Genomic DNA, 72,089 nt, shown 5'->3' with positions numbered 1-72,089 from the left:
TGTTTACATTTACGTAGTTATTTTGTAACCATCATGGCAACCCATAAGGCAAATGTGTAAACCATCCAAACATTTGACAAAACAACCTTGGTAAGTTTGGCTAAAACATGTTCAGCCGTTATTGAGATTATGTGTTACTAGCAGAGTACTCGTCCTTCGTCCGGGGTTGATGTATGTTTAAATGGTGCTTTTTGAAATCTGAAATGAAAAACAGTGTAAAATAACATTCAATTCCAATAAATGTACCTATCAAAAACTTTTAAGTTAAGTTACTAATTACTAGTAAAAGGTAGTAAATCTTATTGTTATTACTACATTCCATTCTTTGACTAAAAACTTTCGGTATTGTATAGGATGACTGCATTTCATACTTTGCCGGTAACATATACTACGTTTGTGCTATCCGCCTGTAACGTACTTTCTCAATTTTTACTTTCTTTACAGCTTTAGACCTTTTTGGGTGTTTTCAGGACTCAGATTGACTGACTACTTGTAGGAATTATGATACATTTATTGTTTTTAGAACTATTTACAAAAATATGTACTCTATTTAGCCCAGTCTGTGGCTTCTCCCAACTGATTATCTGACGTTTATTCCCCTCGACTCTCAGAAGTCCTATCGGCACAGCTCCTGCAGTCCTACAACTGGCCTTGTATCGGGAAGTGCTGGGCGGCTCACTATCTGGAACCCAAGCGCAGCAGCTCCTCACGATGTCGTCAGTCTCGCTGTCGCCGTCCCTCCCAGATGGCTCTTTTCTGTAGTAGAGATGGGCCTCTACAACCCCCTCCAGGCGGATTCATTGTCCTGGGAGGCAGCTCCTTTCGCCACCGGGGACATAAAACTGAACAAAACATAGTTAATAAATAAAACATATTTTATATTGTTCACACACAGGACCTATCATTGAAACTACTCATACTATTTGAATGGGGTTATTTACAAATATGTTGAGACGTATACATTTACATCACAAATTTATTTTATTTTATCTGAAATACCATATCTATTTATGTATGTGAAACAATAAATAAATGTATCAAAGTTCTGTTTGCACGCATGACAAATACAGGGCAAAGGAAACAATCCACCAACTATGCACATAAAGCGACAACTTTCTGTGCTTTGATAAACGGTCCAATTTGTGTAGCCGTAATATGGCCAGGAAATTAATCCATCAAACGTAACGTTTATGATACCGTCGATTTTACTTGATTCCATCAATTATTGGTCATTTACTTCTTGTGTATTTGCTTACTCACAAGTTAATGATGGGAAAAAGATAAAAGTAGTAAGTTTTCGTAATTCTTATGAAACTAGTTTAGACGAGAAATTTAGTAGGCATTTTCTTGTACAATCCGATAAGCTGAGGTTAACAGATCTACTGAATAAAGAGTACCTAGCTATATTCTGTGGTCAACGTACCGTTCACTAGTTGTCCGTCATATCATTTTCAGCTGTATTATCAACTAAATAAATAGTCACTGTATGCTTAGTTTCTGTGACTGGCTCACACATGTTCTTTTTTAATAAAAACAGTAGGTGACCGCTGGTCCATATAGATGGGATGTCTACTTCGGTATCCAATAAAATAAATAAAACAACCTACGAAACATTGTTTGGTGAAAAGAAAATGTCCAGTACAGGCTAAACGAAGTCAACGTAAAATCATGTTCCTTTCTTAGTGGTTACAGTAATAACTGTTGGGTTTAAAAACATTATTCACCCAAACACTGTTTAACAAATTGTGTCAACACAAATCATCAAGTTTGGTGCAGGCTATATTTGAATAATCAGTTTCAAGCCTGGGGAGAAGGAGGTGATCTGTTAATTATGCACATTGTTGAGTGTTGAATAGTTGTGGAACTCTTGAATACGTAACTTGTAGGAATAAACACGTTTGTTAGAAAGGATCCTACCTACATAACAAAATGTGGAAGTACTGTAGTTTTTATCGACAACCGATTCAGTTTTCATTTATGTAATTCCAATTAAACATATATGTGATTTATACTGTTTTAAAACAGTTCAAACGACTACTGTAATAATTGAACTATGTGTATATTCAACACACTTGCAATATTATTTGTTCGATAATATATTTAGAATCATGTCTTAGTTTATAGTGAAAATCTTTGTTATTATGCCCTACAATCTTTGTTATTATATCATACAAATTAGAAACTTAGTAGACCTCTATGTAGCCAGATTTGAAATAATAAATACCCCCACCGCAGCAAACCTGCAGACTAAGCGAATTGGTATTTGCCTGAACTGATTTTAAATTAAATATATTTAAATAACATTAGGTTTAACAAGTACGTAGTTCTGCTGCAGGGAGGCTTATAAAGTGTGTTTTTTTAGTAAAATATTAGTAGCTTAGTGTAGGATTATTATTATCAGCTGAGTTATAAAGTTATGAATCATCTGCCATTTGGTTTGTTTACATTATTGTTTGTTCTTGTAAATAAATAGTATTGATTTAGTTTACTTAAAATGAGTTTTAATAATTAATTATTCTATATTGGCGACGAGAAAATGCCTAGGAAAACAGACCAGTCTCAGTATAAGAGTGTAATTGACTGTAGTAACATGTCTTGCATACAAGATAGAATGAGCAGATTTTCATTTAAAGAGTATAGTTGTGAACAATTGTGGGAAGACTACATAACTCGTTTTGAGTTGACCTGCAGAGTTAAGGGACTTGGTGGTGCTAACACAGAAGAACAAGCGGCTCGGCGAGATCTTCTATTGGCAAATATCGGAGAGGAGCACCTCAGGGCACTGTCGGACCAGATGTATCCAAGGGCCTGGGAGGAGTGCACCTACGACGAAGTCAAAGAGGAAGCCAACCGGTTGTTCAAGCCTACAAGGACCCTTTTTGCAACAAGGTTTGAGTTTGAAAGAGCAATAAGAAAAGATGGTGAGACATTTATTTTGTTTTATAACAGATTGAAGTCTTTAGCTAGAAGTTGTAAATATGGAGATAGCTTAGATGAACGAGTACGAGATAGGTTTGCAGTAGGAAGCAACTGTCCAGAATTTGAAGTAGAAGTCAGACAAAGATGGCCCGAGGGAGTTGATAACCGAGGTGAGCGTGTTAAGTCAACAGTAGTACTAGAGTTAGCTCAATCTATGGAACGTGCGAGAGAAGAAGTTTCCAAACATTCGTGTAAAAATGAGATTTTCAAAGTAAGTGACAGTAACGAAAATAGGAAACCAGGGGTACAGAAATCTACTGGTTTTAATAGATGTTATAGATGTGGGTTTACACATGACCCTAGTGAAAATAGGTGTCCTGCTGTTTCTGCTGTGTGCAAGAAATGTTCAAAGAGAGGCCACTTCGCAAGAATGTGCAAAAGTAAAAATAATTTTGTCAAGAGAACAGACGGTAATTTGAGAAAAGTAGATGATTCTTGTGATCTAACTTACGATGATGAGTGTAGTTCTGATATTGATGTTAGCGGAACACAAATTAGGTCAGTTAAGAGTAAGGTTCCCAGAGCTACAATAGATGTAGAATTGAATGGGTATAATGTTAGAATGGAGTTTGATTCCGGGGCTCGGGTAAGTGCTATAAGTTTGTCTCTTTGGGATAAGATCAATTCAAGTGGCGAATCTCTCAAAAAGACGTCTGATGTCATCACTGGCTACGGAAAAAATAAGCTGGAAGTCATGGGAAAGACTTTTGTGGACGTTACTTTACGTAATCGTACTAAGCGATTGCCGGTTATTGTATTACTAGAAGATGATGTTCCATTATTTGGGTTACCGTGGAGTGTAGCTTTCAATCTTAATTTGCCTAGGGAAGTAAGGGTTAGGCGTATTGACAATGGAAAGACAAATAGTAAAGAGACATGTAAGAATGAAGAAAGTTATAGAACAACGTTACAAAAAGAAGTTGAGGCATTAACTCAGGAGTTTTCAGAACTCTTTCGTGATGAGCTAGGAACGATATCTGACTCTAATGAAGTTATCCATCTAAAAAGTGGAACAAAACCTGTATCTTACGGGGCAAGACGAGTTCCATTTCCCTTAAGGGAGGCAGTGGAGCGAGAATTACAGCGATTAGTACAGGAAGGAGTTTTGGAAGCAGTGGACCCTTCCGAAACACCGATAGAATGGAGTACCCCAACAGTCAACGTAGACAAGGGTGGAGGTAGAGTCAGGATATGTGGCGATTTTCGTACAACCTTGAATCCAAACATCGTTCCGGAAAGACACCTCTTGCCAACCTTTGATGACTTGACTTCCAAATTAACTGATGGAAAGATATTTTCAGTCATAGATCTTCGAGACGCGTACTTGCAAATGAAAGTACACCCTGAGTCACAAAAGTACCTTACAATAGCAACTCATGTAGGCTACTTTCGCTACAAAAGGTTGCCTTTTGGTCTTTCCTCGAGTCCGGCAAAATTTCAAAGGTACATGGAAAGTTTATTAAAAGGACTTAATGTCGGAGTTCTACTTGATGATATAATCATTTCTAGTAAGGATAAGACCACCCATATAACCACTCTTAGAGAAGTTTTGAGGCGGCTAGAATCAAGTGGAATAAGAGCAAAACTGTCAAAATGTAAGTTCTTTGAGAAATCTGTAAAGTATTTAGGCCATACAATAGATGGGAATGGTATTCATCCCTCTGAAGACAAAGTTGAAACCATAAGACACGCACCAAGGCCAAGAAACGTGAAAGAATTACGAGCTTTTCTAGGGGCGCTAAATTTTTACGAAAGGTATATACCTAATCTTCATGCGATCGCTTCGAACTTGCATAAACTGACTGGTACGAAGACTAAATGGAAATGGACTGACAGAGAACAAAGTACGTTCGACAAGTTGAAGAATATCCTGTCATTGGAGAAAACATTAGTTCCATACGACATATCAAAGCCGATCATTGTTGAATGTGATGCTTGTGAACAAGGGGTTGGCGCTGTGCTGTTACATTTGATGCCGGATGGAACGGAAAGGCCAGTGATGTACGCCTCGAGGACACTAACCGAAGCAGAAAAAAGGTATGCTACAGTTGACAAAGAAGCACTGGCGTTAGTTTTTGCCGTGAAGAAGTTTAGACAATACCTCAGTGGAAGACATTTCAAGGTGAGAACGGACCACAAGCCACTTGAAAGAATATTTGGAATGCATCGAGATCTTACCAAAGTAGTTAACAACCGTTTGGTCCGTTGGGCTTTGTATTTAATGGAGTATGATTTTGAGATCCAGTACATCAAGGGACAGGATAATTGTTTGGCTGATTTTTTATCTCGGTTTTCACTCAAGACACAAGAAGTATTGGATCCAGATGAGAGAGAGATTCGAGCATTGGTTCAGGAGAAAATTGACGTAGTTTATCCAAATCATGAACTTGTACTGGAGTATAAGAAAGATCCAAATATGAAGAAACTTATAGACTACCTGGAACATGGTTGGCCAAAAGATACAGGAAACTTACCACCATCCATGAAACCATATTGGAATAAGAGAGAAGAGCTGACATTAGAAAACGGCATAATCATGCGATTAGGAAGAATTGTGGTGCCACAAATTTTGAGAGAAAATGTATTGAAAGAACTCCACAAAGGACATCCTGGAATAGAGGCAATGAGATCCCTATCAAGGTATTACGTTTGGTGGCCTAATCTGAATAAGGATGTTGAGGTTTATGTCCGTAGATGCCACCCTTGCCAGAGTAACCGATCATTTGACACAGAAGTACCTCTATATCCTTGGAATGTGCCAAGTGATCCTTGGGAGCGAATTCATCTTGACTTCGCAGGTCCATTCGACAACCGATTCTGGTTAGTAGGAATAGATGCGTACTCAAAATGGGTTGAGATCGAAGTTATGGACCGTACGACAACTGCTGCTCTTGTAAATAGATTAAGGACTTGGTTTTCGAGGTATGGTGTTCCTAAAAAAATTGTATCGGATAATGGCACCCCCTTCACATCTCATGAGTTTAAGAGTTTTTGTAAGGACAATAACATATGTCATATTACATCTGCGCCGTATCATCCGAAAACCAATGGTTTAGTGGAGAGGATTATCAGAACCTTCAAGAGTCGATATAGTGCTTGCAAACAAGAAGGTCTCAGTTCATCACTTGCACTTTTACAAGTGTTGCTTGCCTATCGAAATACCCCACAAAAGACCACAGGACAACCACCATCAGTCCTTTTCTATGGTAGAAGATTACCAACAGCTTTGGATAGGTGGAGGTATAATAGCAGAGAGAGAATAGAAAATCAAGTGTGGCGACAGAAGTACTACCACGACTTAAAATCCAAACAAAAGGAGTTTTCGGCCAAACAAGAAGTGTGGGTTCAAAATGAAACGAAGAAGGGCTGGAGACCAGGAACAGTACAAGAAAGGACGGGAGAGCTATCATACACCGTTTTAGTAGGGGGTGATATAAAGAGAAAACACGCTGACCAGCTGAGAGCAAGAGAAGGTGCAACTGATCCACCTCAATGGAAAATGCAAATGGAACCTGAAAATGATGATGTACATAGTTTCGGAATCTCAGCCTAAATTGAGTGGGGAGAAATGTAGGATTATTATTATCAGCTGAGTTATAAAGTTATGAATCATCTGCCATTTGGTTTGTTTACATTATTGTTTGTTCTTGTAAATAAATAGTATTGATTTAGTTTACTTAAAATGAGTTTTAATAATTAATTATTCTATACTTAGTATAAAATAAATAAATTTGCCGAGTTTGATCAAAATAACAAGCAAACTACAACATTTTACAATATTCTCCATAAGAATAAAATAGAATTTTTAAATTTTCAATTTGTTGAATTTTCTCCATAACTTATAACCATACAAAAACCCTTTGATGTCTTATATACTAAAATAATTTGTTTTTTAAGCTCTTTAAAATGGTCTAGAGAAAAATTGGGAAATTTTGTGTTTTGAGGTTCAAAAATGAGAAAAACCAATTTTTACCCCATAAAGAACCTCGTTTAACCCCGTTCCCATTGTCCGATCATGCTGGTTCGCGAACTCATTCCGGCGTACCCCACCTTACATCTTCAAACCAAATTTCATCAAAATCTGACAAAAATTACTAAAGTTATCGCGTTCACGGACGTATACGTACACAGGGTGAGTTTCCACTGTCGCCAGTGGATTCTAATGATCAAAAGGAACAACAAGGATAAAATAAACGCTAGTCCGATTCCGAATAGTTTGGATAAAACTCAGAAATTTGTGTTTCCTAAAAATATTGGACTTTGTCTCACTATTTACTTTATAAAAATTAAACAAATTAATCTAAAGATTTATATGAAAAATAATTCGAAAGGGCATTAAATTTGCTATAAAACCATGGTTACATTTTAAAGTATGTAATTTCATACATCAGTTCCTAGCCGAATTAAATAAAAAATATGGTAGCCTATATTAATTATTTTGGTTAAGTTTAAAGAACCTTTTTCTTACTTTATTCTGATGCCACGCGATGTCCAACTATATAAAAAAACTTCCTCATTTAACAAGTTTAAATTGATATGCTATTTTAAGTTGTTGGGGGTGGAAATGACCAACTACTAAGAAACCAAATAAATGCCCCCGCCATAGCAAACCTGCAGACTAAGCAAATTTTTATTTGCCTAATTGGATTTACACTAAAATGTCTAAAAATGTCACATATATTCCCTATTTAAATATCATTAGTTCAAGGAGTACTCTATGTTTGCTGTTAAAGGGAAGGGAGGGTAAACAATTTTTTTGTTGTAAAATGTTAATAGTTTAGTGTGAAATAAATGCATTTTCCAAATGTGATCAAAATATGCTCATAAACAAATAAGCAACAACAGTTTACTTATCCTCCATAAGAATAATATGGGAATTTTATGTTTTCATGCTTCGGAATAAAACAAAATAAAACCTGCACATATAGGACCGATTACCTTTCTTTTGGTACAATTTGCGTGTAATTCGGTCCAGCAGATGGTCGACGACCATCTCGGAAAAATGTTTCCGACGATCAAAAAATTAAGGCAGAAGCTAAATATTGATTTTCAAAGTTGTTTGCCATGAGTGAATAGGCTACCGATGCAATGTCAGTGTGGTGGCCACTGGCCAGGTACACATCGGCAACGTCGCAGATTCGCCGCGCTCCCGCCCGGCTGGGAAATATCGTACGCACACCAGGCGGCCCGCTGCCAGTCGCGGGAGAAATTTTTGTTTACAAATAAAAATCTGTTTAAAAAACGCCTTTGTTCGCATTATAAATCTATCATATTGGTGTTATTTCTTGTGTCACGACAAACACGATGGTATTTTGAACGACATTTTTAGCGTCTTATTAGCGATGTTAGCATAGGTTTTAAAAATTAACAGCAGCATGAAAACTTTTGTGAGTAACAATTTTAAAATGCATGTAAATGTTAACAATAAACCTACCAATAAGCCATAAAAATTTCAGAAAGATTGGCTCAGTGGTTTGTTTACAATTAATTTTTAAACTTCAGTGTTAGTGCAGAGTTCCTTAAAAACTGGTACTTTTTAGGATCTTTCAACTATATAAATTTTTCTGGTAAACGGAATATTTTTAAATTGTTACCATGTAAAATGTATTTAAACAAGCTTACATTTAATTTTTGTTTCAACAAAATCGGATAATTCATCTCAGAGATATTTAGGCTCAAACTCGAGTGCACATATTTATTTCCCCGACTAAGCTTTAAATATTGGCCCCATGTTAAATCTCCATAAGAGAACCTTATTTTTATATTGGTTCCTAGAAGTCGCCCCGTGGTTGAAAACTCGACCAAAAATATGTAATATAAAGACTTCTCAATTTTCACCCCACACTGTAAATAAAACATGTGATTGGAATTTGTTTTGATTTTTGTTTTTTTGTTATTTTGTCACCAGCATGGCAACCCATAAGATCCATGTTAGTTTTTTGAAATTTCAAATTCATTTTTCGTGTTTTTTTTAGCCTATTTTAATTTATAAAGGGATTCTGCTAATCTATAGGTAAATAGTTTTCATTTGGCACCAACCGCGTGTAAGTAGTATGGTCAGGCTAGCTGAGATAAGTTTTGCAAAAGTTTTCTAGTTTATGAGATATCTAAGCCTGAAGCTTGCTACGAAAAAGGTCAGCTGCTTGTGATACAAAGCGGGCCAAGATAACATCCGGAAATCGGATTTGAACTTCTTGCATGGAAGTTCTAACCATATCCCTAACGGTACACCCAAATACACCCTAGCACATTTCATTTGAGGCCATTGAGACATTTAACTACTCGAACTTATAATAACTATAATTCCCTGCGCACTTGCTAGACGAGGCTAGAAGATGTCTAGGATTTGGACGTTCTCATGTTAACATATTTATGTCTTCGGGCACGTTGGCATTAAAACAAATCATGGGATCTAAAAATAAAACGAAGACTGGTTACGATTTCAAGCCACCATCCTATACTAAGTTACCAAAATGTCATTATTGATTGCATAACCGAATACGTCTTAACAGGAATCATCAAATCCACATAAATTCATATAATGTGTTATTTTTCAAACAGATATTTGACGTCTTGACGGGCATTAAATAGCTGAAAGAAGTTCCATAAATGATCCAATTTGGATTTCATGATACATGTTGATAGTAAAACAATCACTTAGATTTAGAATTTAAGATAATGGCAGCAGGGTTACTTCTTAACAACTCGCTCGATAGCAATTTTATAATCAAACAAATGTTAAGCTGAACATTATATCTTTTATTTTAACGATACGATAAATAACGAGCTTTGATTCACTGTTAATAACATTCAACAAAATAGACCTCAACATAACTACAGAAATCGACGATAATTATTTGGAAACATTGGCCCAAATACTATTGAGGCTAAACAAGTAACAGGAGTGCCTCTGTAACTGAAACTACGATTGATCAAGTAGCCAAGAAAAGATGATATGAAATGACTTTAAAACTATATGCCCCTAATTGATAGGGAACTTATTTACTTTAACGAAATCTTCTTTAGAGCAATCTGCAAAATCCTCTTCTAGTTTACTGTGGAACTCACTAGCTAAAATATGTCATTACAAATATAACCCCAAGCAATGGGTAACACGTATATAACTCTGATTTAATGTGAAAAAAATCATAATGTTCAATGCAATAGTACTATCCTTAATTGCAACTAGAACCATTTAACATAAATTGCAATGACAGGTAAATTATATTTCAACTATATCCTTAGTGATTTATCCTTGAAATGCGTTAGAAAACTATAAGCTTTTTAGAGCAGTAGAATAAAAATAAACACTGAATAAGAGCTTTAAACAAAAATGCAAATTATCGCAACAGTCTGAGCTGAGGCCATCAAGCGGGATTATGCAGATCCGCGCACTCCACTCTGCAAATACAAAAATATATATTTAGTAGCATATTTTATGACTGAGGCTACGTTGTAAAAAAATATAAGTTAATAATGCTTGCTGAGTTAAAAAATAATATTCTTTGAACGAGAATTCTTAAAGCCGTTGCCAAACGTATTTTTCATACTGTTTTCGAACACAATAAAACGTCTATAAATAGTTAGACAAATATTCCAGTATTGAAGGAAATTCGCTAAAATTGATAGGCTTCAATACACATCTTATAGTTTATTTGTACAATGACCATTCGTACAGTGTGGGGTAACTAATAACTGAACCTTACGTGTAAAATAATACTCGTTAAGCTGCATCGAAACCAACCCATAACTATGTATCTATCTATGAGAATATAAAGAAAAGGTGGTCTTAGTGGTCTGTCCTGTGTCTGTACCGGGTAAACGTGAAAACTGAGCAGCTTGCAAAGCAGCTTGAGATATAACAATAGGATGCAAAACAAACTTCTGCTTTTTGCAGTATCAAAAGTCAATGATTGATTTTAAGGTATAACCAAACAACTAGTTAGTCCTGTAAACAAAAAGCTATTACAATAGTCCCAAACCTAACAATATTTTAATATTATTACTGTTTCCACAGAAGTATATCTGTAAAATAATTATCATAAAACTCGATTATATCGTTTATGTTCTAATATTAATGCAGTATTTAATAAATTGTTTGAATCAGATGTGTGGAATTGTGACATCAACATTTATTTGACAGTTTTTCCTTGTTTACATATTTGAACGTTGCGAGATTGTACTTTGTTGCCATGTATACCAATCAATATTTACTTTTAAAACTCTCACCTCAGAACTTTGAATGCCCTTGGGGCAGAGTCCTAGGTCAATATCGAAGAAGGAATAGTTCCATATATAACATCGGAGCTGTATAATTTATTTATGTCCAATTTGAGCCCAGTAGTTTAGAAGGTTTTTAGTTTATTAAATACACTCCAAATTCCATTGAACACTAACTAATATTATCTTCTCCGTGTTCATTGATGTTTTGGCCTCGCTAACTAACAACAACAACACATATAGATTTTCCTCTATCATCCACCTCTTCTCATGTAGACCACAGTTTGAAGACTTCTTTCATTACTTGGTGTTTCTACTTCATTCTTGGTCTCCCAAGTAGTCGTCTACCTTTTGGCACTGGATTCTACTGACGTCAGCCATTTGGACTTACTTGTTTACTAGAGACCTATAATGAATATCTACCTTCTGCACGGGTTGTTATTAAATTTTCACAACTAACCAACATTTTAGTGTGCTGACTTATAGTCTTTTGAATATAAAGAGAAGAACCATTAACACGAAACCCACTAACTTTAAAATTAAGCGAGTTTGCTGGCAAATTATTTCCCTACATGAGTTTGAATTTTCACATGATACAATTTTGTTGATCTATTCACACACATCTTTTTCATTTACGTCGAACATTGATACGTAAGTGTTTAAGAAATACAATGAAATATTAACACATATTCTGAAAATGCAACTCCTTTACGGTAAGGAAAAAACTATACTCATTGACATGGCCAAATTAGTACATATACTCCATAACAAGAGTGGAGAGTGGGTCAATACATATTTGAGATATTGGAAAAAAAAAATAGTATAACAACTACATTTACACAGTAAAATTTGCGTAGTAAACAATATAATGATGAATTTAGAAAGGGGTGAACATATATTTGATATCGTCAAAACGAAAACAGGGGATTTCACAGTAGTGTAGCAAAATAGAATATTTCATAACAAGAGTAGAAAGTGAGTCATTACATATTTGACGACTATTCAATATAACGATTACCCCATAATAAAGAAAAGATGAGTGAAAATAATCGACACACCCATACCAGTTCTAAACACCTGTTCATTCATACCTGCTACCTTGAAAAATATTATCCCAATTTTTAAAACAAAACTTTAAAACATTACTTTAAGCGGGGGGGGGTGGCCCCTCACGAAGGCCACTGTGAGTCCGTTGTTAATATAGTTAGTTTAATAAAATTCATTTATTTATTTTTACAACCTTATGTTTGTTATTAGCTCTGAAAACTTTGCTAACAATGATAGAGAACTTTTGTCTGTAGTTGGTAGCTTTGTTCTAATTATTTAAACAGGTTAAGGCTAAAAGTTAAACAGTTACAATTAAATATGAAATATACACTCTGAAAACAGATCTTTTGGTCACGAACCTTTGTTGTTATAAAACTAAAGAGATAAGCTTGACAAACGGTTGTAGCTGCGGACGATGTTTACACATGTTAAGCCTCACGATAACGAATGCAGATTGATAAAACTTTACTGCTGACTGCTGGTAGAGGTATTGTTGCGGGTCAATAGCGAATGACTGACAAGTAAAACGTTATATAATTAACAGATAAAATGCTAAAATGCTAGTTATAAGTTACAGTATGTTAAAATTAAAAGTTTTTTTAATTAGTAAAGAAAAGTTAAAATAATAAAGCAACACATTTAACAAAATTCAATTTCCAGCCTGGAGTTTGCAAGACATTTTTATTCAAACGGGATGTTTTTAAGTAAATTAGTTTACTCGTTACACCAATTCCTTAACATGGCCGACTTATTTTTCAAAATGGCGCAAAAGTCCCCATTAGATCTTCTGGGGCTTTCTTATGTGGGTCCAGGAGACCTTAATAAATGATTTCCAACAGGTTTAATTTTTGTTTTTAATTTCCTAACTCAAATGCTAATTGCATTATCGCTCCAGTCTACAGTTTACGCGCCGGACCAAAAACATTTTTAAGATTATAGTTTTTCCCTCTTGTGAGCGGCCGCCTCACCATCGCCACGCTACCGCTCCTCTTTTCACCGGTCATGCTAATCCTGCTCAGTTTGTACAATCATATTTTAATTATAGTTATTTCAGGCAATTGTCTTAAAAAAGGCATTTAAAAAATCTTACATGATAATGTAATTACATCTTTTTAAGCTGTCAGATAATCTTGGAGGGCAAAATGATATTGCAATATGTGTTGTGCCTCGGAGACGAGTTTCAAACCTTTTTAAAATGAGTGGTTTACAAAAGGGACATACTCGTAACCATTAATTATTAGGATAGTGAAGGGATTTCAATAATTGCCTGGACAAAAAAATTTGGTCTATTAGTTAAAACAAATAACAGGTCATGTCTTTGAGATTTTTAAAATTAAAAGTAGGTAATTAAAAATACCAAACATGTTAAAATTGGTGTTCAAATATTGATGAAGATGAACTTAAAGTTTTAAGAGGTGAAACGAAAAAAGTAGCATAAAATAAAGTTTCCTAACATTTCCATTTAGTAAATCAGAGTTAATAAAAGACATCCCTGCAAGCTTAGGAGTGTCTTAAAAAATATCGTCTTAATAAAATACTGATTGCCCCTAAATATGTTTTGAAAGGGGGTATTACCCATACATGTGATTTTCTTACCTTTATTTGTTGGGTTGTATGGAAACCCAACACACATTTACACATTTATTTCATATATATTTCAACCTTTTTAAAACAGTAGCAACATATTTATGAAAATATATGAAAACATTTTAAAACTATTACAAGTTCTCTTTTTTTACAATTCGCTAAAGAAAGATTATTCTTTTCTTCATAAAACATGGAAGTACAGTTTTGTTTTCTACTTGTGAAATAATTATAATTTAATGTCAATCATTCTAAGCATTTTGTAACCCAAACTAAACAATGGTCTCCTTGTTTGAAATCATGTGTAATGAAACTGCAACGGTAGTCAAGATTACATTAGGGTAAAGCATGCACATTTCCCCTTGTGAACAGAAAGGTGTAATTATGTAACTTACATTCTCTCCGAATAAACCCTGAGGACAAAATACGCTTTACTATAACTAAAGAGACAGAAACCTAGGCTTTTGTAGAAGGAAATTGTTTAAAGTACTTACTTCGTAAACGCAAAACTAGTAACTGTTTTGGACCAAACAATGCTAAAGAATTTTACAAAGAATAGTTTATGTTACGCTGTTGTCGGTTGATGGTGTTAAAGATCATGGAAAATTTGCGGAAAGTTCTTGACATTTATTATAATTAGGTTCGCCGGGTTATCTTGTTAGTGAGGAGGCGAATGTCACATTTGTAATGAATGTTGACCATCACAAGTGGGTTGGAATAACAAAGTCGTCTCTTTGTGTTGATAAGGTCAAAACAACGGTTTTTATTTTTATCAGCACGATTTGCCTTTTACCCCAAAATATCTTCTCTTTCTAGACACATTTATGCAGAGTCTCGGTCTGTAAGATTAATGTAGCGTTATTAAATTTTGTTTTAATGCAAGACAAATAAATTAATTTAGGTATTGTCGTTTCAAAAATTTACGAAAAAAGGTTATAAATTACAATGTAAACGCTATTCAAATAACTAAATAAAAATAAAACGAATACCCTAAAACATTAGCCTAATCTTGTACAATTTTGTGTTGTATGTTTATAAATACCTTAACATGTTCTTACAATACAAAAAAAAAAAAAAAAAAAAAAAAAAAAAAAATAGTCAGTCCATTTCTTACACATCCATAATGTGCCAATAAGGCTATCTATGTTATCACACTGCAGAATTGTACACAGGGGGATTATGTGCACAACAAACATACAGTATTATATTTTATGAAAATATCGAATAATATCAATACATTCACTTATTTCATCTTCAAGCAAAACCATGGATTTTAAATTACCGTTACTTGTGAAAAAAACGAGTTTATCTATTGTTTTAACTTTCGTATGAATTTTAGCGAATCAAAAATGCTGTGGTTTAGTGTTAAGTAATGAAATATTATTGTAAATAGGGTTTTTACGCAATATTACTGTTCAGTACTAAGTGCAGCATTATAATATGGGAGAAAAAGTCCTTGAAAAAACCACTTACCTGTTAACTGATGTTTTTATTTTTTATTGCTTTAGCAAAACCGTTATTTCCAGTGATTGTGAAAAGCTGGGTTTAAAGTATCATGTAGAAAAGCTATGTTTAAGTATATGTTAATGAATAAAAATAGGTTCCTTATACAGGTTGGGAAAAAGTCCCGGGACAGTTAAATACGTCAAAAAATAATAAATATAGAGCTACATAGCTTGGTACAAAGTTTTTAGGTATTACAATAATTTTAACACATTATTCAGTGATATGCCACCCCATCATGGCCGGTGGCCTGCTAGGAATCATAAGAAATTCGTAAATATAACCATATATTGATATACGAATCAAATTAAAGGTTATATTAAATTTGGTTTATTCGTTGACAAAAGATTCCGCAAATTTGAACTCAACCGGACAACCAAGTCAAAAATGGCAGCCGTTCAAAGATTTCTTGAATCTGCCATTTTCAATATTTGAACAGGTGACATGTTTGACTCAGTTGTTCTTTTGAGCTCTAATTTGTGGAATTTTAGTGTACTAATAAAGACCTTAAATATTATATATTAAAAACACTTAGTTCTTCTTTTCCGGGTTAGTTTGGCTCTTCTACCCAACCGATTTTCATGATTGAGGACTCGAAGGTATACACGCACAGATTTGCCACCAAGCATCGGCATATAATTATCTATAGTCTAATTAGGTTTATACGTAAACGAAATTTGCTCTCCATGTATTCTTATAGGAGTTAAATTTTGTTTCTCTTTGCCGAGCTCGTTTAGTTATTCTACCTGACCAATTTCACGATTAAGGTCTCAAATTGAAGGTATGCACGCATAGATATGCCATCAAGCATCGGTATATATTTATCTATAATCCCACTCCGCTTATACGTAAACGAAATTTGCTCCCCATGTATTTCTTACGGGAGTTAAATTTGGGTTCTCTTTTCCGAGTTCGTTTGACTCCTCTACCCTACCGATTTTCACGATTGAGGTCTCAAATTGAAGGTATGCACGCAAAGATTTCACATCAAGCATCGGCATATAATTACCTACCGTATTACTCGATCAAAAACATAATTTGATTCTTTTTCGAATTCTTACTTCAATTTAAGATGTATTTCACCAGTTATAATTATATAACCCTATATATTTTGGTCTAAGAACCTTCAGTGAAATACCTGCTTTCATTTAAGCTACAGTATTCGTTATTTTTATAATGACAAGTTTCAAGCAAACGCAAGGTGATCAACCAACATAAAAATTATTTTTCATAAGGTTTTTCTATGTTAAAAAATCAATAGCTCCAGTATTTTTATGTTTTTCTTTTATATGTTTTAGACTCAAAATAATCAGTAAATTATGGACTTTAATTTGAGCTATCGTTTGAATCAGGCTCAATATACTGTATTACTAAATCAAAAATCATAAATTTGATTATTTCTCGGATATTGTATTATATTTAAGGCTGCGGAGCAGCATGGGTCCTCTAGTTTGAAGTGAATATCGATCTATGATTGCATTTATGATTTTCTTCCAACTTCGATGCTATACATTTAATCGTATTTATGTATAGTATATATGTATACAGTGTGATCATCTCAAAACTAGGCTACCATTGCGATAACGGAAACGGCGAGAATTGGAAAAACTTTAAAGGGGAGGTATCCCTTTATTTTTTGTGCCAAAAATATTAATTTAGTTATTCGAAATTCAGCCGCCATTTGAAATTTCATATGAACCACCCTATATTTTACTAGCTGTACCCGCGGGCTTCGCCCCGTTTAACTTCATAAGTATTCGCATGGCTCATTCAGGTCCTGGTTGAAGTTCGTTCGCTACGCTCACTCACCTTTAGGTTGGAGCTCGTACGCTGCGCTCACTTGCCTTCAGAGGTTAGCTCGTTCGGTACGCTAACTCGCCTCCAGGTTGAAGTTCGTTCGCTACGCTCACTCACCTTTTGGTTGGAAATTAGCTGTTGTCATAAAATAAAAAAAATAATAGTGCTGCACCCTGTTGGTAATCCTTGTAACTTTTATGCTATTGAACATCATAGAACAAAACCAACTTGTTAAATTGAAACAGCTGTTAAGATTCATTCATTACTTTTAAATATGAAAAATCATAAGATTAACATGGGGAACTACAGAGCCACTGGGGTGGAGCCTGAAAGGGTTTTTGAGATAAGAATATGCTTTAATGTTAATCGGGAATGTGAGCTATCATCATGCCAAATTTCAGCCCAATCCGTCCAGTAGTTTATGCGTGATTGAGCAACACACACACACAAACATACACACAAACATACACACAAACATACACACAAACTCACAAACTTTCAGATTTATAATATTAGTAAGATTATATTTTCAAGTAGAACATGCAATTTAAAAACGATTTTATTCATGACATTATTCATATAAACAGCTGTAATCTTTTACTCGGTTGCCAGTTTGAGTTTGGGTTGGTAGCATTGTATTTTACTAACAAAGACCTTTAATTTGACGAGCATATCAACCTATGCTTACGTATAAGAATTCTCTGTCACTTCTAGCGGACCGTCCTTCTGAGGAGGTAGCATACGCATAATAATTATTTAATAATGTGTTTAAATGATTTTAATGCGCAGTAACTTTGTAAAAAGATTTGTAGCCTATCTTAATTATTTTTATGAAATATTTAACTGTCCCAGTACTTTTTTACACCATTTATCTAGCGTCCTAAAATAGTAACAAATATGTATATTCTATAAATATGTATACCAAACAATTGTAGGTATCCATTGAAGATATTAGCAATTCTAGATTTTAAACTAAACAAAGGCATCTAAAATAAATAAAAAAAACTTTTTTAGCTACTATAATTATGCGTTATTGTTCCCACAAGATAACCAATTTAGTTTCTCATTTAATTATGTAGACTATAATCCAGGTATTATTTTTCTATACAAAAATCAGCAAAGAATTATTTATGAGCGAATTAACTATAAAGTGAACTGCCTACTATACGTGAATTAAAATTAGGACCAATAAAAATCAAGATTGCATTAGATTGAAATAAGTTCAGTGATCCGGTTAATTGAAGTAAAACAAGCAAAAAGCCATCAATCGTCGGCACAAATTAGAGCTGGAAATTACGAGTACTCTTTGAAATAGAATTGATGTTCGATGTAACGTATCTAAACAACATGTACTTTTTGCATTGAGATGTAATGTATCCAGTTTGTTAATTAGATGTTGATTTAAATAATCTCGTACTAGACTTTTTTGTAAAAAATTGCACTAATTACATAAACCTTGGAGGGTAAAGTAAGAATACCTCTATAGATAAAACGTAACATTTCGGATGGATTTTCATTAAAATTAGACATTCAAAAACAAAACTCTGAAACAATTAAGTCAACGACAGTGGGTAGAACTAAAACTGTATACTGCAGTCATACGTAACTAGCCTAATTAATAAATCATCTAACACCATTTATTTTACACAGTTTAAGTATGCTAAGAAACATAAAAACGCCATTTTTATCTAAATTTATGTAATCATTTAAAAATGTAATATCTGTATATCTGTAATGTCTGTCTGCATGTCTACTATTTAATGAAAAAACTACTGAACTGACCGAGCTTAAACCTTACAAACATGTACCAAGGATGTCCATAGGACTATTCACACTTCGGTACTGACCGTGGGCTTTGCCCATTTAGCTTTAAAAGTTATGAAGTGAGGATTGTAAAAGTAAATATTGATGGTTTCCATGGCTGCAACGAGAAAATTCACAATGTTTACATTTGCTTTGAAATTTCAATCTAAACAAGAAGAACTGCCAATTTGTTTACTTCACAGTTTCATCCAAAGAAATAAAATTTAATATTTTACACAACTATGTGTTAGGTTTCTTTAATCCAAAACTGTATCATAGATTATAGAAATAAAAAAAAAATTGTAAAACCATTGCTGTATTAACCCAGGCTCAGTTATGAAAATAATGTTATCGATATATTTTCACGTAAACATTATACAAATTACAATGTATAGCTGTTTTGTAGGAATTTTGTGGTTTCTTTTTTATAAATTCGAACAGCTTAACATGTGTTGGATTAACTTAACATAGCTTGCACTTTACATTTAGGTAACTTAGACTTTTTTACATTAATTTAGTGATTGTGTTTTTCTGCACATATGCAGCATAAAAAAAAAATAAAAAAAATAAAAAAAACTAAAACCTATACAGCATTTAAACCAAAGAGAATATCACAAATAACTAAGTTGTACGCCGTTAACTTTTGTGTCCAAAGATTTGTGGCAGCCCTATATAAGTGTAACTATATTTAATTATTAAATGGTAAATTGCTTCATTTAATTTTTTAAATTAATGATATGTACTAAAGATATAAAGAAGAAAGTTTTCTTTATTATGTCATTAAAAATAAATCCTTATTGGCATTTCTACTTATACGAGGTTAACTAATAATTTTAAAACTTTTGTTTATTTATAGTTTATTTAATATTTCAAAAGACAGTTATTAATAAGACACAACAATATTTCTAAAGTTTATAACAGCTGATGTTAGTGTTAACTATTTATTGTGATAAAAAGATCTAATGATTTGTGATTAAGTTTAAAAAGATTTACCAACAAAATTGTGAATTTAAATTTTATAATTAGTATTTTAGAAACTCAAATATTTAAATTTAAAATGTCAAAAATAAACAAAAAAGATATGTAAATAAGGGAGGTGAAGTTAAATCATGTATGTGAAAATGTTATGTGAAAAGTTGTTAAGTGTTTCTCATATCGGCAAGTATTAAATTATTCAAAACCTAAATGGTGGTTTCCACTACCTACCAGATTTAAAGGCTATAAACGTTTCTATAAATGACATAACGGTTGAATTTATTTCTAAAAGAGTTAGCGGATATGTAACTATTTTAAACAAAAGAGGTTTGAAGATCAAAATGTTCATATTTCATGTCCCCTTTTCGTTGCAAAACACGGGTAACAGCTGGTACTTAATTTTTTTGAAACGGACTGGGATTTGTTTCAGGGAGTTTGTAATTCCGCCTGTGGCCTAGGATAGGTTAGTTCATGGTGATTAGACGGAGAAGGGGTGATCTCGTTGAATGGAATGACAGGCAGAATGCTATTTGAAGGTTAAAACATCAAACCATCAGTATGAATGAGGCAACATGATCTGTCTCGATTGGTTATACGATTAGTCTGCCGGTGCAAACATGTAGAATAACTTGATAATTTCCTCTCAAATGTATGATGGAATAGCGTCTTAAGCATTAAGACTAAACAAATCACAAAACATTTACTGCGTCCTGATGTCTATACTTCGTTGATTAGAAATAATTTATTTACTTCATTAGGAAACACATTATGTAATAACACTAGCAGAGTACCCGTCCTTCATACTGGGTTGGCGTATAATAAAAAATGCTTATTGGAGTTATACTCGTGCTTTGAGTTTGCAATAGGAGAGGACACGGTTTGGGAAAATTTAGATCTTTTAATTTTCGTTATGCCATAGTATAACACTTATACAATAGCCATAATGTTCTACAATTGCACCTAAACATAGTAAAGAGTAAATCAACACAAAACATTCCAACAATATCACAAATTATTTATAAATCAAAATCAAAAACATAAGCATAACTATAAACAATCCTACTTTAACAGTTCCCACTGTATATCACAGCTATTTGTTGCTTCTTGGTTGAAATTAACTGTTGTCATAGATGAAAAAAAATAATAGTGCTGTGCCCTTTTGGTAAATCCTATAACTGTTTAATGCTATGAAATATCATAGAACCAACTTGTGTACTTGAAACAGCTGGCATGATTCTTTAATTCCTTTTAAATATGAGTACTGGTAGGGTGATAATATGGTAATCTCCAGAGTCACTGGGGCGGAGCCCCAAAGGATTTTTGTAATAAGAGTACGTCTATATGTTAATCGTGAACGTAAGCTATCGTCATATCAAATTTCAGCTCGATCAGATCGTTTAATATGTAATTGAACTTTAAAAAATCAAACAAACACAAACTTTCACATTTATAATCTTAGTATGACGAGATGCTAGCCCGTCCTACGTATGGGAATTGGGTAGTCAGTTAAAACTGTGTACAATTCAAAACAGGTAGTCTACTCGTATCAAGATTAAATATTTTCTTGCAGTTTTAATGTTAAAAATCATCCTGTAAACAAATGTTGCGTGGCCAAAGACGTTTTATTCCATCATAGGCCTATATGATATGCATTTTAAACCCGATAATTTTACAATAAAACAGCAATTGTGACGATGTGAAAAGCGTTGAAGTGAGATTTGCGGCCGATTCGCACACTGATTATAAGTAGCCTACAGTAGAGAGTAATAGCTTTGACTATTAATATAATAATTCAGTATCTAATAGTCAATGGTAATAGTCAATTGAGAAGTGTATAAACCTATTCAACAATACCACCTTCCATCGCATATCTGCCTCTTCCATAATTATTATCACCGCAATACAATTACTCATACTTTACACAATTTCCAAAAGGCCTGAATAGAAACCACCTAAAATAAAACGATATTATCCAATAAAATTCACAGTAGGCCTACACATAATATATAACTTTGGTATCCTAACATCATTAAACGTATCAATTTCACTGAATCAATTGCTAAATAAATAAGAGTAAACAAAGAAAAGTAAAAACAATAACATAAAGTTTGTTTTGAATTAGCTGTTTAGTTAAAATAATATTCATTTGAAAAAAAGAACAGATCACATGTTGAAAGACTTTAAAAAGTAAACACGCTAGTAAAGCTATAATATCAGTAATAATTACTCAACTATTGAATCAACCTACATCGTAATTTCCCATATAAATTTATTAAAAGTATAAGATATTTATAGTTGAAATAAAAGTGATATTTTGCCTACATCAGCGCCCCTACACGTAACCTCACCTAAACACACGCCAAACAATCTTTTTTTATTTTATAAAAGGGTGTTTTGTCTAATTGCAGTATCCTAGGTCAATGATGCTGCTGTGTTCAATCTATGTCATCCATCAGTTTATCTTTGGATAAAACCCGGCTGAGGTTGTGGTGGTAATTTAAAATCGGGACTCCCGATCATTCTTGATCTCCTTTTCTATGACATCAATATTTCTGAGCCTAACCAAAACAAATTGTGTAAGCAGACTAACATTAATTGTAAACAAAAAGCTACCAAGACGAATTAATATATGTAAATATTGTTAGTTTCCAACTCCTTCCTAAAAAAGTTGAGCAGTAAAATGATTTGCAAATCATTTTCTTTTAAGACTCGTGTACGGAGCCTCGATTTGTATTCAGCAATGGTTTTACTTATCTCTGTGGTCTAATTGTATCTACTAATATTACTTATTTCCTATAATCAATGACAGAATCAGAGTAAATAAAATAACCTAATAGTTCCATACAATATTATTATATTCAACCAGCTGTTAGTAAAAAAAAAATATATTGCACTAAAACAAATCAAAGATTGCTTTACAAAATAATTTGAAAATCCTAGTATTTTACTATTTATATTTAGTGTAATCTATCATCCTCTTACCGTTGAATTGAACGTATCAATGATCAGTATTACACATAGTATAAATAAGTTAACCCTTTGTATGTCTTTCCATTTTTATCCAAATGCTGAATTTGTGTCACAAACGCTGAATGTTTACAGCTGTTATGTTAAGCAAATTATACCATACCAAAAGCTAGTTTAGAATGTTAGCGTCGGCTGCTAGACTTTTAAAAATTAAAACTCAATTTCTAAAAAGCTGGGACCCTAAACTAAAATTATGGCTTCGACATTCCCTAGTTCTCAAAATTGTCTTTCTTTTAACACAAAAATCATGAAAATCCGTCTAGTGGTTGATTCAGAATCGTGAAAACAAAAACCCTGTCACGTTTTAATATTAGTATGATTAATTCATTGACACTCAAACTCATTAATCCCTTTGGTATAGAATTTATCCTTCATAATGCAAGTAAAAATCAATCATTCATCATAATTTTAAGGCCCCGGCCACACGAGGCGGTTTAACCGCGCGAAGTTAAGCCGCGCGAAGTTAAGGGCTTCGACAAAACATTGAATCAAATGAGAGTGGCCACACGAGGCGAAGTTTAGCCGCATGTGCGGTTGAGCCGCAACATGTCGTCCCCCGACCGCGCGAAGTTAAGCCGCGTTGGAGGGGATGACACATGCAGTCTTATGAGAGTGGCCACACGATACGGTTCGACCGCGCGGCAGCCGCGCTTATTGGAGATATTCTTCGGACATTTCCAGTGGTTTTTGAGTTTGTTTTGTGTATTTTTTACCGGTTGTGTGGTGTTCAAACAATGTTTGATACATATGAACTCCGAACTATGGTTTCGCATGTGCTCGTAAAAGGTTTGGACACAAAAAATTTTTTTCCGTTATGAAGGGATGGACCCAATGATTTATGTTAACGTTCCAGATCACCACACGCTTTTAATGCACAAACATAAGTGTATAAGTGCATAAGTGTTTCGCCCATGACTAAAAAGAGTGACTGAACTATGTTTTAATAGAGTACTGATACTGGGAAAACCCAACAGGAAGCGGTTCATCCGTCCCGTGTGGCCAGGCACTTCGCGCGGCTTAACTTCGCGCGAAGATAAGCCGCGCGGCTTAAATTCGCCTCGTGTGGCCGGGGCCTAAGATAACGACGAGTTGGACATGTGTGTCAGAAATATGGGTAATACTTCAAAATTTGTGAAGGTGTAAAAGTAAAGTTGGAATTGTGGTAATGGTGAAGTAAATATTTTACCGCTAAGTCTATTGTGGCTTAAACAAAAATATATGTACACAAATGTATTTGAAGTAGTCACAGTTCATCCAATTTTAACATAACGTTATGAAGAACAAGAAAACCAGGAAATGAATTCTGAAAAATGAGGTACAGTTTTAAAATAATGTTTAATTATTACTCTCATATAACTTACAGTACTATAGAAAAGGAATTTCGTTCGTGACAAGCACTTAACAACAACATCTTAATATTTTTATCAAGATAACTCGCATAATTAAGTGAAAATCAATATTCTCCATTTAGATATTAATTAAGCTTTCAACTTAACGTCTGTTAAATAAAGTGCCAGGAGCTTTCATTTAAAACATGACACGTATTTATTATTTACCTTCAATCCAGTTTTAAAATGGTTGTTTCAAACTCTATCCAAATTATAGTAAATTTTCATGGGAAACAGAACCCATATATTTGACAGGTATTAAAGTGAGAAAATCGTTTAAAGGTTTGCAGATGGATGTAATATAAATGACAGACTATAATAACCAATTATATATTTTTTAATTGTATAAAAAAAATTATTAAAAGAAGGACTTTTAAAGTGTCGGAGGAATTCACCAATCACCATTAGCAATAGAATCTGAAATTAAAAATGTATGCATAAATATTACAGTAAGCTCTTCTGCATGTTAAGAAAAAACAGCATTGGTTTTCTATAAAAAATTGCCAAATGTATTCCAATACTACTGTTTTCATAAATAACCCGCCAATGATTAATAATGCCTTCCTGAAGATCTGCTTATATCATTTCCTGATCATCTACAGTCTACTTGGGGCTCAAAACAAATTATTAGAGTGCTATTAAAACTAAATACATTTGAACTTGCAATATATTAATAATATGCCATTTTCCATAAACACATTTTCGTATTCTATTGAAGGTTTTAATTCTTACATCTTCACCGATTGTGATTATATAGGTATGGATAGGAAAAGGAACAAAAATAATCACACATACGAAGATTTTAATTTAAAACTAGACGTCTGTGTGCAGCATTTAACTTATTAAATACTAATTTTCATAACTATTCATAGTGGAAAACGCGGTTAACAGTTAAGTTGAGAGATTAAAACAGGATTAATTCATCTTCAAATAATACAACCACTCTAAAGTACTTCAAATGTTCCAGCTCAGTTTTATATTGGTTGAGATCACAAATTGATAAGCCAATTATAATTCCGTTTATTAATACTTTTCCCTTTAAATATGTTCTAAGTTCATAAACCATATTTAGTAGAAGTAAAAAAAAAAACTAGTGTCTTGTAAGCCCCTAAAAACCCGGATATAAAATACATTTTTGTTATATTATAAAAAAATAAAACAAATTATTTATGTGTCGTAATATACCTGGATATTTTTTTATTCAGAAACAAAATTATTTTACAATTTATTATTTAACAGAACATGTTATATTTACAAATTGTTGTTTCAAACAAATATTGGATGGTTATTTTCAATAATTATTTAATTTCTTTCGCAAATTCAACCCTGATATATCTACAAATAAATAATAATTTTGAAGTAAATAGTGGTTTTCTTAAGTAATTCAAGATTTTATTAGATAATGTAAAGGCATTTTGAAAAATCTACAAATACTGAAAGTAGGAGTGAGATATAACTTATGCTATGTGATTTGTACAACTGCGTGCATAATAATTCCTTAAAATATTTGACACTACCAAACACCTTGTATATTATAAATTGATATTCCATGCTAAAAAAGTATTGTAACTACAGAAAAAACTCATTTCGAGTAATTTGTTAGGTTCATTTTATAGATTGTCACAAACCTACATTTGCTGAACTTCAGATCATGACTGTAATCAATGTGTACATTTATCAATGCCTGACACCCATTACAAACATGGAGTCTGATCTTGTAAGGATTTTCACTTTTCATGACCTGAAATCGCAAAAATGTAAGCCTATATAAGTAGTAATAGATTAAGTAAATCTCAAAACTGTTTTCCTGTTAAAGGTATTGAGTTATTCAATGCCCTCCCTGGTATTTCACGGTCCCAGAGGAGATTCAAATTCATATCTATTGTGAAAAATTCGCTCGAGTTAAACCCATACAACAAGTTTGATGAGCTTTTTGATGCCAGGAAGGCTGCACCAAATTTAAATACTCAATGCAGTGTGTCTACTGAAAGGTATGTGTTGAAGACCTTTTCCCTTTGACCTGTATTTGTCATATGTTGTTATTTCATTCTGTTTACTTTTTCAATATATTGTTTTTCTCGCTCATGTTAACACGTGTATTTTTTTATTTAAAAATTGTTTACATTTCCCAACTAAACAGTATGTTTGTTTAAGAATTCTATTTCTTTGCATGGTTTGCTGTGTGAAGTTTTGGCGGAAAGCTGTTGGTTTAGTTTGCATGGAGTTATTTTTATGTTTCCTTTTTCAGGAAAATATTGAAGTATTATATTTAAGTTGACAAAGCCTATTTTAAATGATTTATTGGCTGAAATAAATCTTGAACGTTTGAAAGTAGGCTATTTAAAAAACATAAATTTAGCAAAAGAATCAAACCGGATTTTATAAGTTGTTATTATATTTAAAAATTGGAAGAGAAATGTCCGATTTATCGCTGCAGCAACAAAGTAATAAAATATTGTAAGTAATAAAATAAAGAATCCACTATTGAATATTTCTTTTAGTCTCACAGCCTGCTGTAAAATAAGTTTTAATAGAAAACAATCCGAGTTCTTCTTGGAAACCCAGGATCTCAGGTTTCAGAGTAAAAGCCAATTGTTTTGAGGGATAAAATTATACCCAAGAAATCTTCCTTTCTCTTTAATAAAAAAATCTTTAATTGGTAGGATCAAAAGGGCTAGTGGTTAAGCTTTCGTTCTTTAGGTTATAAAATAATCCACTAGAGTAAATGTTAACCTCTATTTTTGTCGCTGGCTAACCATAAAAGATTCATTTTCACAGTTGTTCAGTCTATTTAAGTAGTTTAAAATTTGTATGTTTCTTATCAATTAAATTCATTGTAACAGTTTACAACAGGTAAGTGCAATGAATAATTAACTATTTTTTCATAAAAACATCTATCTTCAGATTAAACTTTATTTCAAGCAATAAAGCAGCACTCCTAATTTTTGTTCCTTGGCTTTGAATAAATCAACTGATAAATTAAATATGTAAATGTAATTAAAATGCGGTTGCAAAACTAGGAATAAAGCAAAAAGGTTTGTGATCATAAACCACCCATTATGGTGGCAACAATATATTTTCTTAAAAAACAGATTTGTATATACAGGTTGTCCCGGAACTCTACCAATATTTTAGGGCATTGTTCCTGAGTAAGAAACATATCTAAAGATCATATTTAAATTGTTCGGAAGTTCTCAGTTCCTCACACAGCCACCATTAGGGTTTTCCACTTATTATTTTGTTTTCCAAAAGTCGTTAAAGATACGAAATTGAAACATTGCAAAAACCTTTATGACAGCTAGACAAAGCTACAAAAAATATGACAACTTTTCAAATCCATGAAACAAAATGGTGGCCATTTAAAACTTTAGTAAAATCAACGGTTTTTGAGATATTTAAGAAAGAAACTTTAATTATCCTCCATTTTAGCGAATTTCCCTATAGGGAAGTAGCTATTACCGTAGGCACGGTAAGACCTAGACCCGGGACCAATTTACTTTTCATTTTGATGTCCCCAGAGGCCAAAAACACCATTCGTTCAAATTTTTATATATGTATATATACAGGGTGTTTTTTTAAAAACTTGCATCTTTATTTATGTAAAAACCGCAATAGATAGAAATATGCAGTTTGCGGGAATCATCTATTGACGTAGAGGGCCCAGTTGTTTTGAATTCAACGTTACATTCACATTCCCCCCTGCCCCCAACTTATTTTTTTTAAATAACAAGGTACCCCTTGTGACATATCAAATGAAAGAGCATGAAAAAAGAAAATGTTTGATGAAAAAAAATTAAAAATCGGTTCATAAATTTGCGAGATATTTCCCCCCCTTCCCCGGAACTTGATTTTTTTTAATAGCAAAGTACCCCTTGTGACATATCAAATGAAAGAGCATGAAAAAAAAATTTTGGTGAAATTTATTTTTCATTTGATATGTCACAAGGGCGGGTACCTTGCTATTAAAAAACAAGTTATGGGTAGGGGAAAAAGAGGGGGATTATCTCACAAATTCATGAGCCGATTTTAATTTTTTTATTCACCAAAAATTTTCTTTTTTCATGCTCTTTCATTTGATATGTCACAAGGGGTACCTTGCTTTAAAAAAAAATAAGTTCCGAGGGGGGGGGGGAGGGGGGGAATATCTCACAAATTTATGAAACGATTTTCAATTTTTTTTCATCAAAAGTTTTCTTTTTTCATGCTCTTTCATTTGATATGTCACAAGGTCTAGCTGTATCCCTTGTATCCCTTGCTATTAAAAAAAAATAAGTTTTGGGGCAGGGGGGGAAAGGGGGGAAATGTGAATGTAACGTTGAATTCAAAACAATTGGGCCCCCTACGTCAATAGATGATTCCCGCAAACTGCATATTTCTATCTATTGCGGTTTTTACATAAATAAAGATGCAAGTTAAAAAAAAACACCCTGTATATATATATACGTCCGTGAACGCGATAACTTGAGTAATTTTTGTCCGATTTCGATGAAATTTGGTTTAAAGGTGTAAAGCGGGATAAACTTGAATGAGTTCGCGAACCAGCATGATCGGACCATGGGAACGGGGCTTTACTAGGGGTTTTAATGGGGTAAAAATTGGGTTTTCTCACTTTTGACCCTCAAAACACAAAATTCCCCAATTTTCCTTTAGACCCTTTTAAAGAGCTTAAAAAAACAAATAATTTATTATATAAAAGTATTTTTGTTCGGTATTAGTAACGGAGAAAATTAAAAAAAATTGTAAATTTAAAATTCCCATGTTATTATTATGGAGAATATTGTCAAATGTTGTAGTTTGCTTGTTTATGGAAATATTTTGTTTAAACTTGGCAAATTTATTTATTTTGTACTACGCTATTAACATTTTACTAAAAAACACACTTTATTAGTTTCCTTGTAGCAGCAATCCTAGGTACTCGTAAATCCTAATGTTATTAAAATATATTTAATTGAAAATCAATTCAGACAAATGGAAATTCGCTTAGCCGAGAGGTTTGCTGCGGCGGGGGTATTGTTTTACGAATTTGAAAAATTGTGATACTTTTTTTGTAATGCCCTAGAATATAAGAAGAGAGTTCCGGGACATTTCCTTCCACCATGGGGACACCCACTGTAGTACTTGTTTGGAAGAAAAACGTTATTGAACGATCTGCAATGGTTACAACCTATACAGTATAAATGCAGTTTCCGGACCATTTGGAGATCCGTAGAACATTTTCATAAAGAAGACGAAGTTTTGGTAAAGCCATAAGAATTACCTATCAACCGCATACTTGAATGAACGGTCCTGAATAGAAATTTATTTATAAAAAAATTTTCTTTCGATTAACTATCACCTAAGGGCACGAACTGCCCTTATAAATGAGGTTCCTAACTCAAACAGTAAGAGGATAAAATATAAATGAAGCTAAAAAAACTGTAGCTGTTATGAAAAACTTACATTGCTATTTAAGAATGGCACTAATTTTTAACATAAAGATTATTTTTGAAATCACAACATTTACAATACGAATTATACATAAACATTGGAGGTTTGAATGACATTCTAATTAAGCTTCATCGTAAAGGTTTAAATTGTTAACGAAGATTAACATTTTATAAATAATAAGAGCCTTACATCTTATTTAAAGTATAAAATAGTAACTAAAACTTCATCAAATAATCTTTAACATGATGTATAAGAGGAAGAACCGAGGGACCGAGCCTTGCTTGGCTAGCTGAGTGCATTGGTTAACTGGGTTTAATCTTTAAACAATAGCGTAAACAAGCATATTTTATAATTTACGAAAAACACTTTTACTACAAACCATAGACTTTAGATCACTAAAATAGGAATGAACTCTGTAATATTCTTTGTAAAAATATGCAATTTAAAACAAAAATACTGTAATATATAAGTTACTTTTCTGATCTCGCACAGAATGTTTCTCCCCTAGTCATTGAACCCCGTTGCTAGACCTTAACACTCAACGATGAATGCAGATAATGATATAAACAGAATCATATTAGTTTCAAATGCTTGTAACAAAGATTTTTTGTTTTTGCACTACTACTTCTAAAGAAATTGATATTATGTCTCTTTTTTCATCGGGATTTAGCATATGGTAATAATTTTATGCCAATCAAAAACCCCAGATGTAATTAATTACTTGGAATATCGTTATAATGACATGATCAAATCAATTTCTGCTCCTTTTTCTGATCTAAAACCCAGTAAATCCAGTGACCTTTAGATGTGTCCAAAAAGACTTTTAGTTACCAAGTTTTTTTAGCAACATTCACAGTTCCCTGCGATAGGCCTATTGGTCCACCAATAAACTTGTTAGCTCCAAAATATATTCTGTTTTGACTTCTCCAAGACTGTACAATATTTGATTTATAATTATTTTGACTATCATATGTTTTTCTATTGCTTATGTTATGAAAACATTCACGAATTAGAATTTGTGTTGAGTTAACATGAGTGCTTTTATAAATTATTTTATAATTAATTAGAGTAATTTTATTTGGCAACGAGTGTGAAAATCAACTAGCTACTGTAAAATTCAACACATTTACTTTTGCTGATTGATTGAGCCATTTTCTATTAGAGAATCAAAAGCATAAATAAGAGCAGCAAATGGCAAGTAAAGAAAAACACCCCCGCCACAGCAAACCTGCAGACTAAGCGAATTTCAACTTGTCAGATGACATTTTTATTAAAACATTTCCATAAATAAGACGTATTTATTCCCAATTGAAGTAACATTAGATTTAACGAGTGCTTAGGTTTGCTGCTATGGGGAAAGTAAAAAGTGATTTTTGACCAAACTTAAATAGCATAGGAAAAAATAAATAAGTTTGCTAAATTTTATCGACATATATCCATAAACAAGTTAACTAAAACAGTTTCAATTTTCTCCATAAGAATAACATGACAATTTTAAACTTACTTTGTTTTATTTTCTCTGTAACCTTTAGGCATACAACAGAGCTTCAATATACTTAAGTATTTATTTTTTTATGCTCTGATAAACTGTTTGAAAAGAAATTGCTAAATTTTTTGTTTTCAGGGTCAAAAATGGGAAAAACTCGTTTTTACCCCATAAAACCCCCCATAAACCACCGTTCCCATGGTCCAATCTTGCTGGTTTGCGAACTCGTTCGAATTAATGTAGGTTTACAGGCTCATACCAAATTTCGACAAAATCAGATCATTTTTGGTCGAGTTATCGTGCTAGCTTATCCCCTCACTCATTTTTACCCCATAACACCCCCCATAAACCACCATTCCCATGGTCCGATCTTGCTGGTTCGCGAACTCGTTCGAATTAATGTAGGTTTACAGGCTCATACCAAATTTCGACAAAATCAGATCATTTTTGCTCGAGTTATCGCGCTAGCTTATTCCCTCTATGGGAAATTTGCTAAAAGAGATGGAAAGGATAAAAACAATCTTATAACGATGTGTTAAAATCATTAGGTTTATTGATCAATAAAATCTACTATGTTTTTATGTTGTAATCTGTAATATTTTTAATAAACAATTTTATATGTAAAGGAGTTTATTTGTTTATATCGATGCTCACTCCGCTCAACTGGCAGACATGTGGCCGTATACCTAGGAAAGGTCTGAGGATTGGAGCCCTATGAACACGAATCATGAGCGGCTTCTTCAACGGGTTAAATAATTACAAACTGTTAGTCTATGATTAATAATTTTCGTATTGTATTTTGTAAACTTATCAATTTTTCCGAGGAGTAGAAAACCATTCCTGGATACTTTTGTCACTATTACTACTCCTACAGTGCCCAAACATCAGAAGAAAACTTAGCAAGTCTTCTTTTAGTTTGCACTTAAAATACTATTTCAAATCAATTATTAGCATTACCATGTTTTTTCCAAATGTTGCATGAATTTCATCATGCATTTTGACATTAATTAAATGTTATTATACATAATTTTAAAGCTTGTTTGATAATGAAGGTTTTGATTATATTTGATACTTCAGCGGAACTCTATAACCTAGGAATAAGGCTCTTAATATGTATTACATTTTTGTCTTCGTAATAGCTTTTAAATTTTATGATGCAACTTAAGTAGAATGTTGTTCAACACTCCAATGTGTATGTATCATTGTTATTGTTAATGTTGTGAGGATTTCAAAATGGCCTTTATGATAACCATAAATTTAATTCTTACATAGCCAAATAGGGATTTTTATAACTACTACCAATACTTTTTAAATCTTAATTAATCTTTTATTTTTCTTTTTTTTCTTTTATTGTTTGAGTTGGGAAGCTCAAATAGGCATCATTACCATGTAGTTTGACGGATAATGTTATTAAACATTTATGATAGGACAACCTGTATAAAAGCGTGTATTAATATTTTATCAACAGCAGGAAAACGTAGGTCAACACATCGGATCAGTAACATAGGTGCTTGACTTACAGGTTATTAAAATAGTGTATTTCGCTTAAAAAACAAACATTAGACATCAAATTATAAATCATTTTGGGCTAAAGCGTTGTTGTTATAAACTAAGGCAAGATTGTAATCTTATGGAGCCTTACAAATAATAAATTCCATATTATGTAAATATTTGACACTAAATCAAATTTTCCTATGCTATCATAAACCTCATAGTTTTGCTCTCATTTACAGAAAAGTGAATAATATAAAATATTATTTGTAGTAAAATTATATTGGAAAAAATCTACATTCTAATATTCTCTGGCCGTGAAACGAACGTTTATGAGGAGAAAACACTACGTTGCATTTTCTACAATCCAATATTCCTTCTTTGTATTGGAGGAAATTGCGTCATGATACATATAAGCAAGCGCCTTCACTATTCTTTTTCAATATTAATTTTAAAATAGAAATGAATTGAATACATTGAAATTTTCATCTATTACTAATTACAAAACTTATATAATAATTATTATTTAATGAATAAAAATGACCAAAAATGTTAATATAAAAATAACGTTTGTTAAGAGCGTTACATATTGATTGTCTTATACGTTTCATCAGATTCACGAAAGTGACACGATAAAGGCTTTAATAAAAATGTTAATTGCAGTAAACCTTTTAGTACTTATAATATTCAGACTTAAAAATCTACCAACAACATTTTCAGGCTATATGTCTAAGATTGCAATGAGTTTAAAAAAGTAAAATAAATGACTGTATTGGTTGGCCGTCTGCTAGCTTACAAGAGGTGTGGTCTGTTGTTAGTGAGTTCATGTTTTATGGTTTAAAGTGAGTTATTGCTTTTAATAAAGCTACAAGTACAAATCAAACCTCGAAGTGTGAGTTTAAGAACCTTTCAACCAATTCAATACATTTTTTATACAATATAAATAGTAAATACTCACGTTTATGCAATAGCTAGGTTATGCATGCTGGTTTTCTTATCCGCACTTGATCGACCAGTCTGCAAGTTTGATGTTGTGTGGATCACTTTAATTAATACCTGTTATAAATGTCTCATCTGCTATCTCATTTATTAATTAAATTTACCAACTAATAGCTCCTAATTGAAAAGGTTTTGGGTCCAGGATTATGTTTGTTGGATCCTGTTTCTGTCATAAAGTCGTCTGCTAGCACTGACAGTTTTAAACAGTCTGCAAACACCAGAGTTGCCTGTCAGTTTTTAGTTTCCATGAAGCGGTTTCTGTTCTCTAAAAGGAGCATTGATTAAATATCCTTCCCAAGCCATCGGGTTTGCCTACAATTCGTTGCACTTCCAATCAATTAGATCTTGGGTATATGAAGAACTGATTCGACAAACCAAATAAAAATCTCCTCCATAATAACTAGACTAGTGATTCTACTAGCTCTGGGGCTGCTGCACATTCTTTTATTTCGTTCGCCCACTACAGTAACAAATGACATCCCATATCATCAACAAAGAGATCTGTGTCGTCTGTTGCAAGAAGGTGATTGATAGGGGCGTGGAATGTGAAATACAGGATTGCAAACGTTGGTTCCACCCAGATTGCGTAAAGCTGTCTTCCTCCGAGTATAAAAAGATCGCGGATGGATCAGTCAAGAACTGGACCTGTGACCGCATGGACTGTGGGTCACAGCCTTCTGCCCCCCCCGCAGATATTCTAAATACCATCCTGACTAAGATCGATACCTTGGCCACCTCAACTCCTTATCCAATGCTATAACTTCTATTAAGGACCAACTATCTGATCCGTCGAAGAAGGTCGGCGATCTGGAGCCTAAATTATCGCTGCTGAACAAGAAATCACTGCAATTAAAAATGACATTTCCACCCTCAAGCCAGGCACATCAACTGAGCCTCTGGAGGACTTCTGTTCCGAAATGGCTGATCGACTTGCTAGGCAGTCCAACTTTATTATGCACAAGTTACCTGAGAGTAAGAGCACTGATACGTCGGTAAAAAAACTCATGATCGGGAGCTTATAAACCGTGTCCTCAACTCAATTAAGTATGAAATATCCGAATTTACTTATTCAGATTGGGCAAACCCTCGCCAAACACTATTAGGCCAGTGAAAGTTATCCTTCCAAATGCGGATTCTACGAAGAGCTTCTTCAAGAAATTTTCAGCAAATTTTCTCCCAAATAGGTTATCTGAAGTCACAGTCTCGAGGGATTGGACTACCAGTGAGCGCAAACTTCTTGACAATCTTCGTGACATATTGCAAACCAGAACCAAAAACGGGGAAAAAGATCTTACGATAAAATACCAAAATGACCCTCCTAAAATAGTAACGATGTCAAAAAACTAAGTTCTTCCACTGACCTGGCCAACTACTCAGTTTATTACCAGAATGTAAACGGGCTCAGGTCTAAATTGCATGATCTTCGCTTATCTTTATCTTCTTGTTCCCACGATATTATCGCCTTCACTGAGACAAATCTCCAGCCATCTTTCCGTTGTGGTGAGCTTGGTTTCCTGCCCACCTACTCAGTCTTTAGGAATGACCGATCACCATCAACCTCCAGCAAGTCTAGTGGTGGAGGTGTCCTCATTGCTGCATCCAATTCACTGAAGCCAACTGAAATTAGTACTGATTTGGACTTAGAATCTCTCTTCATTTCCTTAACTCTTCGTCCACACTGCTGAGCTCTTCTTATAAATGTGTATATCCCGCCCAGCTCACCACTTCAATCCTACATCAAACTCTCCACTCACATCGAAGAGGTTTTGGCAAAATCCAACTTCAGCTTCATTCATATATTCGGAGATTTCAATATTCCCATTTCCAGTTGGGATAACGAACATGCACCTGAAGCAAATTCTCCCCTCTCAGTTGTCTCCAACTTAGCGGCGATGTTTTCTCTTTGTCAAGTCAATTCCATAACTAACTACAGAGGCGACCTGCTCGATCTGATCTTCACTTCATCTTCTAATGCTCTAGTACTTCGTGACGAAGATCCTTTAATCCCTGAAGACAGACATCATCCAGCTCTAAACTGTGTCTTTGCTCAGCCACCCCCATTAAGTGTCAGACACAGATCTGTACTCAATACAAGAAGATGTAACCTGCAGAGTGTCTTCGAAGACCTGTCCGTGGCCAATCTCGATGCGATAGCCTCGCCTGGGGATGTAAACGAATCGTTTCAGCGGCTCATAAACACCATTAGACATTCAGTTACTACATATTGTTGCTGCCTAGTATGAAAAACTCACTGTTTCTGTTTTCCAGATCTTGCTAGTGTTTGTTGTTGCATTGTAAGTTAACTTATTGTATTTATTGTTCTGTTTTTGTTCTTGTTATTCTTTTTTGCATTGTGTTGCATGTATTGAGATTTCTCGTTGACTGACGTTGATCTGATATTGTTTCTTTTATTAATTGTTAAATATTGTTCTTTGTCTTTGCTTGAAATTTGTTACACAGAATCATGTATATTTGAATTGTCCATGTACAAATTGGCAATTTGCCGTGGAAATAAATGAAATGAAATTAAATGGTTATGAGTGTCTTTGGTTTTTACGATTAGGTTAAAGTCCATCCGTTATTATAATCTTCATAGCGGATTTATATTTTTCAGTAGTTTATATAGGCTACAGTAGCTATGTTGCGCCATTGAACGGCACCGCGAGAAGCGCTTGCAGACGTAAAGTCATCTCACATTACTTAGTTACATTTAATTTTTTCCATCTGAAGAAGGTTCTTTACTACCTAGATTCAAATGTATGACTCTATCGTTTTATTTTTCTTCTAAAAATTCATTTGTATGTATAAAATGCTTTAGAAAAGAGCTTTTTATAAGTATTTACCAGTCACTTCCTGAGCTAGAATTGAAACCTACTTTCCCCAATGTTTAGAAGTAGTTAAAGACGATTTCAATAAATATTTGAAGTAATTTACACAATGATGGCTACAAACTAATGACATGTAAATAACATAGGCGTAAACAATTTATAATGTCGCTACGGATAATTGGGTAGGCCTACGTACCAACAGGGGATGGGCCTATTGGCTCAACGGTCTGGCAATGACAGCGCAATGGTCGAAGCCGAAATCGACACATAGGAAAACTATTCGAGTTTAGCAGTATCCGTGAACCTCTGTTACGATCACAATGACATCGTATAGATCACTCAAGATCGCACCAGAATCCGTGATTACCAACTACATTAACAATTAAATTAAAAAGTAAGATATACAATGTTAATTTGAGAGAGGATTTTCATGAGCATGACACTAGATCTAAGAACCTTTTTGATGTGCCGTTTGTTGGATTAAGAAAAAGTCAAGTTCAACACAGCTTATTAAGTTTAAGATTTTTTAACAGACTCCCATGTGAAGCCCGAAACCAGAATTTTTCAAAATTCAAAACCAACCTCAGAAACCTTTTATTGGCCAACCCACTGTATTCCTGGAATGATTTTTTTAATATACCAGCAGCATCCGTAAGTACCTATTTTTAAGTTTTTTACCTATTTTTAAGTTTTGACTCTTGATATGTGATATTTATTTGACTTGCATGTGTAATTAGACCTTGCATCTTTTAGGTTTTTAGTTGTGAACATAAAGTGATTATTTATTATTATATATTTATTTATTTATTGTAGAAATTTTGAGAGTTTTGTAGAAGCATGTTGATTGATATTGAATTTGCCTTGTGAATGCCTTGTGATCATTATGCCTTGATTTACTGACGATTCAAAATGCATGTAATTTGTAAAAAGGAAAATAAATATTCTTATTCTTCTTATTCTTATTCTTACAGTTGTGATTTTTACTTCACACGACAGTCACCGAAACCCATTTATTATTAACTGAATATCGAGTTTTTAAGTTGTAAAATAAGGCAAAATTAGGTTCACCATGACTAAGTTAGCCTTATTTTACAACTTAAATAGTGATATTTCATTTATTTGTCATGTGATCTCTGTGATCTTGGTGTCGTTTGATACGTCATGTTAAATGATAAATAAAAGCGTTCTTGACATATTTTCATTAAATTAGCAATTGTTTGGTAATATATAGTTATGAAAATAAAATTGGTTATTTCAAATTGGACCAACTTCATTTTTCTAACATAGGTCTCCTTAAGTATAATATACATATTATCAAGTTTATTTTTATTGGTTTAAAAACTTCAAAGGTATGTTTATACATGAATAAAAACAAAATGACGGATATCTGGGTTGATAAGCATTTTTGGATATACATACAAATTAAAGTTTTTCTTCTATGAGAATCCATATTCCTAAGTTCTAAAACGTTTTTTATGGACACCTTGTATACGCACGATTTAATGCACCGTACAAGTTGGAACCGCACATTAAGGGTTAGGGTTAAGCCTGTACGGTTTTGGATTTAAGTTGGTTAATAGAACAGGCAAACTTTACATCTGGCTACTTTAAAGACACAAATAAGTAACAAGATAGTTATTGGCATATGGGGACATCAAAATGAAAAACAGGTACAGGTTTCGCCTTAAAATCTACGGTAATATGATATTTTATGTATGGGAAATTCACTTAGAAGGATAATCTTCTTTAATTTAAGTAATCAAATACATTTACCGCCAAACAATACAAAATACTTCTATCAACGGGAATAATTATATTTTACGTTTTCATACCCATTCAGTAGATCTACAGAGTATAAGCTTTGACTGTTGATAGAAATAGACGTTTCCCCTTGTTAAAGTGGTCAACAGTTAAAAAAATCTAAATGAACGTATTTGAAGTGAGCCAACGACAGATTGCACTGATTTATATGCAGACATTTTTAACAAGCACAACTTGACTAAGGACGATTTCGGTTAACCATAGCATATTCTATACCACGTATACTATCTCAGGACAACAAATAAGATACAGTTTCATACACTAGCGCAATCTGTGACTGGCTCACATACCATGTTATTTTTAATAAAAGGTAGCAACCAGTCAATATGGATAGTATTTATATTTTAGTATCTAAAGGTCAATGCTAATAGAAGTTTCTCTTTAGCGTTATACCTTATAGGTACTGTATTATATTTTTATCTAAATGTATAAACTATATTCGAAAATAATAATATTTATTGTTAGTAACAAAGTTCTGCGAGTGCAATAACTTACACGACTCAACAACTTCATTGCCAAGAATTCTATACTCGGGTCCGAGGTTTGAGAGTATTCCAAATGGGAATATTATACAGGGAGTCCGAATGAGTAAAGATAAGAAGGAACACCTCCGACGCAGCAAACCTGCAGACAAAGCGAATTTCCATGTATTTTAATTGGATTTTACCAAGACATTTCATTAACATTTTCAGTTACTTATATATATATATTTTTTTTTGACAGTTACTACCATAAAAGAAATAGAAATGTATTTTGATAAAATGTTAAAAGTATGGTATAAATTAAATAGATCTCCGAAATTTGGTCAAAAGATCCGTAAAGAAGCGAAATACAACATATTCCTTGTTCTCCCTAGGAATAAAATGGGAAGTTCGAATGTACAGTTTTTTTGGAATCTTCCCCGTAACCTTCAATTCTACGAAAACATTTACAAAATTATTCGGGAATTTAAACTCCTCCGTATATACACACTTTGAACGTATATATGTATACCCTTGTTAACATTAATTTGTGTTTTTGGCCTCAGGGGACATTGAAAAGAAAAAAAAGGATCATTATATGGTCTAGCCTTTGTCGAGCCACATACAGAACATTCGTTAAAATTATTTCATTTTGTGTATATAAAGCTCCTTATTAGTCTTTACGTACTTAAAAAGGCTTTAAAACTGTTTTAAACTATAATATTCCCATTTTACCAAATCGTACTAAGCTAGTTTTAACATAGCAATACACGTTTTCAATGAGCATTGAACCAAAATATTGGATTTACTCTTCCTCCCAGCTTAATTAAATAAAACACCATTTTCCAATCCTCTTTTGAGATTATTGAGAACTCCACTTAGATAATCCTATTCATTTTAAAATTTTGAGTTTCGGTTGACAGTGAGTAAAAAAAAGAATTTGTGATTTAATAACTAAAACCTAGTTTAGTTTCTTAAATCACATAATATGAAACAATACACCCGCCGCAGCAAACCTGCAACTAAGCGAATTTCCATTTTCCTGATTTGATTTTTACAATCAAATTACATTAAATTGAATGAGTACCTAGGTTTGCTGCCACAGGGAGGGTAATAAAGTGTGTTTTTAGTAAGATATAAATAGCATAGAATAAAATAAATAAATTTGCCAAGCTTGACCAATATATAAACAAGGAAGCTACAACAGTTAACTTATTCTTTAAATTATCAACAAGGGAATTTTAAATTGAAATTCTTTTAAATTTTCTCCTTAACCAATAACTGTAAATAAAAAAACATAAATATACAAAATTATTTGTTTTTTAAGCTCTTTAAAAAGTTTTAAATAAAAATTTGGAAAAGTTATGTTTTGAGAGTAAAAAAAAACACATTTTACCCCATAACACCCGTTCCCTTATTCCGGTTCGCGAATTCATTCAAGTTTATCCCTCCCTACACCTTCAAGCTAAATTTCATCAAAGTCGGACAAAAATTACTCGAGTTATCGTGTTCACGGACACATATATACCTCTATACTGTATATACAATATATATAGATATATACAAATTTGAATGTATAGTGTTTTTGGCCTCTAGGGACATCAAAATGAAAAAGCATATCGGTCCCGGGACTAGGACTTACTGTGCCACCTACGGTAATAGCTACTTACCTATAGGGAAATTCGCTAAAAATAAAAATTACCTTATTAAAATCCATGTTATAGCCCCTGAGCTGTATAATAACTAAAAATAGGCTTTACCTTCGTCACTGCAGCTCAAATGCTTGTGGTGTAACTATGTTACGGCCGTTTCGGCATTACAATGCCATCGTCAGACTACAAAAACACAAACTCGGCTGAAGTAGCGTCGTTGAAGTTTAAACACGTAACACATACGAACAATAATATACATTTAAAATATTTACAAAAACCGAACAGGCCTGTCGTACTAACGGGTGACATGCAAAAAAACCCAGTCGGTTTTTGCTCGGAACGGGAACATGTCACCCGTTAGTACGACAGGCCTGTTCGGTTTTTGTAATATTTTAAATGTATATTATTGTTCGTATGTGTTACGTGTTTAAACTTCAACGACGCTACTTCAGCCGAGTTTGTGTTTTTGTAGTCTGACGATGGCATTGTAATGCCGAAACGGCCGTAACATAGTTACACCACAAGAATTTGAGCTGCAGTGACGAAGGTAAAGCCGATTTTTAGTTAAAAATTACCTATTTATTCTTCAGCAAAACTGCTATTTTCAATACACACGGACTTAGTACGCTCAGCTGGGGTAAACATTAGTTGTATATATTGATAGCAGTAAGATTTGTATGCTATTTTCCGAAGTCACCGAATGACAAATAAATTATCACCGTGTTATTGTATATTGCATCACAGTATTACTTATTAGCTTCATACTTTGCATTTCATGGTAGATCTGCCTTAAAGAATTTAAATGTATTCTATTAACGAGAAAATGAAATAAAATTCTGTAAATAAAAGTTTTAACTGTTCAGACGGAGTAGTAACAATAAGGGAGGGGTGTTGACTTATCAATGAAACACGATCATTGATCATTGATCATTGACTTATCATGACCATTGATAAAGATGTTTTTATATTCACAGCCACAACATGATATACTAATTTTTTAGTTGAAAAACAATGTAAACTCAACTAATGAAGGCAATCACATCAAAATGTGTTGGATCTCTTTAATGTCATTGTTTGAAAACGCAATATTCTAAACCTAACCCAAAGCAATTGGAATGCATATTAATTTGTTTGTTATTATTTAAATAAAATCGTTTATGTAAATAATAAGAAAATGGTGAAATTACGAAGATCAAATGTTTGTTTTAGTTAATACAGTCAGGCGACACTTAGTTTGTGACGTTTGATTTTGTCACCCAATTGGAGGTGCAAAATAAAAGAACCGTCTAGAAGATACCTATCAAGAAGATATTATCATTGGCTACACACAGTTTAGTTATTCTGTGTATAGTCAATCATATTATCAAAATAATACTGTGCTAGCGAAATATGATCTAGGTAAGATTCGTAAACTATTAAAAATACTAAACGACTTACTTCCACGTAAGAAAAAAAACATAACCGATCAAAGAAAATTTGAAAATCTATTAAAAGCAAGAAGGTATTTCAGCTTCGGGGTTCGGTTTACATATTTTTTTCAGAATATGGAAAATAGTTAATTGCTTGACTATTATCATCTTTAATTTATCATAACCATATGTAATGTTTTTCAAACATGAGCTCGGACCTCAAAGCTTCATTTTTGGTTCAAATATTGACATTTACCTCCAAGTGGTAAAAAAAAATACCAGTATAGGTACGCAGGTTAAGTAAGCTAATGGTAATTATCTAGTTAGTAGATATAGGAACCGTATGTCATATCCTTAACCCTGGAAATCTTTTAAATGATTCGATGGATATATGGAATTTTTACTTTTATGAAACCTTATCTCTCTTAAGGATAGCTTTCTAGAAAGAATATTTATTTAATGGAACATGTTTTAGATATCAAAATTAATAATTAAAATATTTTACTTTTTCGTCGAGCCCTTGTCCGCGGGCTCAATTAAATTTTATGTCTACGTAAAACCATCGGTGTATATAACCTAACATTTTAACCTAACATTTACATGTTAGGTTATATACATTGATGTGTAAAACACTATAATCTAGCCATTAGGCCTACACTGAAATAAATCTAAGGTGGCCTCTAAGTGAATACTGTTTGTGAACAAATTATCAGATGCATAATATTTACACTCACCTATAGCATTCATTTGTACGAAAATTTATAAAACGGTTAAATTAATCATGGTCAAATGATTTTAAAATAACTTTCTTATTAACCGTAACGAGAAAGTTAGTTAAATAAACAGAATATCTACTAAAATAATATAAGTGTAATCACTCTCTGACAAGCTGGTTAAGCAATCAAGAACAAGATGTGTTAAGAGTCGGTTCGAGGAAGACTGAAAGCTACTTTGTGCTCCCGTCACGCACCTGGATTCATGTTCCTTTCCTTTTTTTAAACGTACGTGAAAGAAGATTTAACGTGTTTCTGTAACCTGAACGATATCATGGAATAAGCATTCGTCCATCAACATTAACCCACAGATAGGCTCAGTTTTATGGATCTAGTAATTCTCATAGTCAAGAAAATAGTTTGGACAATCAGTTTGTTTTTAAAGCAGTTTGCAAAAACATTTAGCCTATATGAGACTCTAAAACTTCCTATATAGGCTTTTACCTATTTTGTTGTTGTTAAACATGTTTTGATATATTCTACAACCATACGTCCCCGTCGTTCAGATCGGTCCCTCGCGATTTGATTGTCAAACAGTCGTTATTGACGCATTATATTTGGATCCTATGTAAGTGTGATTAGCATACCCCCTGCGCAAGGATGACACGCAAACTTTCTTGGTAAAAGCTAACATCCTAAAGTGGAGTTCATGAAAGATGCGGACAAGGAACGTCGGGGACAATGAAAGCTAGGGACAAATAGAGGCGTGAACCGTGGGGTGGAGAGAGGGAAATAGGCTCTGAATCGACTCTTTAAAACGAAAACTGTTCATGTTTCACAGAGAGCCACAATAACGGCATTGACTTTAAAATCATAATTTTGACTATTTCCAAATAGTTATCTGAAAAATGTTCAAGTCAGTCACGTATTGATTGATTCAGGCTTGTAGTTTGTGCGCATCTGTTTTAGGTATAAGTTTAAGTAAGGAATAGGATGTGTGTAATAATAAATCGGATGCTATAACATATACATGGAGTCGAAGCTATTGCTTATGACTATAGGATATTATTATTATATTATTATTATTATTATATTATTATTAGACGTAGGTACAACTACAATAAGAGAAAGAGCCGTCCTCAGAGCTTAGTCAGCCTTTGTGCCTAATAAACGCACGCTGCTGTTTGGTGTTGTTTGGTTGGAATACTGATATGCGGCAAAAAAATATGCGGCAAAAGTAAGTAGTAAATGCAGCAATTAGCATCTTTCTGTACTATAATCAGTGCAAGGATCATAATTGTAGCTGGACAAATAAAGCTAAGAAGATAACGCTTCTTAATACCTCACTAACCATCATTACCAAACCATGGTAGGAAAAAGCGTTATTTTCGATTTTCTTTTAATTTTGACCCAAGGAATCACTACGTAAATTATGTACCCACTTATTTCAACACCATGTATATATTATCACCATATCAGTACTAAAGTATAACTAATGTGTAAGTATGGCAAGGCTTGCAGGCTTACCATTTAAGCCTAAACCCTATTTGTATAGTGAGGTATCTTATTATACAAATATTATTTGGGATCGCGGACAATCTTTGTCAGGTGACTGTAGGAAAAATATTTTGTATAATACGAATAGTCCTGTAGTATAAACAAACAGCGCCGTGGTGTATTGACGTTGTTAAAATTCAGTTAATTTGTGCTCAGAGTAGAATGAAATCTTAGTGACGTCATCGAGGAGACACTAATGTAAAATACTCTACAAATAATTTCTTTAATGTATATTCTCACAAAATACAAAATTAGAATTTCCTGTACTTATTGGATATTCGCTAACACCTTATGCTGTCCTAGTAGCCATATTGTATTGTTTGAATTAAATAAATGAGTATTTCAATGTCCTGACTTGATTAAACTAACTTGTTACATGTCAACAAACCGACCAGTCGACTTTGAATTAATCGATTTAGTGAGGATTCAACTAATAGTAGCTACTTCCAGATTATAAACTTTTATTTGGTTTTTGCTCAAAGACGAGATTGCTGTCAAAAATTTAACCCCATTTTTTTACTTTTAAATATTTTAAACACAATTTCAAGGTTTTTACATTAGTTAGTATTTACTGAAATCTAGTTTGAATTACAGTGTTTATCGTTCTTCAGCTACGTTATTTATTTTACACTAATGACATACATCAAATTCACAATTTTAAACTCTATGTTTTCTCTAATTGTACTTTAAGATATATATTGAGTGCAATATTAATTACGACTTACTAAAACCATTGACTTTTGGATGAATCTCACTTACCCGTAAATTTGAACCGCAGATTACTAGTGATATAAAACGTTGCAAAAACATTACGTAGACTTCTAGTCATTGATAAATATAAACAAATAGAACAAAATGATTTCAGCTTTCGTAAAAACTGATTATACAATTGGATTTTTTATTTCATCTTTGCCAAATAAATATAAAAAAAATTGTTAATATTCTTAAGGAGGTACAATTATGAAAATAAAAATAAAGTATTATTATTTTATAACACTTCACTATTCGACAACGTGAACAATTTAATTTTATTAAATTAATTTATTATTTATTATTTAATTTAATTTATTTGAATTGAGTCAATCACAATTTAACTTAATAACTTCTTATGATATACAGAAAATATTGAGTCTATTTCGTTTCATAACTTCTTGATCAGCATCGTACGTGTTATTAAATGCATGGAAAGTAAATAATGAAACGTCTTATAACACTTAAAACATATATTTACGCTTATAATGCTACTCACAAGACGGTAAGGGGGTGATAGATAACTACGGTAATAGCTTATTCGCTAAAAAAGGTGGTAAAGGTGATCGATTTCGATCGGACACTCCAATCATCATCAGACCCAATAGTACAGGTAAAATAATACAAAAACACTCCATATAAACAACAAAATTTGTACATTCATGAAATTTCACCTGTGAGTTACTAATAATATGAGAAATGAAGATCCGATGAGTCCCCAAAATTTTGGGCGTCCTAAGGCCCTTTTTGGGGCCCTTTTTTAACGAAGGGCCCTTGTTCCTGAATAATTTTGTTTTTACGTTTAAGGTCGAGTGAGGTGTGGTTTTTTATGGTTTTAGTTATTTTAAATCGATTGGGACTAGTTTTAAGTGTATTAAGCCACTCCATACAGGGTGTTGCGAAATATTATTACTTTTTACGATATTTAAACATTTATTCATAAAGTGATAAAATTAGTTACCTCCATGCTCTATATAAAAGGGGATTATTGAAAATAACTGTAATTCTTTACTATATAAGAGGGAAGGATCGCAAGGAGCCAGACCCCCGTCACAGCAAACCTGCAGACTAAGCGAATTTTCATTTGCCCGATTATCAATTAAATCTAAAATAACATTGAGTTTAATGAATACTTAGGTTTGCTGCTACAAGGAGGCTAATAAAGTGTGTTTATAGTAAAATATTAATAGCCTTGTATAAAACGAATAAATTTGACAAGTTTTATTAAGACATATCTATAAACAAACAAACAAAATAATTTTACACTATTCTCCTTAAGAATAACATGGAATTTTAAATTTACAATTTTTCAATTTTATTCGTAACTAATACACTTACAAAACACGTAAATATACTAAATTATTTGTTTTCTTTATGCTCTAGAGAATAATTGGGAAACTTTGTCTTTTGAGGGTCAAAGATTACAAATTTTTACCACATAAAACCCTGTTCCATGGACCGATTATGCCGGTTTTGTTAAAATTGAACCAAAATTACTCGAATTATCATGTTTACGGACACGTATATAACTTGGATATATTATATTATTTATATGTATATAAACACATATATAATATTTTGAGTGGATGGTGCTTTAGGCTTCTGGGGGCATCGAAATGAAAACGTAAATCGGTTTCGGGTCGATGTTTTACCATAAGACCTTTGGCAATAGCTTAACTCCTATATGGGATGTTCGCTAAAAGGGGATGGATTAAGTTTTACACTATAACATAATAACATAGGTTACTAAGCAAAAATTTCAACTTTTATGGTGGTGTGAATAATCTTTCAAACGTGTTTTTTATGCAAATCTATTAAGACCAATTTCAAATTGATATGCATTTTTCTTAGGTGGTTATTTAAGCTATTTTTTTACATTTATAAAAAATTAAAACAATTGTATTTGTATAAAACCTTACATTACATATTACAATGAAGTACTTAAACTAAAGCTATTTTTCTACAATTTCCGTAGTATCTCTCTTTACAATTTCATCATCACAATAATTATTCTCAGACGGCTCATTAACAATTTTAGCGAATTTCCCTATAGGGAAGTAGCTATTATTATTTTTAGCAACTTGTCCATCTTTACTGATTTTGTCCTAGTTGGTGTTCAATCAGGATTCCCCTTTACAAACCTAAAACCTTGCATATTGCAGAACAGGCAACACCAGTCTTAAAGCACGAACAATGTGGTGCAAAAACACCTTTCATACATACTGACGTTTGCAACTTGTATCTTAAGTTCCTCAAACTTGTTTTTTAATCAATACAAGTACGGTTATCTTTCGTGGTTATGACGACCAGGACAGCACTAAGACATCAGAGCAGCATTGTCGGTACAAGCATTTTTGTCCTGAACAATGGGAACGAGGTTTATGGGGTAAAAATTGGGTTTTCTTATTTACTTTACCCTCAAAACACAAAGTTTCCCAATTTTTCTATAGAACATTTTAAATAGCTTAAAAACAAATAATTTAGTATATTAACGTGTTTTTGTATGGTTATTAGTTACGGATAAAAATACTAAAATTGTAAATTTAAAATTCGCATGTTATTCTTAAGGAGAATTGTGTAAAATGATTTTGTTTGTTTGTTAATAGATATATTTTGATCAAACTTGTCAAATTTATTTGTTATATACTAGGCTATTACTATTTTACTATAAACACACTTTATTAGCCTCCTTGTAGCAGCAAACCTAGGTAATCGTTAAACGCAATGCTATTTTAGATTTAATTGAAAATCAAGTAAGTAAAACGGAAATTCGCTAGGTCTGCAGGTTTGCTGTGACGGGGGTATTTAATATTTTCTCTTACTCCTTGTGATCCTTTCCCTTTACGTAGTAAAGAATTACAATTATTTTCAATAATGCCCTTTTATATAGAGCATGGAGGTAACTAATTTTATTACTTTATGAATAAATGTTTAAATATCGTAAAAAGTAATAATATTTCGAAACACCCTGTAGGGTGTGGTTTAATACACTTAAACCTACTCCCAATCGACTTAAAATAACTAAAACCATCGAAAACCACACCTCACTCGACCTTAAACGTAAAAACATAATTATTCAGGAAAAAGGGCCCTTCGGAACAAAAAGGGCCCCAAAAAGTTCCTTAGGACGCCCAAAATTTTGGGGACTCATTGGATCTTCATTTCTCATACTATTAGTAACTCACAGGTGAAATTTCATGAATGTACAAATTTTGTTGTTTATAAAACCCTATTTTACCTGTACTACAATAGGCGAATGATATGTCGTCATTCGCCTATTGGGTCTGATGATGATTGCAGTGTCCAATCGAAATCGATCACCATTTACCACCTTTTTTTAGCGAATTTCCCATATAGGGAATAAGCTATTACCGTAGGTCTCATGGTAAGACCTAGATCCGGGACCGATTTACTTTTTCGTTTTGAGGTCCCCAGAGGTCAAAAACACCATCCATTCAAATTCATATATATATATATATATATATATATATGTGTGTGTGTGTGTGTGTGTGTGTAAGTTAGCGCGATAACTCGAGCAAAAATGATCCGATTTTGATGACATTTTATTCGATCGAGTTCGCGAACCAGCATAATCGGACCATGAGAATGGGGGTTTATGGGGTAAAAATGGGTTTTTATCATTTTTGACCCTAAAAACAAAAAGATTCTGCAATTTTTATAGTGCTAAAAAAAGAAATAATTTGGTTTATTACAACCATGTGCCACATTTGCAACATAGGCCTAGTACCTTATATTTCTAAGACTTGTTTATTCATTCAAATCGTTATGTTTTTGAATGATTTTTAAAATAACAAACATTTGGTATATTACACATTGCTTAATGTTAGACGTACAAACGATCAAGCTATATAAAAACAAATTTCCCACTCTTTACCCTATAATTTACTATTTATTTAAAGCAAATGTTAACTCTCATTAAATACTCTTGGTTGTATTGTAATCCAACGTATTTCTGTTTATCGTTTGTCCTTTTGTGAAACTGTTTGAATGTTTTTTATTGCTAGTTTTAGTACAGAAAACTATTCAATTTAACTATTTTCACCGTTAGGTCCGGTTTCTTTCACCGTCATCTAGTCTTTCTAATATATCTATCACTTCATTGCTAAACATGGATCTTTTTATACTGTATGATATTATATAAGCATCGGTTCATGACCTAGCACGTGACCTAGGACATGGTGTAGTGGGTTACGTCATGGTGACGTGTCAAAGCTAGGGTGGATCGATATTTTCAAGGTCGTTGTTTGGGTTTAAAAAAAATCAGCATATCGGTAGTGGGATGAATACCGATACGCTGAATTTTTTTTAATTCTTTATTGAAAATTTAAAATACACACAATATAAGGAATATAGTTGTTTTGAAAACTTAAACCTAATACAGATCTAAACTAAAAACACTTGGATCATAGAAATTATAGGAGCTCTACAGTAACAACAGTTATCGAATCGCCATCCGCATATGTCACAAGCGAAACAGTGTTTGCATGGCAAGAAGAGTAAATTACGATTTTTGTTCATGCATATTATACACTCGATGTTTGATTCTTCTATCGGTGGGGGTACAGCAATGTTGTTTGTTGGAATCCTTTTCTTTTGTAGGGCGTTTCTTTCGGTTCTGGATCTCATTTCGTTGACGAAATCTTGTCCTTTGTGTACCAATACGAACGGACACTTGGGAAACCATTTCGCGTGTTCTTCCCAAGGATCATCGATATCTTGCCAATGGTGTAGTCCACCACCGCAGTAAAAACAAATCGTTTGGTCCTTTTTTCCTGCGTAGAAGAATCCTGCTTCAGCGAGTTCGATTCTGCATTCGCTAACAAAACTTCTCGTTCGGGCGTGTATGTACGAGTTGATCCTATCATTTTCTTTTGAATATTCAGGATGTTTTATACACCACGACATGTTACTTCGAGCTCCGACGAGAGTAAAGTGGATAGTAGTAGGTCTCGCATCGTCCTTTTATGCGGTAGGTACCTTATTTTCGTGGAATGAAAATCCGCTTCTGATTGGTTGATTACAGCAGACGTTGCAATGTTCAAGGTCATCCAAAGTAAATTAAAAAAAAAACATCATATCGGTATTGAAACAAAATACCGATACGATCTGGCTTTTCTTTTTCCCATATTTATTTCAAACATTTAGATAAACATATTTACAATAAACATTATTTTGACTACGCTAAATTATTACATTTGCAAAAACTAAACCTAAGATACAAATCAAATAAAGGTGAGGTGTAATGAAGAGGGTTCCCGATGATGGCGGTGTAAAATGCTCCTGTTTTGACTTGTGGTCAGGTCGGAAATTTATGGAGTTATTTCGTACTGAAGGAGTAGATTGATTGTGTTTAGTCTCGTTGCAAAGATTTGGTGTAATGGTGTAGACTTCTGATTGTAGCGGTGGGGTAGAGCACTCCTCGACGTAGTCAGACCCGTTGTAATTACTAAAGTTCATAAATGGTAAATATTGTCCATGCTCCTTTAAGAATATCCCCCTTGTTTGTTGATGTTCAAATATTAGATTCCAATCTAAATGATCTTTGTAGTTTTCGATAAAACTTTCAGAAAGGTTTTGATATTTACAAATTTCCTTCCAACAGCAGTTGTTGAAAGTAGGAATCATCTCTACGAGTATTTCTTCTGAGAACCGTTGTCTTTTTAAAACGTGAAACCAATTCACCCTATGAAAGTACATCCTCAACATTTCTATAGTGAAAATGTAGTGCAAAGAAAGAAGTTCCCAGTCCATAAACGTGTCGAAACGTTGCACAAAACTATCGGATAACACTCCGTGAGGAAATCGAGGTTCTTGTGAGATTAAACTCCAAGCACTCACGTTGGTACCCACCTTGTTATCGCGAACCTTAGAGTGTGCAAACTGAATGCTGGAAAACTGTGGCAACCCTTTTATGTGATTGTAACAAACTTAGGTGTAGTGATGTTTGCAGATTTAAATTTGAAAATTTAAACCTAGAGATATTTTTTTGTTATTCAGGTGATCTTGTTTTTATATGGTTTGAGAACCAAAGCTAGCTCATTAAGTAAACGTGTGATGTTACTTCTGTTTAAGCCAATGCTACAACAAACACAAGTATCGGGACCACAAGTTGCATCATCCTTTGACCATGGACATTCATTGTAATGTTCACCATATTTGGACTTTGTTTTTGCTGACAAACCATGCCTATCTATTTTTCTCTGGATTTCAATAATGTTTTTGATTATTCTTTCGAACTTCAGTACAGCTTCTAAATTCCAACTCACCAACCCTAGTGCAGGATGTGTTAAAACTCGATACAATTCGTTGTTCATGATGGGTTTCCTTTAGCTGGTTCTACTTCAGACTGATGAGCGACCGATGTTACACCCCCCTTTTATGTTGTAAAGTTCAAGGTCATCCAAATTTGTTAAAAAAATAACAGCATATCGGTATCAAAACAAATACCGATATGCTGTTTTTTTACTCTTTATTTATTTATTAAATCTTTTACAAAAGTACATTCTACAAACAGAACTTAAATCTAAGGACGTTGTGACATGTGAAGAGATAATTCTGTAGAGTTGTTTCCGCTTGATCCACGAGACACCAGGTACAGGGATCCGGGTTCGATGCTTCTCAGATCTTCATTTTGTAGTAGATGTACAAATCGTTTAGGTAGAAATACTTGAAACTTCGGTTCATCCCCCGAAGTAAATGGTGCATCACTTAAAGAAACCACGATGGCATCCCCGATGGAAGTGTCAATCTTCTTGATATTGTGAATTGTATAATGTTTGTTTTCTTTTAGTTCTGAACACTTTTTAGTAAGTAAACAGTTTGATTTGGACTGTGCGTTGAATTGATCAACAAACGTTTGTAGGAAATGTGAACTCATGATTTATTTAGTTCGTCGTTGTTGCTAGCTTGGAGTCTCGAGTAATACTCATGCATTGTCAAGGTTTGCTCTTCGTATTTATACCCATCGCTACCCCCACCACTTCTCATTGGCTCCAAAAAAGCTGCTAATCGGTATACATTTTTCAATGCGCACTGTGATTGTGTATGTTGTTTGTTTTTTACTAGTCGACATATATTTTCCAACTTGGGAGATTCGAAATTTTTATCCAATATCACGTCGTAAACTTGCCGAGTCGTATATGCTTGTATCCAATTACGTTTTTCTAATCCTCTTGTGTATACAGTTGTAAACTCATTACAAAAATGATACATAATATTTTCGAGACTCTTGTAGTTTGTAAACCCTTCACACCAATCGATACTATGGAAGTATCTCGTAGTCCATTTATTGGTTCTTTTCGTTTTGCTGTTGAGATTGTTAAATGCGAATGGAGGTTCAAATAGAAATGGAAAGACAATTCCTGTATTTAAATCTAGGAATACTAGTTCCTTTATGGTATATTCATTTTTGTTTCCTCGAAAAGCTTGAAATTCCACTACACAAGGTTTTTCTTGAATCTCTTCAACTCTGTCAGCGAAGGAAATCTTCCTCTCCATATCGTTTTAAGATAACAACTGGTTTCCACACCACGGTAGATCCCTTTTTTATAGATCAGGCCGTACAGTTGTCAGCGCGTTGGTGTATATTTAACGTGGGCACCTTCCCCCCAGTAGGCCTACCCCACGTGATGTTAACATATTTGTTGTCCTGTTTACATCGGCTACAGCTTATCTGTTGTTTCCTTTTTTATTTCTTCTATTTTTCTCCGTCTTGCAAATTCATTACACCTTTAACATCACTCGTCTGTTCTGCTACTGTTGAAATTGTTTCGTGGTTTTCCTCCTTCACTTGTTCCTCCGTTACACTCACAGAACTAGATCCTTCTATCTTTTCTTCGTCGATGTTTTCCCTCTGTTCCAACGCGTTAACTTGTCTCCACATTTCCACCTCTTCAGGTATCCGGTTGAAAATCGATGTATCCACAGGTCCATGCAATATCTGAACGTCTGGTTGTTTTTCCATCGTTTCCACTAAGTAATCTTTCACGACAGGGGAAGAAAAAACTAGCTGCCTCATGTATCTTGTTATCGATGATGCAGCACAACTCAATAAATAAAATTCAGAATTGGTAAGTAAAATTCTTTCATCGTGTTTGGTTAGCTCCCTAAATCTAACTTGCTGCTCCCCTCGCTGTTTAACAACATCTATCTCGATGTCGCAGTCTGAGAGCCTGATTGCAGTTTTTCTTCCAAACAGATTGTTCTCCAAATAACATTCTATCAAATGCAAATGTTTAATAAACGATTCCCAAGCATTTTCCGAAAACAACAAAGTTTTAACACCATGGTTCAATAGCACTGTTGGAGAATAATCCAACGGTTTGTACATACCGATAGATATAATTTTTGTCATACATCTTGAAACTGGATATGATATACGAAGAAATACTTCTATCAACTTGTGTAGTGGCATTTCCTCTTCTTGTTTCCTCTTCCTTTTTCCGATTACCTTCGTTACGATGTTAGAGTTTACATCATTTTCTGTACTTGATTCTTCTTCGTTAAAAGATAAGAATTCAGATACTGCTTCTTTACATTGGTTTTTGTTTTTTTTCATCTTTTAATAACATTGTTGTTGTTGTATCCGTTGCACACTGCGATGATCCCATCTTTGAAAGCGATGTTTTCCGTACTGAGAGTATGGATAAACTGAAGCTTTCCTATTACTCTGAGTTTTATTTATACACTCCCACAACGAGTGTTTCCATCTACAACACTACTTTTACAATTCCTTTTAGAGGTGTGTATGTTACAGTCTTATCATGCAGAATCAAACAATAAGCGGATATTCCTTCGTTTGTATTTTCATTCAACTCCAATTACAACTTTATATCCACGCTTGAAGATTTTACAGATTAATTTTGTTTGGAACAATCTATAACCATGACTGGAGCTTTTGAGACACCTAATTTGTTAGAGATCTTCTTCACTATCCACCACTACGGTCTTAAATTTTGATAGATTTTTTCTTTGTTCACCATCATACAAAGGTGTGATATAGCGTTTTTCCTCATTCCAAACAAACTTTGATCCCATGTGTGTTATAATCTTTCCACCAACGCGATATACGTGTGTGCGAAACTTGTAATCTCCACCACGATATGTTGCAAATCCACTCATACTTGTAGCTTTTGCTATTATTACAGGTTTTGAAGGACTATTTACAACCAAATCAAATTCAACATCACCACATTTAAATATATCCTTTTCAAAATCATATGTCAATGTTTGACTGACAGTGCTTACATCATCTTTGTTAATACCTTTGGCCACATGAGTAATTCTTTTATTTTCACCATCGTAGCAACATCCTTCTGGAGGAAAAACAGCTTCCTTGACTTCTTTTACTGTTAACTTAAGGTCATTATTGGAGGATTTCAAGTTTTCAGTTAATGTTGAAAAGCCATTACTCATTTCCTGCAGTTTTTCCAACTTTTTATTTAGGTCGCTAAGTCTTTCTTCCAATCCTTTCAATTCCAGTTTATTAATATAGTAACGGGTTAAATAACCTCTTGTTACTGCTTGACGTGCGGTTTCAGGATCCGACGAAACCCTAAACCGTTTAGTATCTTCATCGTCATAATCTTCGTATTCATCTTCCAAATCTTTTCTTTCTCGTTTTTGGGTGTACAGAGAGTGACCAAACTTATCAATAATGTGATGTTTTATCATTGGAGATGTTTACTGTAGAGTATATGTAAACCAAATAAGTATAATCCGAGAACCTAGCAATACTTATACTCCAATAAAAATATTGGGCGGATAAGAATGATTTTTCTACTTTAGCTATTTTTAATAAGTGTTTACTTAATCTTGTTCAAATGAAGACAAACTGTTATTCTCTCGTTTCTAAAATCAACCAGTCTGTTATCTTGATCCATAATTTTGAGCGTAATATTACTAATTGTCTGGGTTGTTAATGGCAAGTAAATCACAGGATTAGGTATTTCAACTAGTTTATAGCCGGGTGGTACAGCAGGAAAGAATTGATAAATCACATGAGAATGTTCGTTGTTTAGATATGAGCCTGTCGTCACATTACAAATAACTCTTATTGTGCTTACCTTAAAAATGTCTACAATGTTTTCAGAATAATAACTGATTCCAGGTTTAGCTACAATATTTCCAAATCCTAAAAGTTTTCCAATTGAATTAGGCATAGAAAAATCTACTTCCACAGTACATTTGATCATTGATTGAAGAGTATTGTTGTTAGTTCCTAGTTGAATGTAGTATTTCTTTTCCTTTGTTGTTATTTTGTGAAACTTCTCTTGTATGTAATCTCTTATATCCTGCACCTCGTATGCACCTTTTGGAATAGTAATCACTTTATCACCATCAAAATGAAATTGGTTTTTGTTTCATCAACGTTTGGTATTGAGTTGTACGATTCAAAACTAAGAAGACCCATTTCATATTCATCAATATTTCCTATTTCAATAGGTGGGAAATAATTTACGGAGAGCACTGAGCTCCTACCTGAAAGTGTCAGTGTCTTGGACATAACTGATGACTAATAAGCATAACAATATTTATTTATAGATGGCTAGTGCTTTTACTAAAAAAATGAAACATAAATTACCACAGATCAACGTATCATCTAGTGGTTGTTGTCTATAATATTATAAAATACGTTCTTGACTGGTTTAAAGTATTTAGAAATATTTTCGAAGTTCCTTTGAAGTTACTGATAATTCTGCTGCTTTTTACATTCAACATTGTTATTTATAGCAAACAATGAGTGCACTCTATAATAGTTTTAATATTGTTTATTAACTTAGACTATATACATGCTGTTATTTTTACAACATTTCTCAATTTTAAGCAATTATCCTCCGATTACGTAGTTTATCAACTAAAGCTACTCATTCGTTTTCCAAAAAAGTATCATCGGCTTCCATAGCTTCATGTATTAATCGCATTAAGTTAATTAATTTGTTTGCATTGTTGTATTATATATTATGTTAGTGTTAGAAGACTCTTTTAAATAATCCTTCTCCAGAACGAGTTAAAGTCCGGTATCCTCTTTTCTTTTTTCTTCTATAAATTGGATCAATATCGACTTATTACATTGTTCTTCGTTTAACTCTTCTGACTTCTGATGTAAACATTCCAGAAATGATATTTGTGTATTTTACAGATCTATTCCTAAGTATTGATAAATTTGAGTTGTATGCTTTTTCTGTGAAGGTTTGTTCTACTACAGATATTCTTAAACAAAACTAAAAGACGAAAAATAGATTTTATAGGAAATAGCCGAAACAATTATTATAATAAAGATTTAGTCTGTTGTAGCTACCCTTTAAATTCTGAACAAAATAGTAGAACCTTTGATTATACGGGGTGTTTTTTTAAGTGTGCCACCATTGGTATCTCAGTAACTAATGATTTTACAGCAAACTTTAAATGGGGAAGATTCCCTTGTTTTTAAAGAGATTCAAAAATTATTTAATAATATTTTTTGTAAATGGTCACCATTTTCCAATATGGCGGTCAACTTTGAAATTTCTTATAGGACACCCCCCTAAATTTGATCATTTCTTCGGATAGAACACGCAATTTAAAAACTTTATCATTATTGACATTTTTTCGATAAACCCACTTGTTTAGGAGTTTAAGCCTATGGAACAATAACTTCCGATGTACATTTTACATCATGTAGCTCCTAAACAAGTAGGTTTGTAGCGAAAATGCGAAGTGTAAGTAAGTCAAATAAGTCCTAAAACTGCACCCACATTCCATAAAGACCATAAAAAACGTTAAAAATATTCATTCTATTATTTCAAAAATGGCGACCATTTTTCCAAAACGGTGACAAACTTAAAAAGTGGAAAACTGTGTGTATTTTATGGTCTTATGTATTTTATGTATAGCATTAACTAATGTTATATGGTCAATGGTAGAACATCCATTCCTGTAACAATTACGGTCCATAAACTATTGTAACTTAAATTATTATTTTCCTATAAAACTACATGAAATAAAAACAAAAAATGGATTTGATAAAAACCGTTTATGTTTGAATTACTACATTTGTGATCCTTATGGTATTTAAACAACATGGTGCAACTCCAACATAGTCGCTAGATATCGATGTAATCGGTAGCAAAACGTATGTATATTTAAAAGAATAACTTTATACAAACTGTTGACATTTTGTTTTTAAGACGCAAGAACCACAAAATGATCTATTCTCCACTCTGTATTTTTTTTTTAGTCTAGTGTTTTCATAAAATTTATTCAGACGGTTTCGAAAGCAATAAAACAAAAACTATAATATTAGTCAATGTAAATAGTTCAATTTATTGGTAAAACTGTTTCGACCTTTTTAGGTCTCTTCAGGTGGAGATAGACAAACAGCTTAAATATATAAATTGTAAACTGCGTAAAATATTGGAAGTTTACAATTTAACATTTAACAGCTGTAAAATGTCACTCACACGACAGTTTTTTTGTTGTTTTTTTGTGTTTTTTGTGTTTTTTTTTTAATGTAATTGCGAACATAAACCAACAAATGATCTATTACCCGCTCTGCGTTCTTTTCGCTTTAACTTTAGTATCAGTTTTAATCATCATCTACAGTTAAGGATAACACTCCTATGAGTCCAGCATTGACAGTATCGATCATAAAAGTTTGGTATTCCATTAAATCCTCTCGGAGAGACGCATTATATATTCGATCTTCGAATATCGGGGATAATGTTTCTTCACTAAAAATGCCAAATCGAAATATGCATCCAAAAAAAGGAGAACCATGGACTGCCAGGTCAAAGAAACTCTCACATACACCATCCATATTGTAAATCATCTTGTTGATCTGCATTGTAGGTGTAGGTGCCGAAGGGAGAATGATATCATACAGTTTAAGCTGTGCTTTTATACGTAACAGTGGAAGAGAAGGGGGTTGAGAGGAAAATGGGGGGGGGGATTAATAGGTATATATGTTATGCAATTGGACGCAACAAGTTTTGCAACGTTTGATGATTTTTAATGCGTTTTACCACAGCTTTAAACTGTTTTAAAAATATTTTTCCATTCCCGTATACGTACATTTTATTTGTAATTCAAAAATGGTGTGGTTTAAATAAATATTCTATAAGAAATGTACAACTAAATTTTTTAGGTTCTAATTCTATTTCTATCATCACTCAAAGAATACAAAACCAATACTTGCTAAGCATTTTTGCTGCCATGTCAAAAGTAAAAACCCAAATCTTTAATTAAAATACCATCCTATAAAAAAATATAGGTTAAACGTTAATCCAGTATAATAATTCAATGCTTCACTAGAATTGTGATGTCAGTTAACAAAACCTGTATGACAATTATTAGTTATAACATTTTTTTAATTAGATGACATACATCTGTCATTAGACCTTAAATGGTGAATGTAGTTTGGATTACTTAAATGTTATTTGTTCCTTTACTACATAAATAGATTCTAGGTCAAGAATAGATTACTGGTCAAAATAGATTCAAACCAGACTAAAAAATGTTGACTGAATGAGGTGGATCCATAACACGAACCACGGTGTTCCATCATTCGGTTAAAATTGCACTTACTTTTGCTGCATTTTACTTATTTTTATCATGGATATACAAGTTATAAATGCTGCAGCAGCAAATGATTATTACTGTTAAAACAGCAAAAGAAAGTTCGACCAATGTCTCTTAATAATGAATTAAAAAATTGGTTAGTTTTTAAATTACCTATCTTAATACAAAATTTAAATAAGAATAGCAAACTCTTTCTGCAATATGAAACACTTGTTTTGAGTAGACATGACGGTGTGATTGATATACATTAAAGTATCACTCTATTAAATATAGACCCTCTCCACTAATAATTACTATTTATAACATACAAATCTATTAATTAGAAGTAACATCAAATGTTGCATTTGTACTTACTCCTGATGTTAGTAAAAATTAATAATAACAAATTTAAATGTTTCTTAAAAAATAGAAAAAAATAAGATAAAATATATATGATTAGTCAACTTTTATAGATTAATTTATTGGTAAAAACTGTTTCGACCTTTTTAGGTCTCTTCAGGTGGAGATAGACAAACAGCTAAATATATAAATTGTAAACTGCGTAAAATATTGGAAGTTTACAATTTAACATTTAACAGCTGTAAAATGTCACTCACACGACAGTTTTTTTTTTGTTTTTTTGTGTTTTTTGTGTTTTTTTATTTTTTTGTTTTTTTTTGTTTTTTTCAACAAATGTAATCTTATTTTTTTTATTTACAATGATGTGAACTCAAAGCGTTGTTTCTCAAAGTTATATTTAAATTTACAATTAATAATGTTTTTTGGCACAGCAAGAGATTTAGGACGCTTTACTAAGATGATTTCGTTATTGGTTTCTGTCTGCAATTTTAGATTGTTGTCTTGGTCAAATCCAAGAAACTTGTACACTAAATTTTTGATTAGTTTGTGCATTTTCTTTATTTTTTTAGGTTGAGATTTTTTCAATTTTTCAAAAGAATCAATTTTGTTTTCTAGTTCCTCGATTTTCTTTTTCAGACTGTCAAAAGTTGTTTATTCATCTTTCTCTTTTGACAAAAGATGGTCAATCTTACTGTGCAACTCTTGTGTTGCTATCTGTAAATGACGAACGTTTTCGTTACTCACTCTTGAGGTTGGTTTTTCCTTCTTTTCTTTTTTTGTGTGTATGGTACAGAATTCTCCTCTCGTAAAAATTTAGCATCTTTCACCTTTCTTAGGTTTTTTCACATAGATGTATTTACAAAGATTTTTTGTTGGTTGAGGGGAAATTACAATAATTTTTCTTCTTTCTTCTACCGGTTTATCTTTTTTTGAAATTTTATGTGCTTTTTGTTTAGCCCTTTCATTTGTGGATTTAACTTCATCTTCATCTTCAGAAGATGATGATAAAACGAACTCATTACTTGTAAATTTGGATTTCTTTTTATATGATGGTTTTTCTTCTTCTATAGTTACTGCTTTCTCAACAATAATATCAAGTAAATTTTGCACTGATGTGCTAGTTTCTACATCACTAACCTCTAAATCTTCTTCTAATTGAGTTTTCTTCTTTTTAGGAATTGATTCTTCAGCTTGTTCTTGTTGCCTCTTCATTGGTGCTAAAACAGGCCTGGGCAATGTTCTTTTTCTAAGGCATGGGTCTTCATCCATTTTTATCGAAACGGAACGCTCTGAAACACAGCACACAATGACAAGAGAGCTACCTATGCTGTGTTATATATGATTCCCTCACTTCCCCCACCCTCAACGCAAAGTGTTTTTTATACAATGTAAGGATTAAAACTCACATTTTTCAGAAATCATTGTTTATCAAAACATTAGAATTAACTTAACTTATTAACTTATGTAATAGTTTAGTTTATCATTATGTGTTTCTTTTGTCTATAAAATGAATTTAGGTCAAGGTCACTCCAGACATAAAAAAATAAAACCCGAATGAGGTGGATCCGTAACACAAACCACCGTGGTCCTCATTCGGGTTAAAAGTATTCTTACTTTTGCTGATTTTAACTTTATTTTAAATGATAATATAATACAAAAAATGGTGCACCAGAAAATGTTAATTAACAGCAAAAGAAAGATTACTCAGTGCCCCTAAAAGACTGATATAATTTACTGTAACAGTCGTTTAGTTTTTATTTGTACTGTTTATAGTACAGAAAGCTGTTAATTGCTGTATATTTATACTGTACAGAAAGCTGCTAATTGCTGCATATTTATACTTTGTCGTACGGTTTATACTTTGATACACATCAGGATTCCAACGAAACAGCGTGGTTCAATTATGCACGTAATCCGAACTAATAAATTAAACTTCAAACCCAAAAAAGAAATGTAACAAAAACGGTTTCATCCCAACTCCCTCCATTAATAAACATTTTGTTATAATAACATAGACAAGTAAGTAATCCAGTTTTATATTGAGTGTTGATTCCTTAAATAGGTCAAGGCCATAAGTAAATTAAAAAAAAACCCAAAGCCTAGTGCATAACTATATTGTTTTACCATGCATGAGAAAAACACGGAGTAAAGAAACAAACTACTAAAGCCAAGTACTAAAAAGCCAAGTGCACAACTATATTCTTTTAACATGCGTAAAAGTAATAAAGGAGAAACAAACTATGATAGCCTACTACAAAAATCAATTGCTCTATCATGCAAAGAATAAGACAGGATGAGAGGCTGGTATGGTTGGTATATGTATTTTTAATTTATTTTAATTTGTCTTGCAACAATCAACTGGCCAATGAAAACACTAAGGTTTCCAATCCTCTGAGATATATGTAAGAATGATCAAACATTATGATTTTTAAAACAGAATTTGAAAATTTACTTATACCGGTAAATTAGTTTAACACATTGCAATAATTTGTTTTGCGTCTATCCACTGGGTAATGCCTACTGCTTGAGAGTTTCGTACCACGGGGATATAAGCAAATATTGCAACTCGTCTTGCGTCTATCCACTGGGTAATGCCCACTGCTTAAGAGTTTCGTACCACGGGGATATAAGCAAATATTGCAACTCGTCTTGCGTCTATCCACTGGGTAATGCCCACTGCTTAAGAGTTTCGTACCACGGGGATATAAGCAAATATTGCAACTAATTTATATCTTAAAACATGATCAGACATTATGATTTTTAAAACAGAATTTAAAAATTTAGTTATAAATTCATTTAAAGCATTCTAATTTTTCCATGGGTTGAAGTCCAATCTATCACTATTATTTGTTAATATACGTAAACTTTTAAGATAGAATGGCTTCGTGTACAATTCCATTATTTAAATTTAGAACCTAGCCATAAATATTTTACGATTAAACTTAACAGTAAAATAGTAAGTAAGTATTACAATGTTGGTCAGACATTGCAATAATTCTTACATTTTACACAGTTCACCTTTTGATGTTCGACCTCAACTATCAAACGATGAACTGTGTAAAGACGATGGTGTGCGCAGTCTCTTTATAGACAGTAGGCGTGGTTTTACTAATTAATGCGAGGGGCACTTCAGTGCACAGGTGACACCCTAATGGTGTGGGCGTGGTCTACTCAACCAATGAAATGCGGGCATGGCGTGCATAACAATCCTAAAGATTGCATAGAATAAATTATACCGGTCCAAAGATAGCCCACCTTAATCTTACAGTGAAATTTAACTTTACTTGTGAGTTACCATGATGGCAACGATAAAATATATGATATGTTTACATTTGAACCAGGAGGTTTTAAATAATGACGGTCAAATGTTAAGTATATTATATAATACTAGTGTACCTGTTGCTAGAATTCGAGAAATTGCAAAGTATTCCAAGCGTTATTCCAAAACGAATAACAGTCGTAATTTTCAATTATTTAAAAGAGCCAACTCAAAAATGTTGTAATCAATCACTCGGATACAGTTGTTATCAAAACTGAAAACATACGTTTTTGTGTGTATCACGTGTTTACTACGAACAGCTGTAATTAGTATTACAAATTATTCGTCTGTTTAAGTAAACATAATCTTTTCTTCATAAGAAATACATTGAGATTTTTTGATGACCCGTGGGGTAAAGCCTGAGAACTTTTATTACAGGAATTGGTGAAAAAGGGCGTCTACACAAACAAAAAATGCTTAATTTTGACACATCGTTTGTAAAAAAATTCGTTCATTATTAACGGAGGATTAGTGTTTCGTAGAAATCGCCTTCACGTAGTAGGAGGGAATAGAGCTACAGAAAATAAACATGTGAAATGCTCGTTACTCAAATATAAATTAGCATTGCAATATGAATAACCTCTAGATTATGTAGAATAAATAATAACCAACCTTAATCTTCAAGCTTCTAGCTAAAAAGAATCAAACTATACCCTTATGTATATTTATATACAATTAATATTTACCTGTGATAATGAAATGTCTTGAGAACTGCAGAAATATTCAAACTGAAATATACGACTGAATATAGCTGCAAACAGGCTAACTGTAGAATATTACTTTTACCATCCTTTCACTATTTAACAATTAACTAATGAATGTTTGCAATGGTCAAATAGTTTTACCTTATAATGTTCAAGATAGAAACGTTCTGAATACAAAACTTTAAAGATCTAGCTTGCTGCGATGTTTTTTACTTCGACGTAAGAGAACCAAGTAAAGAGTATTTTCTCAATGACAGTGGGGTGATTGAACGTTTCAGCTCTCTGGATTGGAACATCACGAAGAACGAACCGTTGAAACACATGCGGGCGTTACAAGGATCTTCACTAACTGGAGGAGCTACCGTTGAAACAATGAAATTACCAGTACCCGTATTAGTTTTGGTCTACACGCTTTGTCAATTCATTTTGTTTTCATCTGAATTAAAAGGATATTTTTCCGAATTGGTTTTAAAATAACAAACAATTTGCAAGTCAACAATTTTGTTAGGGATTGTACGCAACCTCTTGATGACACGATGTAGCTTACGTGATAGTGTTAATATAAATATCTCGCAGTAAGTTTATATAATGTAAAAGATTGTTTGCTAAAAAACGCTAATTTGCTTTAAAATTAATTGTAGATAACAGTATTGGAGGAAGGGATTTTATTTTGTACACCTTGGTTGTTTATACAATACATGTAACAATACATCTATATTGTTTGATTGGTAAACTCGCATAGAGTGGTTACACTAGAAACAGACAAATTGAATCCAACAATTCAGAGTACAATAATAACAACATACAAGATAACACTATTTTATCCACTACAGATAATATTCCTCATCTTGATCTACAACAGACCATTACATCAAGACACTCATATATTCAACAAATATATATACATATATATAATATCATCCAGTTAAAATGGATCCGACTTTAGCATGGAAGTGTTAGATGTATTAGAGATACTGGTTGTCGGTAAAAGAAACAGTTACATGTGAAAATAGTTAAATTAAATAGCTTTCTGTACCACAGGTAGCAATACAAAAACACAACCACTTTCCACTAATTTTTATCGCATAAGGGACAAACATAGAACAAACAATAAACAGAACTGTACATTGAATTCTATATATATACAAACAAGAGTATTTGATAAGAGTTGGCATGTGTTTTATTAAATGGTAAATAACTGTGTAGATAGTGGGAAATTTGGTTTTTTTATATAGCTTGATCGTTTTGTACATCTACCATTATATGTTTTACTATTTGATTGGTAAACTTGAATACCAATTGTGTCACAAACTGTTATAAGAATTATTCACAATTTTTACTGGAACATTCGTTGCTATATATTACTGTTGATTTTGTATTGAAGCGATTTTTTTATGTATACGAGTGGTTATTTGTTGTAGATTAAACAATGTGTAGTATACCAAGTGTTTGTTATTTGAAAAAAACCATTCGAAACATATAGATTTGAATGAATGGGTGAGTCTTGTTGAAATAGAAATATCAAGGTACTATGTTTGTGGTAAACTGCGGCACGTAGTTGTAATTAGTAGAGCAATGCTCTGCCCGCATAATGCCAACTGTTAAACAGCTGATACACCTTGCTGGATTAAAGTGTTGTTTTAGTTTGGATCTGAATTTTATGTTTGTAATGGTAAAATAATAAAATAGTGGTTATATTAAGTTTTCTGTACGGTACATTGCAAACCAAAAATCAAAAAACACTTTTTCGTAATATGTACATAATGACAAACTTTCCACTTAACGATCTTATAAAATGTAAAGACAGAAGTGGTATTAGTTCAATTGCGACTGTTTGTTGTATATAAACAATGATTCTAGGTAGGCATTAGAAAAAGCATAAAAAAAGGTTTAAGATCGGTCTTTTATCAGTCTGTTGTGAAACTAGCTAAAGACAACATCTTATTAAAAAGATTGTTTGCTAAAATCAGTAATTTGTATTAAAATTAACTGAAGATATCAGTATTGAGGAGGGTATTTTTAGCTTACACACCTTGATTATGTATACATGTACCAGTACATCTATATTATCTGATTGGTAAACTCGCATAAAGTGGTTTCACTAGAGACAGACAAATGGAATCCAACAATTCAAAGTTAAATAATAACAACATACAAGATAACACTATTTCATCCACTACAGATAATGTTCCTTATCTGAGCTACAATAGAGCATTACATCAAGACATTCCAGAACAAATAAATATAATATCCTCCAGTGTAAAAAGATCCATATTTAGCAAGGAAGTGATGGATATATTAGAAAGACTGGTTGACGGTGAAAGAAGCCTTACCTAACATTTGAACATATTTAACAGTGAAATTAGTTAAATTGAATAGTTTTCTGTACTACAACTAGCAATTAAAAAACATTCAAACAGTTTCACAAAAGGACAAACGATAAACAGAAATACGTTGGATTAAAATACAACCAAGAGTATTTAATGAGAGTTAACATTTGCTTTAAATAAATAGTAAATTATAGGGTAAAGAGTGGGAAATTTGTTTTTATATAGCTTGATCGTTTGTACGTCTAACATTAAGCAATGTGCAATATACCAAATGTTTGTTATTTTAAAAATCATTCAAAAACATAACGATTTGAATGAATAAACAAGTCTTAGAAATATAAGGTACTAGGCCTATGTTGCAAATGTGGCACATGGTTGTAATTAGTGGAACAATGATCTGCCCGCATGTACCGTCAACTGTTCACGAAGAAGTAGAAACACTGTGTACATTACTTTTCCATACCAGTTAAATAGCTGATACACCTTGCAGGATTAAAGTGATATTTTAGTTTAGTTCTGAATTTATGTTTATAATGGTGACATAATAAAATAGTGGTTTTTAATAAGTTTTCTCACAGAAACATTGCAAACCAAAATCCAAACACTTTTCGTAATATGTAAATAATAACAAACTTTTCACTTGACGATCTTATAAAATGCAAAGACAAAAGTGGAAATATTTCAATTGCGAATGTTTGCTGTATACCAGATAGCAATCATAAACAGCATAAAAGAATGTGTATGATCGGTCTGCCATTAGTCTGTAGTGGAACTAGCTAAAGACAACATCTCATTAACAACAAATTATATCGCAAACATTGCAAAGGTAACATGTACAAATAGTTATCTCGCACAGTTTTATGTCGTATATATAGCTAATTTCTCAAATTTAACAAAATTCCTACTATGTTTCCAATAAAAGAAACAAACGTTGAGTGTATAATACGGAAAGTAAATAAAAGAATCGTCTTATAACACTTAAAACATATATTTACGCTTATACTGTTACTCACAAGACGGTAAATATACAAAAACGATGGTAAGTGGTTATACCACACTATACACTGGTTAACCACTTACCATCGTTTTTGTATATTTACCGTCTTGTGAGTAACAGTATAAGCGTAAATATATGTTTTAAGTGTTATAAGACGTTTCTTTTATTTACTTTCCGTAAATTTAATAACACGTACAATGCTGATCAAGAAGTTATTTAGTGTATAATATGCATGGACAAAAAAATCGTAATTTACTCTTCTTACCAATGCAAACACTGTTTCGCTTGCGACATGTGTGGATGACAATTTGACAACTGTTGTTACTGTAGTAGACCTCCTATAACTTCTATGATCCAAATGTTTAGTTTAGCTTAGATCTGTATTAGGTTTAAGTTTTCAAAACAATTATATTCCTCGTATGTCAATTTTGATTTTTCAATAAAGAATTTAAAAATCAGCATATCGGTACTTATCCCTTTACCGATATGCTGTTTTTTTTAAACCACTACAATAACCTTGAAAATATCGATCCACCTAACTTTCACACGTCAGCATGTCGTCATCATGACGTCACCATACCGTAACCCACCACACCACGTGCTAGGTCACGCACCATTACCACCAGATGCTTAACCGTCAATTAAGCACCACATGGCTCTTGTGACGTCACTCCCCAGCGACCCTACGTTACCACTACTGATGACATACAAAATATATAATGATTCCTAAATGATTTGAAACATTACGGTACGGTTTAAAGCTTAACTTCGCCACTTTTGCTAAAATTACAAAGTCCTTGCTATTCGAACGATGTGAAGATTAAGCGTTTCGATTGCTAAGTAATTTATAACGAACCACACGTGTCAATTAGATAGCCAATAGAGCCAGCCATGACATATAATCGCCCGTTAGCGACGTCAAAACCGTTCTCTGTAATTTACATTCAAACTCAACCCCCATTATGCCGTTATATCTGATGCCAACTTTCATCATAGTGTTTTACTTACAAAAACTAATTTACCGGCGTTGCTGTTGAATGAATTTATGTTATATATGGTGTTTATAGAGTTTATAGAAAACATTAAACCGAAGTAAATCCAGCTCGATCTCGAACCTAACGGTAAGCCTAATCACTTGTATTGAAATATATACATGATATTTAAAAGAGGTGGGGACATAATTTACTTAGTGATTCCTTGGTCAAAATAAGCCTTTGGTTTGGGTTGTTTTGCTTGGTCAAAATAAAGAGAAAATCTAAAATAACTCCTTTGCCTACCACGGCATGGTAATGCTTGCATTGCGTTAACAGTACGCAAAATGGCTCATTTACGCTTGAGAGAAAATAGCTCATTTACTCTAATCAGATGATTTCACAGTTGGCGTTTCTATCCTAGTTCTTTCACCAGTCGGTGGTTCTATCCCAACCACAACCGTGGACTTGGTACGTTAGTTAGCACCAAATGGCATTTATACATCTATCAACTTAATCTGGGTGTTATTATAAGTTAATTATGATGGTAGGAAAATCTTGTGTGTATTACGGGCACTAACAGTCATTGCCGCTCTCAACATGTATGACCGCACTCAGCTAAAGCTTACTAGTGCTTACTAGTATTGTGACCATTTACAGTTCTCGAGCGGCAATACTGTATTTTGCGCTCTTAATACGCAATAGCTATTACGCCACACTGCACTGTTTTAACGGGCTTCCTACGCAAAGATTTAGTCCAGAAAACAGCTGTTTGCTGCCAGCTTAATTAAATGGGGTTTCATTACGTACTACTGTAGTACTGTAGATGAGATTTTACCGGACATTAGCCGGCTGATTATTTGGCACTGAGGTGTTATAAACAAAAAATAACATCTCTTAGAGGTTATGAGTATTGATTGTTAGTCCCTTAGACGGTCGGAATGTATAAGGATTTGTACATATTTTTCATTGTTAAGATAACTTAGAGTGGTATGGCGTAATAGTATATTACGTTACTAGTCCTGAAAATAGGTGTTTACCGGACGAGTGTGGTAGTTCCCAAGATGAGTGCGGGGTTACCATACGAGTCTGGTAAACACATTTTGGACGAGAGACGTACGAAATTTTACGCCATACTACTCTAAGCTAGCTTAACAATAACAGTCTGCACAAATCCTTATATATTCCCACCAACTAACAATTACCACTTATGTACTTAGATGTAATCTTTTTGTTTATAAACACTCATTGCTAAATATGATCAGCTGGTTGGTGTCCGGTAAAACTCATTACAGTACAGTAGTACGTAATTAAACCCCATTTGATTAAGCTAGTGTCAAACAGCTGTTTTCAGGACTAAATCCTTGCGTGGGAAGTTCGTAAAACAGTATAGTGTGGCGTAAAATAAATTAATGTGTTGTGGAAAATTTTTCATCATAATATAAATTAAAATTCCACTGAAACTTGAATAATAAAAGCCAATATTAGTTGTAAAAAATGTTAGTTTCCTTTCAATTGCCAATCGAAAAAACCTATACCGAGCCATAACTCGGTCCTCCGGTATTAAGACGTACTTATGGGTGATAAGATAATTATTATAATGTTCAGATGGTAATTATTTTAAGTAGGCCTATTTTTTGTAAATTGTTTACATATTAAGTGACAGAGAGTCCTATTCAAGTACTATTGAAATTCTGAAAAGTATTCTATTCGGCTAAATGAATTGCCATTATAAATAACTATCTAGTCCTAAAGTGAGGTTGATAAAACTGAAGCTTTCATTCCGTAAAAAAAATGTAACTGCTCGGAGAAGCTCGGAGCTCGAGGCAGGATGTGTTTCCTATTCACTTGCCTCCAAAATAGACCAGTAAGTCAATTTGGTAACAGTGGAGGCAGCCGAATAGATGTCAAATACTTATAGATATATACAATATATAGATACAATTATAGATATATACCAAACATATATACAAACCAACATCTTCTTTTATACTTATAAATTTTACACTTATAGACGACTACCAATCTTTGTGTCTTCAGTGAGAGTGTTGTTTCCTCCATCTCTCGATTCCACCAAGTTGACTGCCTGTATCTGGACTTCGCAAAGGCTTTCGATAGGGTCAGCCATAGCCATCTGATAGCTAAATTAAAGGCATATGGAATTATTGGTCCTCTTCTCCAAAGGCTTCAAAGCTATCTAAGTGGCAGAACCCTTCAAGTCAAATTTGCATCATCACTCTCGAAGAATGTTGTGAGCGTAACATGAGGTGTGCCACAAGGGTCTCTTCTCGGCCCTCTTCTCTTCGGTCTATTCATAAATGATATTGGGGAGTCCCTAGTGTCCAACTTTCTTCTATTCGCCGATGATGTTAAAATCTTCAAGGAGATTATTTCAATCCATCAACCACAAGAGCTTCAAGAAGATCTGGTTAAGATAGAACAGTGGTGTGATAGAAATGCTATGCAACTGAATGCTGACAAGTGTCAAGTAATGTCATTTGGAAGATCGAAAACTTTGCTGCACTTTGATTACTCTTTAAATGGCTTGATCCTTTGTAGAGTGACAGTGATTAAGGACTTGGGTTTGTATATGACACCATCATTGGATCCAGGCGTACATATCACTAAGATTTGTGCTAAAGCAAACTCTCTATTGGGGTTCATTGCTCGCGCATCACGGAATGCCCTATCTCCTGCAGCATTGAGGACCCTCTATGTGACTTTAGTTCGTCCCATCGTTGAATGTGGATCTACTGTGTGGGCCCCACACCAGATTGGGCATTGTGACCACTTAAATAAAGTTCAGAGACGTTTCCTGCGTTTGTTGGGTGTTAGAAGTGGCATCCGTTATCCTGATGTGGATATACAAGAAATTGCAAACCAGCACCATATCCTTCCGCTGTCATCTAGACGACTGGCCCTTGACCTTATATTCCTATTCAAGATCGTCAATGGTTATATCAATTGCCCTGAACTTCTACGTTGCATAGACCTTCACGTACCTGCTGGAACCCGCCTTCTACAACCTTTCTCCAGGCACTCACATCAGACTGTCTACGCCTACCACAGTGTAATTCCACGTCTGCTGCGCTCTGGAAACTCTGCCCAACAGTTGGATTTCTTTGGTGAATCCCTTCAAAAGTTTTGAAGGCAAGTCTTCTCTTGGGTGGCTGAGCATGGAGGACATTAAGAGGAAGAGCTAACTTTGTTTGTTTTTCATGCTAGTCAATTGTTATTCCTGTTCCTTTTCTTGGATTTTTGCCTTGTTAATTATTTGTCGATTTTTCATAGCGTACACTGTTAGCACAAACTTAGCATGTACAGTAGAATGCACTTTGGCATGTAGTATTTATTGATTTTCATAGCATGTAGCATGAACTATATTATTTCATAGCATGATTTTCATAGCATGTAGCATGAACTATATTATCACTGCGCTTAAATTAACTTTGTTCTATTTTGTCTTTGATGCTCTATTTTTGTGTTATTTCTGTGTCATATTAATTGTACCTGCAACTGAATCAACTTAAATTATTGAATCTTGTAGTTATTATTGCATGTAAGCGGCTTTGAAAGAAAAATGTACAATAATATTCTGTATACCTAATCAAACATATTTTGTAAAATGGCGATTGCCGTATGTACGAATAAATAAATAAATAGATTTTAATTCACATTTACATGAAGATACCTTTGTGGGCCGTTCGGAATATATTGGATTATCTTGAAATTTGCAAGACGTCACCAAAATGTAAACGGATGATTTCACAAGAACATAGGAATTTATTCAAGGAAATGAGAAAACTTGCTGAATAATGCAACACACTGGAAACTGACTGTGATCATCATTGTAATTGAGTTAGTTACCAAGCAGGAATACGTAACCAGCTTAGGTAAATGGACTTGTTGACGGGTGTTGGTTTAAGAATTAACAAAACTTAAGATTTTTATGAAAATAACACAAGATCATCTTATCTTAGCCCCAAAAACATTTGGAATTCTTTAATGTTAGAATAAACGACATTGGTCTTCAGTAAAAGTTAGTTTTCCTTGGACACCAACATTGTTTAAACTGTCTTGCAACTTACTATGATGCTGTCACAATAATTAAATCTACAAACCACCACCTTAAAACCTTAACTATGAATAAAAAAGTACTATCTTTATATGATGAGAAGAGGTTTATTCTTGAAGATGGCATCAATACTCTTGCTCTTGGTCATTATAAAATTGATCAAACAGTAATCTATATTTGCCATTATTCTTTAGCCTTTCCTTGTCTATTATCATCATCATCATCATCATCATCATCCTTTTATTGATTTTCCCTCAAGGGGTACATAAAAAAAATATATTTACAAAATACAATTATATGCCAAATAACCAAGGTTGGTAAATAAGTTTTACTAATAACTAGGCAAATAAATAATCATATAAATATTAACATGCAATAAATAATTCAATAAATAACCAATAAATATCTCCTAAATAAATACTGTATAAACATAGCATACCAGTAGAAGAACGTTAAATATTTACACTGATAGCTGAGCCAACATTCAAAATTAATTTGAATTTGATTTGAATTTTGTCTATTATGAAAAAGCCATAGTTTTATCCCAACATCAGTGGAAGAGTATAAATTGGTTAAATGAAACGTCATTACGAACATGATTGTTATACACATGTTTTAAAATTTAAATCGTCTTGTTTGGATAATATTAGGAAATTTTCATTATCGCGTAAATGTTTGTGTACTTTGCTGCAAGATCAACACAAGTAAAAACAGTTAATATTTTAATGTCGACCCATTGACAAAAATAGTGTAATATTTGGACTATTGATGTCGTCAAATACAAAAACTGACCGTGACTGTGATGTGAACTTGTGCGTACTTCAACACACAAATTTCACACTATTTTCACAAATGTCAC

At 33.1% G+C, this 72,089-nt stretch overlaps 3 protein-coding genes across 3 annotated transcripts; 2 read left to right on the top strand and 1 right to left on the bottom strand.

Annotated features, from left to right (window-relative positions):
• The first annotated feature begins 2,536 nt into the window (after positions 1 to 2,536).
• On the top strand, positions 2,537 to 6,532 carry LOC128996954 (uncharacterized protein K02A2.6-like). Its single transcript, XM_054422510.1, has one exon. It carries the CDS (start codon positions 2,537 to 2,539, stop codon positions 6,530 to 6,532), a length of 3,996 nt encoding a protein of 1,331 aa, XP_054278485.1.
• A 28,716-nt stretch (positions 6,533 to 35,248) lies between these two features.
• LOC128996947 (baculoviral IAP repeat-containing protein 3-like) lies at positions 35,249 to 49,843 on the bottom strand. The gene is made up of 2 exons (XM_054422497.1): positions 49,468 to 49,843; positions 35,249 to 35,343 (listed from the first exon to the last, which is right to left on the bottom strand). The coding sequence occupies exons 1-2, from the start codon at positions 49,841 to 49,843 to the stop codon at positions 35,249 to 35,251; spliced, it is 471 nt and encodes a 156-aa protein (XP_054278472.1).
• A 19,803-nt stretch (positions 49,844 to 69,646) lies between these two features.
• Positions 69,647 to 70,303, top strand: LOC128996939 (uncharacterized). The gene has a single exon (XM_054422484.1). It carries the CDS (start codon positions 69,647 to 69,649, stop codon positions 70,301 to 70,303), a length of 657 nt encoding a protein of 218 aa, XP_054278459.1.
• Positions 70,304 to 72,089: the final 1,786 nt, after the last annotated feature.

This window comes from Macrosteles quadrilineatus, unplaced genomic scaffold (genome assembly GCF_028750875.1).
Source record: "Macrosteles quadrilineatus isolate MER2022 unplaced genomic scaffold, UCM_ALF_1.0 Scaffold_1__1_contigs__length_201487025, whole genome shotgun sequence".
Lineage (NCBI taxonomy): Eukaryota > Metazoa > Arthropoda > Insecta > Hemiptera > Cicadellidae > Macrosteles > Macrosteles quadrilineatus.
This window is presented reverse-complemented; position numbering and strand designations above follow the sequence as displayed.

Excerpts from the sequence above, each read along its gene's own strand:
- LOC128996954 (XM_054422510.1), top strand. The coding sequence starts at position 2,537 with ATGCCTAGGAAAACAGACCAGTCTCAGTATAAGAGTGTAATTGACTGT.
- LOC128996947 (XM_054422497.1), bottom strand. The coding sequence starts at position 49,843 with ATGTCGTGGTGTATAAAACATCCTGAATATTCAAAAGAAAATGATAGG. Across the intron at positions 35,344-49,467 it reads AGAAGAATCAAACATCGAGT|TTGGCTTCAGTGAATTGGAT; the intron begins GTATAATATGCA and ends TACTAATTTCAG.
- LOC128996939 (XM_054422484.1), top strand. The coding sequence starts at position 69,647 with ATGTCATTTGGAAGATCGAAAACTTTGCTGCACTTTGATTACTCTTTA.